The sequence below is a fragment of the Cibotium barometz genome, chromosome 8, assembly GCF_041138505.1.
Source record: "Cibotium barometz isolate CiBa-2024 chromosome 8, ASM4113850v1, whole genome shotgun sequence".
NCBI classification, from domain to species: Eukaryota; Viridiplantae; Streptophyta; class Polypodiopsida; order Cyatheales; family Cibotiaceae; genus Cibotium; species Cibotium barometz.
The window spans coordinates 35,441,845-35,513,933 of NC_141053.1; the positions used below are offsets into that span (position 1 = coordinate 35,441,845).

At 43.3% G+C, this 72,089-nt stretch overlaps 1 protein-coding gene across 1 annotated transcript; it reads left to right on the forward strand.

Annotated features, from left to right (window-relative positions):
• The first annotated feature begins 25,509 nt into the window (after nucleotides 1-25,509).
• On the forward strand, nucleotides 25,510-54,629 carry LOC147636198 (coronatine-insensitive protein homolog 1b-like). Its single transcript, XM_086801627.1, has 3 exons — nucleotides 25,510-26,371; nucleotides 50,680-51,181; nucleotides 53,398-54,629. The coding sequence occupies exons 1-3, from the start codon at nucleotides 25,893-25,895 to the stop codon at nucleotides 54,157-54,159; spliced, it is 1,743 nt and encodes a 580-aa protein (XP_086657753.1). The 5' UTR covers nucleotides 25,510-25,892; the 3' UTR covers nucleotides 54,160-54,629.
• Nucleotides 54,630-72,089: the final 17,460 nt, after the last annotated feature.

Consider the following 72,089-nt stretch of genomic DNA (forward strand, 5'->3'; position numbering starts at 1 on the left):
AACCAAGGCCTTCCAATGAGCAAGATTTAGGCCCCTCTAGCTGGTCGGAGGTCTAATACACAAAATTCATTTCAAATACTAATCCCTCAAAAGTGATCGGAACTTGCCTAACTAGTTCCAAGGGCATCACTTTTGAGTGGTTTGCCACTCAGATGGCAAAGGGAGCTGGCTCGGTAATTTGGAGACCCAAGACTTGCCTAGTAGCTTCAGGCATGATGTTAACACTAGAACCACAATCCACAATGGCCCCTACAAATTGAGTACCTCCCACGAAGACTATCACCCTCGAGCTTCGGTGATCGGCCACTCCTGGGGCAATGAGGCATACCCTTGCTTGCTGCCTGGGCCATCGCCCACTACTACTAGATGTGGCTTCACCCCTAGTTGCCTTCGAATCCATCCAATGCTGGACCAAGCCTAGTAGTTGCTCTCCTATTTCCTCGCTCAAACCACATAATTGAGGAAGGGTGATTTCCACCTTTTCTCCCTCCAACACTTCCAATGTAAATTACTAACCTTGGGTTAAGTAGACTCCTCATCCACTGCGTTGAAGCTGCGTTGAAGGTGTGGTGGTTGGGAGAATGACCAAGGTAGGCTCTGCTTCATTCTTCATGATGAGTAGTGTTTGAATGAATTCCTCCACGACCTCCTTATAAGTTTGTTCCACAATGGATGGGTAAATTGCACCATCAAGAGGAGGAGTTGGTGTCTTTGGGGCTACTTGGGACCAGGTGACAGCCACCCACTATTGGAGCGCCAGCAGTGGGAGGTGGCACCATTGCCACTATTGGAGTGTCAGCCTTAGGAGATGACACCACTGCTTCCACCATGTTAACCAGTGGGGTTCTAGGACAATCCCGGGTGTAGTGGTCTTGGCCCTCCGCGCAGTGGAGGCATGGGAGTGAGCCCTCTGGTACAGTGCATTGAGCTTACATGTGGTCGCTCCCCCTACAACAGTAGCATATAAGAGGCCGGGAGGGGTTGTTGGGAGGACGGCGATTGGTGAACCTTTGGTTAGGCCGAGCCCCATACGTGTTGTTAGCGGCTGAAGGTACTGGAGGAGCTGCCGTATAGACCACCGAGGGGTGGGTTTTGATAGACTTGGGGTTTTTGTGGGACCGGCACGGGTGGGAGGTACGGCTCATAGGTTGGGAGAGTGCCTGCTTGATATGGGATTTGCATAGGTAGCGTTGTATGTTAGGGTTGCTCCAAGATGAGGGGTATTGGTGTATGCTACCATGGCTACTTGAGCTCCCTGCAGTTGAGATGATATGGCCTGGGGCGGTGGAGGGGTTTGTACAAAAGAAGCCATGGGGGAGGGAAGGGTATATGGGGCAGCTAAGTAGGAGGGGCTAGTGGTGAGACAGGGTTAATATAAGCTTGGGATTGGGGGGTAGCTACTCCAGCTGATTGGGGGTTCAAGAAGGGTGTTGGGTTTGGTTGGTGGTTAGGGGCCTGGGCAGAAGTTGAGGCACTATTGGTTGGGGTCACCATGTAGTCTTCGGGCGAAGGGATTAAGTGGGGTGGCACCTTGCTTAAGTTGTTGTTGCATAAGGTGAAGTCCCTTGAGGTAGTAACACTCCTTGTCCTCATGGCCTGCCTTTGAGCAAAATGAGGAATATTTCTTGGTGGGACAATCACTTGGAGGATGGCCTTGCGAGCTACATACCGGGCACCATGGACTCATCTTGGGATCTTTGACCTTGAGTTACTCGATTTCCTTCCTGAGCGTTGCCACCGGCCGCGTCCTCTTGTTGTGTAACGTTTTGAAATCTTCAGGCTCCTTCTTGAGCTTGGCTAGCTCGTCCATGGAAGCAGATGTAGAAGGTACCGTCAGGGCTAGAGGAACAGTTGGAGGAGCTGAAGACATGCCGAGGATAAGTGGATACCAAGAGGTACTGCTCTTTGCCCATGAGGCGAGCATTCTCCAGTTGTGTAGCTCTATCTTGGAAGTCTTGCACGGTGCCTTGGGGTGGAAAGGTCTCTCTCATCTTTATCACCATTTGAGTAGAGAGTGCTCGAAGCACCCAGTGTTGCAGCATGTAGTTTCCAGAATCTTGGGGTAGCCGAGTGACCAAAACTTTAGCTCTTCTGACAAGTTGGGCCATTGACTCCCCCGCCTTCATATAGAGAGTTGGTTGAGCTCTTAAGTAATGAGGTTGAAGTAGTTCCTAAGCCGAAAGGTAGCCAAGAATTGTAGCCTGAGGGTGACCCAATCCGGGAAGTGGTTGACGGGAAAATGACTGTACCACTGGTCGGCACTTTCTTCTAACGTTGTCGGGAACAAGACCAAGCGTGCCTCATCTCGGTTGAGACCTCTTGAGTCACACATAGTGACGAACCGTTGCACATGGTCTTTCACATCTTCAATGATGGTACCTTTAAAGGTTGGTATTTTAACTTGCACACGCAGTTAAGGATAGTAGCCAATGGCTCTGGCCCTGGAGCTGCCATAGAGTTAAAAGAGAAAGATGTTGCGGGAAGAGTAAGCGAACGAGGAAGAACCCTACGAGAGCAATGACACTAGTTCGAAGAGGAGAATGATGGGGTCAATTGACTCCAGAAGCTCTAGTCTTCAGGGGCATACATAACACTCCTCTCACCACAAAGAGAAATTATAAATTTTACTTTTAAAAAAAAATAAACTCACCTCTCTCTCTCTCTCTCATTTTAAAAAATAAAATATAAAAAAAAACCCACACCTCCGATGAGCACACCACACCACTTGGGATGGGGGAGGTGTGGGGTTTTTGTTTTATTTATTTTTTAAATCCCACACCTCCCCCATCCCAAGTGGTGAGCTCACCACATGGGATGGTGGTGTGGGTTTTTTTATTTTAAAATTTATTTTTTAAATTATACTCACCTCTCTCTCTCTCTCTCTCTCTCTCTCTCTCTCTCTCTCTCTCTCTCTCTCTCTCTCTCTAACACACACACACACACACACACAATTCCATCCCCTTCTCTCCCTCTCACCCTCCCATATCTCCCTCTCTTCCTCTCGATTTTTGCCCTCTTGGCCCTCCATTGAGAGAGAGAAATTAAGTTTATATTGCAATCTATTTTAAAGATATAGTGCATGTGGAGCCTGATCGCTTCTACTTAGGGGGGGGGGGTGTGTGTGTGTGTGTGTGTGTGTGTGTGTGTGTGTGTGTGTGAGAGAGAGAGAGAGAGAGAGAGAGAGAGAGAGAAAACATGAAAAGCCTCCCCACCTATAGGTATGGACTCTTTCATGGCTACTCGTGTTACATCCAAATTAAAATAATAATGTGGTAAACGAGGACAACATTAGTTAAAGAGGGGAGCATTAATTAAAGAGGGAGAGCATATGTAGCCATGACATATGTATCACAACTAGATGAATAAGCAAAAGTATCCATGTGATGTCATAGGTGACCCCCCACACACAGAGGGCATTCCTTCTCTCGGAACAACCTTGCATGACAAATAGTATTGCTACCAAATGAAATGATTTTTTTTAATAAACAAGAGCTCCATTGGTTAAAGAGGGAGCACACAAGCACATAGCAAAACAAGAGCAGCTTGCATCACAATGTCCTCTGAGAGCCAATGGAAACTCAAGATCCATGTTGAGTGATGACCATGGAAAAGAATAAACTGTACAAAACTAGCTCCATAAGCTAAAGTATCAATGTGACACTACGTGGTGATAATGTGTGGTCATGTAGTGATATTATCCTCCGATAAAGAATAGAATGCAACAAAATCACCTTTTATTAAGGAAGGTAAGGGCAACCCAAACTTACTACTAACGTGGGATCATGGTGATAATGTGTGGTCATGTAGTGATATTATCCTCCTATAAAGAATAGAATGCAGCAAAATCACCTTTTATTAAGGAAGGTAAGGGCGACCCAAACTACTAATGTGGGATCATTAAGTCGCCTCTATGTAGGAATTGTCTAATTTGGGGGGAAACTTGTTAATTTATTTAAAATTTTGTAATGCACTATAGGAGTTGTTAATCATATCAACCTCTTCTAATCACCAAGGATGGATATGAGACGATAAGCTGCAAGAGGTAAAGGTAGAGAGCATGTGAAGCGTTGCTTCTCCTTGGTGCATGTGTTTTAGATGTGTGTGTGTGTGTGTGTGTGTGTGTGTGTGTGTGTGTGTGTGAGAGAGAGAGAGAGAGAGAGAGAGAGAGAGAACAAACATTAATTTATTTTAAAGGTAGAGTGCATACGGAGCCTAGTCACTTCTCTATACTATGAATGTTTGTGTGTGTGTGTGTGTGTGTGTGTGTGTGTGTGTGTGTGTGTGTGAGAGAGAGAGAGAATAAACATGAAAGAGAATAAACATTAAAGAGAATAAACATGAAAGAGAACAAACGTGAAAGCCTACAAGCATGGACTCTTTCATGGCTACTACCAAACTATTTTTAAAAATGTGGCAAACAAGGACCGCATAAGCCGAAGAGGGAGAGCATATATGTAGCTAGCATGACACATGCATCACAACTAGATGAATAAGCAAAAGTATTCATATGATATTATAGATGACCCCCCCTACACATACACACACATACACATAGTTGATTACCTACCATAGAGGGCCATTTTCTCAAAACAACCCTGCATGGCTATTTGCAATTTTGCAATGCCCTAGAGGAGTTGTTAATTATGTCAACCTCTTCTACTCACTAAGGATGGATGTGAGATGATGAGTCGAGGTAAAGGTAGAGTACATGTGGAACCTCATCCTCACTCCCCCTTAGTGTATGTGTTTTTGTGTGTGTGTGTGTGTGTGTGTGTGTGAGAGAGAGAGAGAGAGAGAAAGAGAGGAGGGAGTGAGAGAGAGAGAGAGAGTGAGAGAGAGAGAAAAAACATTAATTTGTTTTAAAGGTAGAGTACATTTGGAGCCTAGTCACTTCTCCTTGGTGTGTGTGTGTGTGTGTGTGTGTGTGTGTGAGAGAGAGAGAGAGAGAGAGAGAGAGAGAGAGAGAGAGAAAACATGAAAGCCTCCCCACCTATAGGGCATGGACTCTTTCATGGTTACTAGTGTTATAGCCAAACTTTTTAAAACATGTGGCAAATAAGGACCTCATTAGATGAAGAGGGAGAGCATATGTAGCTAGCATGACACATGTATCATAACTAGTTGAATAAGCAAAAGTATCCATGTGATGCTATAGGTGATCCTCGCCCCCCCCCCCCCCCCCCCCACACACACACACATAGTTGATTGCTTGCCACCACAGAGGGCATTCCTTCTCTCAGAACAACCTTGCATAACAACTAGTGTTGCTATTAAACCAAATGAAATTTTGTTATAAACAAGGACCACATTAGTTGAAGAGGAAGAGCACATGCACATAGAAAAAGAAGACCAGCTTGCAAGACGTGCATATCACAACGTCCTCTGAGAGCCAATGGAAACTCAAGATCCATGTTGAGTGATAACCATGGGAGAGAATAAAAACTAGCTGCATAAGCTAAAGTATCAATGTGATGCTACATGGTGATAATGTGTGGTCATATAGTGATACTATCCTCCTATAGAGAATAGAACACAACAAAATCACCTTCTATTAAGGAAGGTAAGGGCCACCCGAACTTGCCAGTAAGGTGGGATAATTAAGTCACCCCTCTATATAGGTACTTGTTAATCAAGTCACCCCTCTATATAGTACTTTTTAATTTGGGAAAAACTTGTTGATTTATTTTAAAATATTACAATGCGTTACATGAGTTGTAATCATGTCAATCTCTTCTAGTCACTAAGGAGAGATGCGAGATGAAACTTATTGATTTATTTAAAATTTTGTGATGTCCTATAGGAGTTATTAATCATGTCAGCCTCTTCATCACCAAGGATGGATGAAGATATGAGATAAAGATAATGCTCTTTAACTACGGTAGTTGTGCCTAGAGGGGATTGTGTTAATGAGGACTTTTACATGTAGGAGTTTGTGCACAGGGATGTTTTATCTTTCACAAGGGTCACAAAGTTGGTGAGCGAAAAGTCGTGCAAACTTCCAACAAACAAACCATGCCCTTGCCAAAAGGACATATTAGGGTTATGGTTGAGAAATGCTTGGAAAAAAATATTTTCCTCTACCCATCCATTTCCACATGCTTGAAGATGTTCTAAAATCATTCGGAATTTTTGCCAAGTCGTTTGGGAAGATATTCCACAATTTCATAAATGTAGTTTAGTACATTTAAAACTTGGTTGTGAAATGTTTTGAGTAGAAAATGTTGAAGTCAAAGGGAGATGCAATTTTCCCTCTTCTATATCAAAGAAGATGTCCTCAAACCCCTTAGCTCCTGAGGAAGAGAAGAAATATTATCATTTAAAGAGAAAGTGATAAAGATTACAAAAAAAATATTGAGAATGAGGGAAGGGACAAGAGATCCAACAAAAAAAGAAAGAATTCAAAGATGACTCTACTCATCATGAGGTTGCTAATGAAGAGGAGGACGAGGCTGACAAACAAGACATGTTCGTGATAAACTATAGCAGTGAGCTTCACATGGACATGGTACAAGAGGTCTTAGGTTGACTCATGGTGGTAAACATGCCCTTCACAATGTATATTTATAAAGAAACTCCCAAGAGATGTGTAGAATCAAATTGAGTTATATTTAATTCCACCATGTTGCCTTATGTCCAATCCTTCTATTCGAAGGGTCAATGAATGTTGTAAGAAGTTGTGTGTTAAGTTCTTCAACCAAGGTTACATATGGGACAAGGGCTGCTTCATTTGATCCTTGAGCACACCTTCGTTGGCATCACGAGATCTTAATGGCACAGATAAGCTCTTGTGGAATGACATATGAATGCAAAAGAATAAGCAATTCGAGCAAGCAATATATGCAACACAAAATGGGAATTCCTTAGCAACAAGGTTTTTTAACGTGTGGGATGGCTGTAACCACCATATATGGGCCTAGATGGAGATCAAATGAGGTATGCCTTCAATGATTATGGAAATATGTAATAATATTATTAGTTAGATTGCAATCTTTAAAGTAGTTTTACTACTTGTAACGTTTTCTCATGATGTGGGGTGTCACCTATGCATTGAGGCCTCTCTTCTTGATGTGTCTGCGAGGAGAACGAAGGGGAGGTGGTAGTAAGACTAAACATGTACAATTATATACCACTAATGTCACCTTGATTATTCGAAAAGTATACTTATACTGTTAACATCCCTAAACCTTTTCCTTGTTTATAAGCAACATCAATAAACGTGGATACGTTACATCTCATGTCACAAACAAGATTTGCATAATCTGTCTGTTAGGTTGCAATAAAAAAGAGACCCTATTATGCCATGCATCAAAGGAAGATATAAAGTGGATGGCTAAGACTGTTGGATTATATCATCTCCAGATGGTCTACATCACCATTTTCATGCTTGTATTGGCCATTTATGAGGCCCTACATTGGCATATCTTAGCAAATATTATTCATCATTTGTCTACCATTTTTAGGTATTTTACAGCATTTTATGCTACTGTGCTACTGTCGGCCTACTACAACTGGCCGACCAGCATTCTGGGGGAGTATATAAGGGGGCCGAACCCCTTTCCCCCATTTCATCTCATTCTGTTGCATCCAGTTGAGGTCATTAGCACCTGCTTCTACTTCTTACCATTGTTCAGCACCTATGGGCTTCCCTCGTGCTTAGTTTTCAGCAATATATAAACATCAGTTTTCAGCATTTATAGGTCTTGTACCTAGGCCCACATCTGTGTTTTCTATTTGCTTTACTTTCTTTCATGGTATCAGAGAAAAACGCTGACCTGTGAGTAGAAGAGAGTTGCGTTTTCTATTTTGGAGCAGAGGCTTCGACAGTTTGCTGCGTTTTCTGCAGATTTCAACGTAGAAGGTGCTTCATTTTCTTCTAGGAGTAGAGGCTTCCTCAAGATTGCTGTGTTTCTTCATCTGACAGTTGGGACTGTTGTATTTCTGAATTTTCAGCAAAGATTGGTGATTTTTATGCTGATTGGATTGCTGAAGCCCTCTTCTAGGTGCTAAGGATAGGGATCTACATCTTGGAGAGATTCTCCTTCTTTCTCTTCTTTCACTTTCCCACCCTCCCTCCCTTTCTTCTTGCTATGCACAGCCTGAGAGGAGGACTTGATGATTTTTTAGCCCCTTTCTTCAGAGAAGGTTTCTCGTCAAAGGACATGGCTTCACGAGGTTTCTCCACTGCAGCTCCTTCTCATGTTGATTCTCCAGCTCCATCACAGCTTGGATCCCCTGCTCCTGCTGCTCCACAGGTGGTTCTTATTCCCAATCTTTCCTCTCTGAGTTTCTCTCATCCAGGTCTTGCTCCCACCCCTACACACATACCATCCTACAATCCTCCCCAAGTCAGTGACTCCACGAAGCTTATAGCAACCAACTATCATACTTGGTCTTTCTACACTCAGTTATTGCTAGAAGGAGCTGGTGTGTGAATGGCTCTCCACACCTCACTTGGTGGACCCTGCCTTGAGAAGCATATTATATGCTCGGGCTCGTCTTATCATCATCCATTGCATGATCCATCTATACAGGCACAGTTTGTCTCTACCCGGAGTAATGCTCATTAGATGTGGACAGAAATCCAGAGGAGGTATGGGAGAGTTTCGACAGTGAAGATTGCCAAATTGGAGTCAGATCTAGAGAAGCTTACAATCAATGAGTTAGATAACTTGATTGAGAAAATTGGAGAGTTCACCCATATCAAGCTGCAGCTTGAGGAGTACGGGAACACCATCAACAATCCCATCCATAAACTTCTTGGTAAGTTGCCTGCTTTCTTTGACTCTTTCAGGGATAATATTTATTTCCATGATCCTCTCCCCCCTTTTGAGGAAGTCGTGAGTTATCTCTACGACAAGTGCATGCTTCGTGGAAAAGGGAAGTCAGAGTCTACCTTTGTCGCCTCTGACAAGGGCAAAGGCAAAGGCGAAAAGGAGAACTCCAACAACAACAACGACAACGACAACAACAACAAAAACAAAGGCAAAGCCAAGGGTAAACATGATTATACGTAATCCAAGGACAAAATCAATGAATGTGATTATTGTGGCAAGTCAGGTCATACTGAGGCTCGTTGCTTTGCTCGTCGTGTGATGATTATCGGGCAGCAAAAGCCAAGTATAAAGCCTAGGATGCTTCTAAAGCGTGTCTGACAAGGACAACACCAAAGATAAAGGCAAAGTTTCAGAGGAGGGATCTGCCAAAGTTGCATACATGGTAGTCACAGATTCATCCACTTCTTCACAGGATTCATTCCTCGTGATCACAGATATGACTTCTCCTGAAGAGGTTAGTGACACACCTGAAGCAGTGGAATGGGTTGGTGATAGTGGTGCTTCTACCCACATGACCAATCAGGCCCATATCTTGGAGGACTACCAGACTCTCTCTTCTTCAGTTCATATCGGCGAACTCTTCGCTTCCTATCACCGGTGTTGGTAATGTTTCTTTGGGTTCTTCTGCCACCTTACATGATGTTCTAAATGTACCACGGATTTCCAAAAATATGTTTTCAGTATACAAAGCTTCTCAGAAGGGACTTGGTATATACTTTAATGATGAGGTCATCGAAGTAATTGATTGGAAGACTCTCTCGGTTGTTGCCGATGGAATCCATGACAAGGGTCCTTACAAGATCACCAATTTTTCTTCCCAGATCCCTCACACCGATTCCCATATTCATCATCTTTTCTCCCCCTCGATGGCTTTGGTTTCAGAGAGGCAGATACTTCTCTGTGGCATTCTCACTTCGGTCATGTACCCATGCTGCCTTACAAAAGTTCCATTCTAAGCAGGTTGTCAACGGACTACCTCATCTTATGTCTTTCTCACACATCTGCTCATCTTGCATGATGGGCAAGCATCATCGAGATGCATTTCCAGAGGAGGCCACTCATCGAGCAACCTGAGGACTGGAGCTTGTACATGCAGATCTTGTAGGTTGAGTCTCTTAGCGGGGCTCGATATTTTCTTCTTCTTGTGGATGATTTCACTCGCAAAGTCTGGGTATGTTTTTTGGCTCGCAAGCCACATGTTTTTGCCAATTTTTCAGAACTTGGATCGCGATGGTGGAAAATCAGTCTCGAGGTAGAGTTTCATTCCTCTGGACTAATAATGGTGGCGAGTTTGTACCATTTGATGACTTCCTTGCTTCGAAGGGCATTCACCGACAAACTACAGTTCCTTACACTCCTCAGCAGAATGGAGTTGTGGAACGGAAGAACCGGACTGTCAAAGAGATGGCTCGTGCTTTGTTGCATCATGCAGGTCTCCCTCCTTCTTCCTGGGGTGAAGCTATCGCTACCTCAGTTTATCTCATTAACCACTCTCTCACAGGGGATGACTCCAGAGGAGGCTTTTACAAGCCACAAGCCTTCTGTTTCTCTTCTTCATGTTTTCGGTTGTGTTGTTTATGTGCATGTCCCAGATAAGAAAAGGACCACACTTGCACTGAAGTCAAAGAGGATGATCTTCACAGGCTATAGTCTGAGATCCAAAGGGTTTTTGGGATCCGGAGGTTAATGACATCATCATTCCACCTGATGCTAGGTTTGATGAGAGCTTGTTTAGCATTGATTCCTCTCCACCTGATGCATCTTCCAACTTTCTAAATGATCCATCAGATGCTAGTGATCTTTTACCTCTTCCACGTCCAGCTCCTCCTCCTCCCCTTGTTGCAACCCCAGTGCCAGCTGCTCCTTCACAATCACCCATTCCCGTTGCATCAGCTTCTACAGCTCCCAATCCCTCTACGAGTCTTACTTTGACTTTGGGATTACCCTCACTAGTGCTTACCTCATCACCACTTCCAATAGCATTGGATGAGTCCCCTACTGCACCTGGATCTTCTTCTTCATGCTTTGAGAGGAAGGTTGGCCTACCTCGATGGGTTCAGCAACTCTTTCGAGATTCTGGTCTCACTGATGCACAGCTCCATAACCAGATCTCTACCATCACCCCTGGACCTCGCCGTTCATCTCGGGCTTCCACATTTCATCACACAATGAATTATGCTCTCATGAGTTCTCTCCAGGAGATAGATGAGCATGAGAGTCCAGAGGAGGCTCTTTCACAGCCATAGTGGCGGCGGCAAGCCATGGAAGCAGAGATGGCCTCTATTGAGAGGAATAACACTTGGTCTTTGGTGCCACGACCTTTACATCGTCATGTTATTAGTGTGAAATGGATTTTCAAAGTCAAGTTTCATGCAGATGGTACTTTGTACAAGTACAAAGCCCATCTTGTTGCTCGAGGATATGCTCAGAAGGCAAGTGAAGACTTTGATGAGACATTTTCTCCTACAGCCAAGTACCATCAGGATTGTTTTGGCTCTGGCTGCACACTTCAGATGGCCCGTGTTCCAGATGGATGTCAAATCTGCTTTTCTGAATGGAGATTTAGAGGAGGAAGTTTATGTTGAGCAGCCTCCTGGTTTTGTGATTTAGGGACAGGACACCCATGTGTATCTTCTGCAGGCAGAAGGCTCTTTATGGTCTCAAATAGGCACCTCGCACCTAGTATCAAAAGATTGATGCCTTCTTGTTATCTCTTTGCTTTGAGAGGGCATATGTGTTGAAATTAGAGCAATGTGATGAGCTATGGTGGATCAAATACTAGAATCAATATCATTAACAAAGTGATTAGCAAATAATCAAGATATAATTAGTGAGTAATTAACAAATAGCTTAATGTAGGCATGGATAATCAAAAACCAGCAAATTCTCATTAGGCCAATGCCTCAATTTATAGAGTTTACATCCAAGCATCAAATCCCACTGATTTCTCCTTGATTCACTCCACACCTCTACCAGAATATCTCCACCTCTTTTGCTTGATTCTCTCCACGTCTTCACTTTTCCCAGAATATCTCCACACTTCCTAAATCTTCTCATGCTACCCTTTATTCTCTCCCAGTAGATTCTTCTCACCTTTTCACAGGTTCTCTCACATTTACAGATTCTCTTTTACAGCCTCTAACCAAGGGCTTATTCCCGCACACACCCTATTCACTTGTATATTTCAACACCTCCCCTCAAGTGAATACTCCTAGAACACCTAGACCCTATACCAAGTTTCCCTCTTACTTGATAGTCCGCGACCAGTGTCTAGCACACCTCCCCTCAAGTTAACTTAGCACACCTGGACCCTGTACCAAGTTTCTCTCTTACTTGATAGCCCGCCGCGACCAGTGCCTCAAGTCCCTAAACTCATAGTCCTTGACACACTCTCTCTCTCTGTATGTGTCCAAGGCTTACTATAAGTGCCCACGACCTTGACTAAAGTGCTCACACATACATCTACCATGTGGCCTACATCATCGGTGGCTCAGAGGTGGTTTTACTTTGTTGGGGTAGGTTACATTGGGTTGTGGGGTCTCTCTCTCTCTCTCTCTCTCTCTCTCTCTCTCTCTCTCTCTCTCTCTCTCTCTCTCTCTCTCTCTCACAGAGATTTTCACATGGCTTCTCACTCTTTGGAGCCTCACATCTTCTCTTTTCTTCAGTCTTCTTGTCGTGGCAGCTTCTCTTCACGCGTCCATGTCTTCCTCTTCTTTCAGTCTTCCTTCAATGCTTCCTTTAGATCTTCTTGGTGTGGATCTTCCTCTTGGAAAGAGATGTTCTTCTTCTTTCATGGCTGGGGCCATGAGCTTGTCTGTCAGGTCTTCTTTTTGCTCCATGTGAGCAACATGTTTAAATGTTTTGCTGACAGTTCTTTTGGGCTTTTGATGTTTATCTTGTATCATTATGCAATGCAAACCCAAATCTATGCAAGAGGTCTTACCTCTTGCCTTATTCTGGACAAGGGCAGTGTCTGATCCCATTTTTACACTGATGCAATGTGCCCAACACATAATGCGTATAGCATTCATTCTTATGCACATTCCCAAATGCAACTCTAGCTGTGAATATTTTGTATGTGACTGGATCGAGTTGGGACTTCTTCAATTGGCCTACTGTTCTACCAAGGACAATGTGGCTGATCTCTTCACCAAACCACTTCTGAGAGGAGGTGTTTATGCTACTGTGCTGCCTATCGACCTACTACAGCTGACCGACCAGCATTCTGGGTGAGTATATAAGGGCTAACCTCCTTTCCCCTAGTTCATCTCATTCTTTTACATCCAATTGAGGTCATTAGCAGTTGCTTATGCTTCTTACCATTGTACCGCACCTATGGCCTTCCCTCATGCTCAGTTTTCAACAATAAACATCAGCTTCTAGCATTTGCAGGTCTTGTACCTGGGCCTACATATCTGTTTTCTATCTGCTTGACTTTCTTTCAAAGACATAGAGAAAGAAGCCAGGGTAGGACAACGTCCGTGGTATCAATGTCTACTTGTACTCTCATAGATCGTTTTCTAGGTATTAATTTTGTTGATTGCAATGCATGTATGAATTGGGCTTTTAAAAATTGAATGTGATGACAATAAGATGTTTTCAAGGTGAATACCAAGCCGAGAAGCGTGACATCCTAGAATAGAAGGATAAGATAGACCCAAAATACTTTTGAGGAAAAATGGCAAACAACCTTTTACGAGGTTGGTCATCTTACATGTGTTAAAAAAGCAACATGGCGGCTAGCAAAACAATGGCTAATCCAGAGAGTGGTGGTGAGGAGTTTTTTAGGTGAGCACAATATATAGCTGTATAGTTTGTAAGAAATAGATGTACAATGCATACCATGGCCTAACACATCCTGACATATTCTTACAGCCAACTAGTGAAATAGTTAGGAGGAGAAACCAAAGGGCCTGAAAGATGATAGAGTTTATTCTATCACATGGTCGTCCCTTCCACCTAATGGACAAGAGTAACTTGCTTTGTTTGCTGAAAGAACAAGACATCGAGATAAGAAAAGTACACAATATTCCTAATGGTAAGGTAGCCTAGATGTGCCTAGATGCAAGTGAGACTCACAAGAGGTTAAGCTTGGTGCTACTTTCATGTTTTTCTAAAACCTTTACTCTTGGCCAAAACACAGATATGCAAGACTTTAAAAATTTCTTGAAGGAGGAGGTACTATGACGTCATGCTATAGAACATGGTACCACACTGAGCAAGTGCCGAAAGTGAACTTACAAATTGAAGTTGACTACAACGTTTTCAATCACAACGAGGTCAAATGGAAGCACTTTTGCAACTGTCTTGGAGGAGCTACTTGGCATACCTATCCTTTGGACAACAACCTGGGTGTAAAGCAAGCAGCAAAGCATTGCATTTATAGGTGGGTAACAATCACTAATAGTTTATTTTACACAACTTTTAGTACACTGAAGGTGGTATCTGTTTCTCAATCAATAGATGGTTGCTCTTGTGCATGGAGAAAAACTAACTCTAGGAGTAATGCCATCCACTAGTCAAGCAGTGGATGGATTGGAACTTCAAGGAGATAATGTACAGCATGCTAAAGATTTTTGGGACCATAAAATGTTCCAAATGTGCACTTGATGTTTGGATTTCCCACGCGATAAATATCCAGGAGGAGAATAAGGAATTCGCAAAGCATGCAAAGAAAAGGGAGGTAAATAAAGCGAGAGAGTTATTTTAAATACTTTGGTGCATCTCCACTTCATACCTTAACATTAACATATAAACTTATAAGAAGGTCTAAAGTCAAAAGCCATTTTGTTTAGCTTCCATGACAATAGAAGATAACATGGAAGGCCTTGAAGGACAAAAGATTGAGAATATTGGTGAGATGAAGAATTTGATGATATATTGCATGGTGATGGAATATCCATGTCAAGCATCAATGAGCCCCCCCATTAATTAGCCAAGTTGGCCATGTATAGTGGTAGTGATATTTAGTCGTAATAATTTTCAAGCAAACTCTAAATTAATATATAACTAAGGGAATAAGCATCACCTTAAAGAAAGTCAAGTTCCTCCTAAAGCAACAAGGAAAAACTTAGACTACGATCAAATAACAAGAAGAATTTTAAGGTCAATCTAAGGAATAAAGAAAAACTTAGGCTCCACCCTAAAAGCAAGCAAAAACTTTCCCTCCACCCAATCAACGAGGAATATCTCATGCTCCACCTAAGCAATAAGAACAAACTTAGGCTACCTCACCAAGACTTCATCGAGCAAGGCAAGTAACAGCTCCAATCTAAGCCTATAAAACAAAAGATAAGAGCAAGAATTTAACCACCGAAGCAAGGCATGTAACAACTCCAAGCCAATCCTATAACAAAAGATAAGAGCAAGAATTTAACCATAGAAAAAGAAGTTGTTCCATGGCTTATTTAGCTTTCTAGGTATGTAGTAAATAGTTACAGTTTGGGCAAGATTGAGGTTGTGATCGGTGATTCCTCGGTTTGTTGATATAAGTGTTGTGACAAGGCTAACTTTGCTTAATTATCATGGATCTGGTCAAATTGAGAACTTTCCTATGGTATTTAATCATGATCATGATACTTGGTGAGTGAGGAGGCGCTCCTAATGTACATAAGATATATGTATAAAAGGTTGTGTGGTAGCTGTCAACAAAAGTGCAAATAATATAATATACTATTGTATGGCTAGTACATGGTGCAGTGATCACTTAAGTAGACATTAGTCTCAATCATCACAGTAAATTTTGAGCCTTTTTTGATTATATGTGCCAATGAATTATATCATTCACCGTGAATTAATTCTTTCATGAGATGACATGTGATCGAAACATGAAGCATCGTGTTGATATATTATAAGTTCGATTAGACAAGTTTGAAAGTGTAAACAATAATAACCTTTATGATGCTCCTTGGATACATCAGTCAATCAATCCAATTAATTGGCTATTAAAGTGCTTTCTTAGTGAGCTATCCACCTCGTGAAAATCTATATATTCGTGTACAAATCAATTGGTTACAAGTTTTTCACAAACATTATGGTGTACTATTCTTATCTTTTAAGTTTTTGTGTACTAAAAAGGCTTTTACTGGAGCACTATAAAAATATAAGATGTACTAATTGTCGAAGTTTGTGTGGCATGGCCTTACATGTTTAGCTTCGGGAGATAAAATAATGCATTTCTAGTATGTTTTAAAAGGGTGTGGCATGGCATTACATGTTGAGCTCGGGGAGACAAAATAATGCATTTCTACTATGTTTTAAGAGGGAACCCTGCATTGTGCTAACCTTCCTACCAATCATGTGATCCAACGGACGCTTTGTTTGATGTAGTTGACACTATACTCTGAATTGGAAGCATAGAGTTGATAAATGGTTGGTGAATGCATCTAAAGCTTTAGGCTTTGGTACACTCGATTGAGGTTTCCAATTGGAATCCCCCATGTTCTTATTGCACTTTTTGTGTGACGCTCCTTTTAAGATCAGTACAAATTGATATATAATTGGTGGCATCATGCTACAAGGCTCATTGCTAAAGTCTATAAGGAAACACATGAGAGGCACCAAAGCCCAAGTGTATTTCACTCCTCTTTGAGAGAGCCAACCTAGGTACCAAGTCATATAATAATTTTCCAAATTATTGTCCTTTGAGAGAGCCAACCTAGGTACCGAGTCATATAATTAATTTTCCAAATTATTGTCCTTTGAAGTGAAGACAGGCCAGTCACGTACTACTGACGTGGACTTTGAGGCGGCACGGGGTCCACTAGAGGCGTGCAGAGACAGCGACACGTGGTCCCGGCGCGAGTTGCGGCTACGTGCCGGGAAGCAGGATTTAATGGCCATTTGGCAGTGGCTTCACATTGCTGGCAGTTGGCTTCACATTGCTCCAATGAGTGCTCACTCTGCCAGGGCGGGCGCCGTTGAAATAGGTTCGGACTCCAGGAGTGACGACTCACGCAATGAGAAACCAATCGAGGTCCGCGGCTCATGAAGGCACACCGGAGTCGGGACGCCAGCTTGGGCCAGCTCGGGCTCGCCGCCCGACAGTCCCCGTGCCGGCCCTTGGTGCCATCGGGCGATTATTGATGATGTACCTAATATGATATTTTTATGTATTGTGATGGAATGGCCCGCGGCCCTAGGTGTAGGTCCGTAGAATCACAGCTCACACATAGGCCTATCTATTCGTAACAACCTCCTCCTGCACTTGGGAAATCGGGAAGCGTGTGCTTGGCATGCATCTCTGCGTGTGAAGAACGGGCATTACCCTACGTGGACCCTGCCAGCGTGGCGCCCCCTTTTTTAAAAAAATTTAAAGACTTTAGAAAAACAGATAATTGCAAGTTCTCATATTATTCAGCCAAGGAAGATCCCCACACTAAAGTTAGTTGGTCCACTCTAGAATCGAAGAAAATATATTTTGATGTAAAGGTTTTCTGTTGGTTTATATATATATATAATTATTGATCCCAAAAAAAAAAGTATAGACATGATGACATAAGCTTAAAAACGGTTCCCTTCCCCACACCAAAAACAAACAAAATGGTGACCAACTACCCGTGTCAGAAAAAAAACTGTCCTTTAGTGTAATTTTCACAGCTCAAATTGAGAAAAATCAATTATAATTTCGCCCAACCTTGAATTTAAAGATTCAAATTTTAAAGTTTTAGTTATAAAACCGATACATTTTTTTCAATAAAAATAGGTTGGGCTTGAAGGTCATCCTTTTTTCACTAGTTAGGGAAAAAAAATCTGACACTAGCAACTACGTTTTTATGTGACTAATGAAAGTGACACCTTGTTCCTTTTAGTGTTGAGTGATGCCATGTCGTGTGATGCTTTGATATTGATAGTGACAAAAAGTGTTGCAATCCTTGTATGTTTTCTCACAAGAACTTGCATTCACTATTTCACCTTGTCGCTACTTAAAGGATTCATTTTTTTATACAATAGAAATTTAAACCTCCACATCTAGTTCTTTTCCAATGGTGATAACAGGTTAGCTTAAGGATTGTCTTTGTATGTTTTGTTGAAAGAAAACTTCAAGCGTGTCCCACTGGAGACAAACATAGCAATTACCTATCATGCCCCTTTTTGTACGAGGGACCAGTGCAAATTAGTAACAACACTGAGGGCAAAATTTTAACCAAATTATAAGAAGGACTACTACCATCATCATGCAAGACAATAACATCACGATCATGAATGTTACCTTTCATCTTAAGCAAAGAGTAATGGGAAATAGGGTTAGCTGGCACATCGCTTTGGTTGGCATTATCCTCATCTTGTAGCGTTTCCTTGGACCAATATGGGGCATAGTCACCGTCTTCATGAGGTACCTCTTCAGTGTTATGAAGTTGAGCAACTGGTTGCTTCACCCAACAACGCTTAGCAAAATGCCTTGGCTTGTTACACTTGTAGCATGTAGGTCGAGGCTTCTTGGAGGTATTAGTGTTGTGACTAATGGGCTTAGGATGAATTACATTGCTTTGTTCACTATTAGTCTTTACATTTTGAGGAGGATTAGTGCGTGCATTGCTAGGTGCTACCCAAGGCTTCCTATTAGCATTAGAGCTATTAAAAGAACGAAAACCATTAGAAGCATTGTAAGCACACGGAAAAGGTTATTAATTTTGTTGCAGCTTGAGGTTTGTCGATTATTTTGTAAGGGAGAATTAAGTTGACATTGAGGCTTACACAAACCCCATTTGCGTTCGCCATCATGTGCTAAGGAAATAGCTTCATCAAGAAGTGGGTTTAAACATATTGACTTCCGCTTCATCAAGAAGTGGGTTTAAACATATTGACTTCCGCTTCTTGAATAGACTCCTCAACACTGGATTTATATCTTTGTTTAATAGAAGATTCGGGAACCTCTTCAAGCATGCGAAGTTGTAGAAGAGTTTGCCAAAACTTCTCAGTGTATTATGGTATAGTCTCTCGATCTCTCATAGTCAAAGTATCCCATGCACGACAAGCCTTAAGATGGAACTACGGTGGCAAGAAACTAGCCTTCACCTTGTGTTGAAATTCCTCCCAATCAGAAGGTTTATTGGGACTATCGTGGAGTACATTCCACCAAAGTGAGACACGATCAACCATGTGATTTGCCGCACACTTAAGCTTGTATTTCTCGAAGAAAGACTGTTCGGAAAAGTAATAATCTAGCTGACTCAACCAAGAAAGAACAAGACAAGCATCCTTTTTGCCATCAAATTTAATAAAAGAAAAGGTATGATGACTAATCTTACTATCCTTCTTTGTAGCATGTGCGTCGAAAGTGGCCTTGATAATCTTGGCGATATGGTGATCTTCAGAATCGAAAGTAGAAATCTCATCACTATTAAAACGCGCTTTGTAGGGTGATACCATTTCTTACTAGGTTCTCTTAGTATATTTATGGGATACTTCCTATGTGCATGACCACTCTAGACATACGCTTAAATACACAACAATTTATAGTTTTTATACCCTTTCATTTGCCAAAAGCCTCACATATGTGAGTGTTTTTACACGCACAACCTCTTATTTCCATTGTATATGCAATTTGGTTAAGCTTAAAAAAAGACATATTCTGCACCTTAGATATTTCCATATATATATGGAAGTTGTTAAGCTAAAAAAAGATATATTTTTCACCCTCGGATTATACATTTATATATATTTCCATTATATATGCAATTTGTTAAGCTAAAAAAAGACATATTTTGCACCCTCGGGTTATACATTTATAATCCCCATTCTTATACAATTTGGTTTATGCGATGCTACTTTAATATACCTAAGGATAGTCACATACACGTTCAAATATTATTTTATAAGGGGTTTTCTAGATGGTTGTATCGTTTTTGGACTAATTCCCTTATATGAAGCGGTTGCCCTACTTCTGCCATGCTTTAATAAATTCCTCATTGTTGAAGTGTGGTGGCTCAATTGCTTTACCATTCACCAAATTCACTAATTCCCTTATATGAAGCGGTTGCTTTGATTAGTTGCCCTACTTCTGCCATGCTTTAATAAATTCCTCATTGTTGAAGTGTGGTGGCTCAATTGCTTTACCATTCACCAAATTCTTTAGCACTATTAATGTAGGTGGTATGATTGTTGTTGGCCTTTTTCTTGCCATTTTCTATAAGAAATCTATTTGTTCTTTCAACTTTAGTTGCAACTTGGTGTGCTCATCTTGAAGTACACTTATAGTAGCGAAAGAATCTATCCTTTCTTCTTTTATGTCCATGATAATACATTTGTGTGTGTGTCATGCATTTTTTAAGTCCTGGAAGGGTGCAATACATATTTTTTTCAATTATGCAAGGGCTAGGTATAATTTTGAACATTTTAACTAATGACTTGGCTTTTTATTTATTGGAAAGCTTGATATTGGGGTTATATAAAATTGTTATATGAAGTTTATTGAGAGATGAAGGATGATGTAATGGAGGGACTATATAGATCAATAATTTTTCTTTCAAGATTTTCAACCAAGAATGATAATGAAAGGCAATTCTTATAAGCATATTTGTTGCAGTACCAAGGTATCTATCTCAATTATAGAATTTCCATAATAATCTTTCATAGGATTAACAAAAGGGAAGGCCCTAGAATGGAGAATATTCAAATTAGATGCCTTTAGTTGTAATCAATTAATTGGAGTTAGTGTGTGGTGAATTTTACAAGAATGAAGCAAGGAAGTTAATAGGGCCAAAATTTTCATGTGTAGTACATTTCTTTAAAAGATTCAAAGTCCACACACATGTTATACTCAAAACTTGCAAAGGCATAGGTGTTTTTAAACTAAGACTGGCTAGTTTAATTAGCATACCTCCATATTGGCAAGTATCAAAAGCCTATAAAGGTATATACGTTTTTCAAACTAAGACTGGCTAGTTAATTAGCATACCTCCATATTGGCAAGTATCAAAAGCCTATAAAGGTATATACGTTTTTCAAACTAAGACTGGCTAGTTCAATTGACATACTTATGTATTAGCAAGTATCTTTGCCTTGTCTGATGTAGTACATGTTGTCTTAAAATTACAACCATAATCATGATATAAGTATTACAACATCATAGGAAAGCATGCCAACTTATGGCGTGTGGATACTTAATAGTTCCAACACTTTCATAACACATTTAAGATCATTTGGATAATTTTTGGGGACAACCATGGAATCATCGGCATAAGCTCGTGCCACCAAATGTCGTCCATTAGGCAAATCTAAACCATGCAGCTGACCTTGATTCGTCAATACATCCAAGTACATAAGTAGTGGATGTGTAGCTATAGCATAAAGGAGTGCGCTAAGAGGACACCCTTGACATACTGATTTTGCAAATACCATTTGCAAGAAAGATCATGACCAAGAATGCATTGAGCAGTGCTATCCTAATATAGTCAGTAGATGATTCGTTGCATTTTGGGTCTAAATCCCAAAGCAGCCATGACATCTGCAATGTAATCCCATCTAATTTTGTTAAAGGCCTTAGCCACATTGACTTGCAGTAGTAGAACATCCTGTTGGATATATTGAGCATATTCCATTGTTGCCAGATAGACATTAGCTATATTATCCATAATCTGTCTTTGCTGCACAAAACCATATTGATGAGGATGTAAGCCATCAAACAACAAATGTCCAATACGTACACACACACACACACACACACACACTGATAAGAATCTTCTAAAATTGAAACACATTCCAAAGTGATCGCTACTTAAAGATACCATTCTCCTATTTACCATGCAATCTTTAATGTTCCCTAAGTGTAATGGCGATTCTTCACCAACATGCTAATTCTTTAACCACATAAGTAATATTGTACAATTGTGGATCACCAAATGCATGGTGAGCAACTTTACTAGATTGCAATTACAAATTCTCAAAAGGTAATAGGATATGGTTTTCCTCTATTGGCATGTTTTTAGAAGATATAGATAAAAGCAAGAGTATACGCCCTACTTGTATGTGTAAGGCAAATGAACGGTAGGTTACCAATGTGTTTTAGACTTAGTCTTAAACTAATATGGTTTTCCTCTATTGGCATGTTTTTTTAAAGATATGGATAAAAGCAAAAGTATACACCCTACTTGTACGTGTAAGGCAAACAAATGGTAGGTTACCAATGTGTTTTAGACTTAGTCTTAAACTAATTGAGAGAAAACTACACCTCTAACAACACTTCAGCCTATCACAATGCTTAGTTATTGAGTTATCAAGGGTTGAAACATTGTCCATGAAAATTACAGTTTTCCCACATCAAGAGGTGACCCTACATGGTCTTTTGAGGAATCTCTATGAGGCATGGGAGTGCATTCCGATGACATACTTGAACTACACTAACCTAATGACATATAATTGAGGTAAAATCCTAGATATTTAATCACACGTGTTTTTTGTTCACATTGAAACCCGACTGACTGACTGGATTCCCTTCATTTTCAACAAGTGACACATAAATAGCTCCACCACTTGGAGGGCCATCTATCCTTGTTTTAGCATACTTAGGAAGGGTAGGCATAATTGCGTACGTTTTCAATCACTAAAAGAGTGGATATGTTTTCAATCACTAGAAGAGTGCAAGCAGTTGAGTAATGGATGTGAGTAACTTTTTGTGGAAGATCATGCTTGAGCATTTTAGTACATGCATACATTCTTCATAGTAGCATCTAGGCATCTTAGTAAGATAATATCATCAACATTGTTAATTGGTAAGATATACCAACACCTAATGGAAGTGTTTGATGGACAATTATTCGATATGATATGGTGGGATGTGATTGTTCTTAAGGAGAGGTACGCGTTATACTTTTTCACACATGGGTCGCTTCTGAAGCCACACCAAAATTTTCACATTATTGACATGTTTCTCAAAAATCTTAGTGGCATGGCCAAGCCTAACATTGAATGGACATGGGAAAAATGGGTGGCTTATGTCTTCTAAGATTATTTGAAGTATAATATTGTTTAACCTTTTATCTCAAACCAATTGATTTGCCTTTGAGCTTCATCTTTAAATTGTTTTGCTTTTGAGATGCATCCTTTTTATGTTTACTAAATGGGTTCAATGGTGCCTCCCAAAATTCTATTAAGAGACAAAGACAAGTTTATTTAACAAAGACAAAGATAAATGGCTTTAATGGCCCCTCCCAAAAATTATATTAAGGGGCAAAGAAAAGTTTCTTGAACAAATTTCATTAAGACATTACACTCTCAAATGAAAAGAAGAGTCTTTAAGAACTTGAATATTTTTTTCATAAATTCAGCATCAAAGGTCATATAGCAATACTGGTCTTCACTATGTTTGGGATGGACAAGCTTTCGTGTATCACACTTTTTAAGTTGCAGTATCCAATGGTTGCTTGACATTAGTTGGCATTTCAAATGTCAATTGTACAAGTAAAAAACTTGTTTTCTTGTTAAAAAGTACAATGAAAATGATAAAATGGACACTTGCTTATATATATATCCTTCAAACACATGATTCACTTTCAGTAGGATCCGATTTTAAAGGCTTGCCTAGCTTTAAGCCTACAAATTGGGGACATTTTTATAAGTTAGGAGTGGCCTTCTTTTGCCACCTTTTCTTCTATAATTTTCTTACACAAGCATGCATTCACTTTTATGAGGCTTCAAATGTGAAGGCTTGCCCAACTTAAAACCTATTAAGTGGGGATATTTATATGATTTAGGAGTAGTGGCAATTTCTTGTAACCACCTTTTCTATGTCTTTTTACTTGTTTTTTTGTTGTTGTTGTTGTTGCAAATACATGCAAGTGTGGGCCTTAAATTTGAAGGCTTGCCCTCTACATTGTTTTATACACAGTAAGGCTTCCCTAGAGGCTAACTAAAAGGCTACTAAGAGGGCTTTACACATTGCCCTCCCCCCCAAAAAAATAAAAATAAAAAATCAAGCAAAAAGGGGTGGAATCCCACCTTTTGGTACAGAACATGGGGGGAGTCATGTTGGAAGGTTGGCAATTTCGAGCGTGTGATCTATGGCTAGAAGGTGCCTTGAATTATCCCATAAGTGGAAGCATGGGAAGTTGAAGAGCCATATGTTGGAAGGTTGGCGATTTCGAGCATGTGATCTATGGTTAGAAGGTGCCTTAGATTATCCCATAAGTGGAAGCATGGGAAGCTGAAGAGCCATATATAGGCTAGAGTGGGACCTTGTCCTTTATAATCATCTCCTCCGGCTGGTGTTTTGGGAGGCAGTTCACCGAGAGATGGAAGCCCGGTGGAGGGATGCTGTAATGCCCGTTGGGGGTGTTCGTGGAGCTCGATGGTGATGCGTCTCCTACGTGCGTTAGTCTTCCGCTGTGCATTCTGACATGGTATCAGAGCCCGGGCGTGTGTGGTCTTGGGCAGCTCAGGCGTGTGTGGTCCTCGACCCCCTCGCGCCTCGGTGGCTTGCGGAGCTCGAATTGAGGGAGGGTGTTGGAAGGTTGGCGATTTCGAGCATGTGATCTATGGCTAGAAGGTGCCTTGGATTATCCCATAAGTGGAAGCATGGGAAGTTGAAGAGCCATATGTTGGAAGGTTGGCGATTTCGAGCGTGTGATCTATGGTTAGAAGGTGCCTTGGATTATCCCATAAGTGGAAGCATGGGAAGTTAAAGAGCCATATATAGGCTAGAGTGGGACCTTGTCCTTATAATCATCTCCTCCGGCCGGTGTTTTGGGAGGCAGCTCACCGGGAGATGGGAGCTCGGTGGAGGGATGCTGTGATGCCCGTTGGGGGTGTTCGTGGAGCTCGATGGTGATGCGTCTCCTACGTGCGTTAGTCTTCCGCTGTGCATTCTGACATGGTATCAGAGCCCGGGCGTGTGTGGTCTTGGGCAGCTCAGGCGTGTGTGGTCCTCGACCCCCTCGCGCCTCGGTGGCTTGCGGAGCTCGAATTGAGGGAGGGTGTTGGAAGGTTGGCGATTTCGAGCGTGTGATCTATGGCTAGAAGGTGCCTTGGATTATCCCATAAGTGGAAGCATGGGAAGTTGAAGAGCTATATACAGGGTAGAGTGGCACCTTGTCATAATCATCTCCTCGGCCGGTGTTTTGGGAGGCAGCTCACTGGGAGATGGGAGCCCGGTGGAGGGATGGTGCAGTGCCTGTTGGGGGTGTTCGTGGAGCTCGATGGTGATGCGTCTCCTATGTGCGTTAGTCTTCCGCTGCGCATTCTGACAAGTCCATCTCCTTGCCCTCAAATTTTTAGGATAAAATTTGGGTTTTCTTAGATGTAGTGTGTAAAGGGTCTAAATGGGGGCATTTCAATGATTTAGGTGTGTAAAGGGTCTAAATGGGGGCATTTCAATATTTAGGAGTGGCCTTCTTTTCCAAATATTTTGTTTGTGTGGTTGTAAATGCTTTCAAAGGGACTTTTTCAATCTAACTTTTTGCCAACTTAAAGCATACAAGGTGGGGCCCTTCTATGATTTAGGAGAAGTGGCCTTGTTTGCAAAGGTGTTTGATGCCTTGAAATTCATATAGGATGATGCATCTCTCTCTCTCTCTATATATATTATATAAAAGAAGAGTTTCACAAAGCTTCCACGTGGCAACAATTTGGAGGTTTGGGAAGAGAGGAGGAGGTTTGAGGAGGTTACGGTAGAATGAGGCGTGCGAAGAACGGGTCAGCCCACTAGTTCACTGAAAGAGCAGAGCCTCTGTCAAGTTCCATAAAACCGTGAGCTAATTAAGGTGCAGTGGAGAGACCAGCAAAGCTCCATAAAACCACCCACTAGCTTACGGAATGAAACAAAGCAAGATTCCCCATATGAGAGTTGCTGATGTGGCTGCATGAGCTCATGGGTGGCAAAGTGCCACGCTCCACCCCACCCAACGCCCCTGAATGCAGGAGCAACGACGGTACTACCTCCTTCTGAGATGATGATATTATTCGGCTTAATGGCGCAGACATCATACTACCCCTATCCTGTTGTGGCCACCATACAACACTGGTCACCACAATAGCAGAATCAGCTTGGGCATGAGCGGTTCTCTCCCTCCTCCTCTCACTCTCAAGCTCACCCCTGCGTTGACCTTGAGAATCTAAGCCGCGATGGGGCGGACAACGCCCATTTCCGGCGACAGCATACCGGAAACCGCCCTTGAGTTCGTGTTTGCCTACATAGAAGACGCCGCAGACCGCAGCTCCATCTCCCTCGTCTGCAAGAAATGGTACAGTGTTGAAGGGCGCACCCGCTCGGATGTTACCATCGCCTGCTGCTACGCCATCGACCCTCCCAGCCTCACCCGTCGCTTCAAGGCCCTCGAAGCCGTCAAGCTCAAAGGTAAACCCCGGGCCGCCATGTTCAATCTTATCCCTGATGATTGGGGCGGCTACGCGAAGCCCTGGATTTCTGAGATTGCCGTCAACTGCCAATACCTTAAATCTATCCACCTCCGCCGCATGATTGTCACGGATGAGGATTTGTTCACCCTCGCGAAACAGCGCGGGCACATGCTCCAGGTCCTCAAGCTTGATAAATGCTCCGACTTCTCCACCATTGGTCTTGAAGCCATCACTAGATCTTGCAGGTATGGTCATTTAGCCACTGCTTCTAGGCCAGTGGAGTGGTTCGTGCGAAGCACAAGCTGTGTTTGCTTGCTTGCTTGACAGCTTGTGCTTGCTTGCTTGTTTGTTTGTTTGTTTGTTTGTGTGTGTGTGTGTGTGTGTGAGAGAGAGAGAGAGAGAGAGAGAGAGAGAGAGAGAGAGAGTATGCAAAACAAAGAAAGGAATGATGTTCGGTAGCTTAAGGTTGGTCACAGAATAACGTGTCGTACATGTGGAGGATGAACAAGTTCTGGGTGGTATGGGCGGGGTGTATGTGATGTAAACAGGCTAAGGGACATATGAGAGAGAGAGAGAGAGAATTATGGTGATGAGATTTCACCTGTGACATTTTGTCTCTCTTTTTGTTCCCATAGGCCATCTTTGGCTTCCATGGTCGTTAATATCCTCATCATAGCCAGAGTGTGTGTGATGTGGGGTGTGCAGTGTTGCCAATTGGGTGCTGAAAGATTATGGTGTGGGGTGCAGTGCCTGTCTTAGTACCAGCGCAAGGGGCATATGGGGAGAGAGAGAGAGAGAGAGAGAGAGAGAGAGAGAGAGAGAGAGAGATGATGATGATGATATTACCTCTCATATGGCCTATGGGACCAAATATAGAGATACAAAATGTCACGTGCGAAATCTAGCTAGAGTGTGTGTGTGTGGTGTCTGGTGGTGGGGTGTGCAGTGTTGCTGAAGTGGGTACATGTGAGGTCACCCATGCAAGGGTATGGTGTGGGATGCAGTGCCTGTTCTAGTACCAGTGAGCTGGTGTTGTTTGTCCAGAAGCTTGGCGATAAAGGTAGCCGCCGGGAGAGGAAGGCTGCAATTGAGGAGCAGTCAGAGAAGAGCTGTGGGAAGCTGGCTCTGATGTCTTCGTGAGCAGTACAGGTGAGTAGAGTTGGGCTCTCATCCTAAACCTATTTGGAGTCAGTGTTGACAGATCTGGTTGACAGTGGAGGAAGGTTGTCCCGTGGTCAGCGAGTGTCCTATCATGCTGTGCAATCTATGGCATTCAGTGTGAAGGGTGGCAATTGTGTGCCCAGCTGTGGATGCCTTTGGCTAGGTACAATGACGTTCTCTTTATGCCTAGAATCTTTAAAGGTGTGGTGCTTGTCTGTAAGAGCAGAATGGAGTAGGGAATGGATTCCTTGACCGCTTGAAGGCTTGTGATACTTTGCAGATGACCATTCACGAGGCTGCCTATGCATGTTTCCTGATTACGCAGGGGGGCTAATAGGGTACATCGTGCCTTCCAGCAATTAGTGGTATGACGAGGAATGCAAGGAAGTGCAAGGGAAAGTAGAAACTGCAAAATCAACAGAAGGGAAATTGCAGATATAGAGAGTATCAGAATCATCCTGAAGAAACAAAGCAGATGTGAAGTATCAAATGACTAGGAGGACGGTTGCTAGTGAGCACATCAACCAAAGTGACATTGGAATGGTGTGGATCCCAAGGATCCTGAAGAAACAAAGCAGATGTGAAGTATCAAATGACTAGGAGGACGGTTGCTAGTGAGCACATCAACCAAAGTGACATTGGAATGGTGTGGATCCCAAGGATCCTGAACAAGGTGTGATCAGTCCTGAAGTGATGATAACCCAGAGGGGTTATTTGAGAAACCAGATGGACCAGACCTCCTGTAGAGAGTGCATTGCTGGCACCCAGAATATTTCTCCTCATATGCCTCTGTATACTCAAAATCTAGTTGGGATCATGGAGAGTGGGCTGCCACTGCAGGAGTCTCTCTTTGCAAGGGCTACCAATGTAGATGGAGATGAAGACCACGGTGGTATTGTGGATGAAGTGCTCTTGAGGCAAAGTGATTCACTTGTTGGAGACATGAATCATGCACCGGGGCACAGTCAATAATACTGTTGCTAGCGAGGGTGTGGCATGTGAAGATCCGTGTGTCCCTCCAGGTAGGTATGCCATTCAGAATCACTTATCTGTTGTTTCCGCAGTCTTCTGAGACATTTTTCATGATATGTGCCATGGCATCTGATGTGCAGACCCATCCTGTGTTGAATGCATCATCTTGTCTTATCCAAGGACATAAGGTATCTAAGTCAATGTTAAGCTGATGTGTTCAGTACAAGAATTTGTGTCCCCCGGTAACATGATGTCTCCGGCTGGGATAGCTGGGTAGTATCCCATCTTTAACTCCTTGAAGGAATCTTTTGGGTTTGTCCCGGTAAGTGAATTATAATAGGTAGAATCAGGTTGAGAATTATAACAGCCAGCCATGTGAAGGGTTTGGGAATTGGGCTGCCTTAGCTGTAGCCAAATGTATTACTTATGTGCATCCAAGCTATGTACTGAGGCAGAGGGACTCAAGAGTGTGGTGGACCGAGCATGTAATCCCTGCATGACCATATCTTCTTAGGCCACAAGAAGGAGTAGGCATTTTGGAGAGAGAGAGAGAGAGAGAGAGAGAGAGAGAGAGAGAGAGATTGATGGCTGTGAAAGTCAAAATGAGCTCTTGACACCGAATACATAACATGAAGACCGTGGAGGCTTTAGCCACGTATGTTGTCTAGTAAAAGAAAACACCCAAAGAAGAAAAAGTTATACTAATCAGCTAGTAGAGGTATGATTCCAAGCATCATGTACATTCATCTCAATTAGAAGGCATTTGGTTTTGTTTTGGTTTTTGGTTAGGGTTGCGTGGATCCTTAATGAGGGCCCTAGAAACTACCATCACAATAGACTGCCTACTTGCCTTCTCTATGGAGCCGCGTGAGCCATGTATGCTGTCTAGTAAAAGAAAATACCCAAAGAAGAAAAAGTGATACTAATCAGCTAGTAGAGCTATGATTCCAAGCATCATGTATATTTAGCTTAATTAGAATGGATTTGGTTTTGTTTTGGCTTTTGGTTAGGCTAGCGTGGATCCTTAATGAGGGTCCTAGAAACTACCATCACGATAGTTTGCCTACTTGTCTTCTCTACGGAGTTGCTTGAACCTTAGTTGATTCTGTCTTCTTTTGCCATGAGCTGCATTGGACATTTCTCTACGATCAATATCTTTGTGCCTTTAAGTTTATTTGATTTTTTTGGAAACTTTTCTTACTGCGTTTGGCGTGGTAAGTTTTCTAGTGTACGACTCCATGTGGTGAAACTTTGGCCATTACTAAGTCTTATACAGTCATTGGCACCTCTTCACGTAATTGGTCAACCTAAGTATTACTCCTATCATCTTTGGACCATCCTTTAGTAGGTAAACCATCCACATGGATCTTAAGAGTCTTTGACTATGCGTTTTTCATCAAACATGTTTCAGGATGGTGTTTAGGGTTGAAAGAAGACTCCCAAAGCTTCCACGTGTGACACTATTGTACATTTTGTACTCGCTAGTGCACAGTACTTGGAGTACCTATTGTACCTTTTGTACTTTCTAACAACTGCTGTGCAGGTCATGAAATACCTATTGTACCTTATGTACTACTGAAAACTGTTTTATAGTATGTGTTGGGCAAGCAGATACCTTCTGTGTGTAGTGTTGATATTTGATTGGGCCATGGCGGGAGAAGATAGAGATGTACTGCTGAAAACTGTTGTACAGTATGTGTTGGGCATGTTAGCACATTCCGTCAGAATATGTAGCGGAGATGAAGACAAGATCTGAAATCACCTAGAGCAAGTGCACAGCAGAAAAACGCAGAAATGAGAGAGAGAGAGAGAGAGAGAGAGAGAGAGAGAGAGAGAGAGAGAGAGAAGCGTATAACTCTGCTATATGCACAAGAGAAATCCCGGCATACAAGATGAAAAGTGTGGGAGGGCAAGGGGCCATTTTATATGGCCCCAGGTAGCCAGTCGGCCTGCTGAAAAACAGCCGACAGCCAGAAAAAGTGCCCATGACCAGCTCTGTCCTTGAGTCGGCCAGCATCTCCTAGTTGGCGAGCAGCAAACCGTCGGCCACGGGAAAGTCGGGGGCAGCGGTGCAGTCGTACACCCCTCCACACCAGGGAAAAAATAGGGAAAAATATGGAGAGGGAAAAAATGAGAAAACACCTAAATTGGGCGGGCACACCCACAACAGAGGCCCTGGTGTAAATATACAGACACGAGATGACTGCTAACACCCCCTCTCAACTCTTGGATGTGGAACCAACCCCAGTGAGCTGAGTGTTGCCGGAGCATAGCTTGAGGTAGAGACTTCGTGAAGAGGTCCGCCGCACTGTCCTCCGTCAAACAATAAAGAAGCAAGATGTCACTAGCCAAGATCTTCTCACGAACAAAGTGATATTGTATCTCTATGTGCTTGGTCTGGGCATGGAAGCTCCGTGACACTCGACTCCCGAAGGGTGTCCACCAACCACCTGGGTACTTGAACAAAACGCGGAGCCTCCTGTTGTTGTGGGGGCTCATCTCTAGCTGCGGGCTCAACCTCCTGAAGTGACCAAGGTTGTCCAGCTGGAACAATAGACTGGGAATCATCATCAGAATCCTCTGGGGTCTCCAAGAAGTGGCGGCTCATCAATAGTGGAAACCGGAACATGCTCATCAAAGACCACATCCCTGCTGACAACAACCTCGTCCCTCTCTAGATCATATAGCCTGTATCCCTTGGAAAGAGAGGTATATCCCACAAAGATAAGCTTTTGGGACTTTGAGTCGAGCTTCCCTCTCTGCATCTTCGGAATGTGAACACACGCCTCGCTCCCAAACACACGGACATGGGAGACATCAGGTTTCTTGCCAAAATATGCCTCAAAGGGAGTCATGTTTGGTACTGAAGTCGTCGAAGACCAGTTGAGGATATGGACAGCCGTAGCCACAGCCTCTCCCCAAAGTGAACGAGGAAGATGACGATGCTCCAGCATCGTCCTCGCCATCTCCACCACAGTCTTGTTCTTACGTTCAACTACTCCATTCTTTGACCGTGAACCTGTATTGGCCAGCTCCCTCTTGATGCCATTTCTGCACAAAATCTCACGAAAGCATTGGAAGAAAATTCACCTCCTTTGTCAGCCCGAAGAATCTTCAACTGCAAGTTGTTTTCTTTCTCCACCATTACATGCCACTCCTTGAACCAAGCAAAGGCTTGGTCCTTCTAAGAAAGGAAATAAACCCATGTGAATCTGGAACAATCATCAACAAGCAGCATGAAGTACAATGAACCTCCCAAGGATGCTGTCTGCATAGGTCCACACAAGTCAGTGTGTACCAACTCCAATGGTTTCGAAGCCCGCTTGGAAGCCTGCTTCGGAAAGGATTCCCTGTGTGCTACTTACCACGAATGCAAGAACTGCAGCGTCCTTGCCTGCATATGGCAAGCCAACCACCATCCGGTCCCGGAAAGCTCGCCGCATCGCATCCACATTCAAGTGACCAAACCGAAAGTGCCACAATTCACAACCTGAGAACCTGTCAAAGAGGAGAGTGCGGAGAGTTTGTATATACCATTCTCCACGCCGCCTTCCCAAACGACCTGGCTAGTCTCGCGGTCCCGTAGAGCAACAGAATGCTCCTCAAACTCCACTCGGAAGCTAGTCTTGCATACCTCATGCACTGACAATAGATGAAAACCAAGTGCTGGGACGTAAAGAACCTGAGAGGACTGCTTCCCCTTTCTGCCATCGGGAATGATCTCCATCCGGCCCTCACTGTGTATCGGAATTGTGGAATTGTCGCCAATAAAAATGCAACCTAATTGCCCATTTCAGATCCAGAAAGAAGTCACGGGAAGGAGTCATGTGCCTGGTGTTAGCACATTCATCCCGAGTTTCTACCCATTTCTGGTGTCCTTTTGGTCCCTTTTGCATGGCCCTTGATTGTGGGCTGGCCACCTCTCTTTTCCATATTTTTTTGGGATTTGTCCCAGCTCATTTGGTATTTTACCTGTCAGCCAGCTCATCTGCTCTAGTCGGCCAGCTTATTTAGCTCCAGTTGGCCAGCCCTTCTCACCTATAAATAGGTGGGGCTGGCCTCTCACTTTTCATTCAGTCTTGTACATATTTTGCTCCCTCACTCTCTCTCTCTCTCTCTCTCTCTCTCTCTCTCTCGCACTCTCTATTCAGCACACTCTAGTGGCCCTTTGCTTCCGCTCTGTGCACTCTTTCATGGTATCATCGCTCCCGGTTCAGCGACTCCTCTGCTGCCGCAGATTCAGCCCTATTTTCAGCACCCTCTCCTCTGCGTTTTTCTCAGATTTGCAGCCTCTTTGTTGCTGCGTTTTTTGGACAGCATCTACTTCCCCTTCAGATTGGCTTCATCGCTTGCAGCCACATCAGGTAATTTTCTGATCAGCGTTTCATTCCACGTGGAGTTTGGACATAGGCGGCCTGTTTTTTCAAGTCAGCAGTCCTTTTCTGGCTGCGTTTTCCGTCATTCCCTTTTGCAGAGGGGGCCAAATTCGCGTCTGTTTCATCACTACAGGGTATTTCGGCAGTTTTCGGAAAGTTTAGGTAGAGAACTGTTTCTACTGGCATGTGGTTAGGTGTCCGTGACCGTGCCTGGGGGACAGTGGTACTTCCAAGGCTTGAAGGATTGGGATTTGGATTTGGTTGGGCTTGTGGAGTCCCGACATCAGTTTTCAGAGGAGGCAGTTGAGTTCTTACATCTGGCGATGCCGACCTTCGAGGAGGGTGCTATTGTACAGCATTTGGCTACTCTTGGTACAGAGTTGGAGCAGATGGACTCTATTTCTTTTGAGGGTATTATCTTCTTGGAGCTACAGGCTTCTAGGGATTCTTGTGACAGTGTTTTCATTTGGGGTTGGCACCGATATTTGGAGCAGCACGACGCAACCTTCATGGTTGCTGTCTTCTAGAAGAGCAGTGTACTTGGCAGCTTGTTCTGTTGCTTTTGTAGTTGAGTTGTTGTGGAGATTGCTTGTGGAGCTTTCTTGGTATCTATTGTTGCTGCATTCTTTTGTCTTTGACAGAGGACGACTTCTTCGGCTTCTCGGAGTATGTTCAGCATCTGGTGCTGAGAGGGGGTGTTAGCACATTCATCCCCAGTTTCTATCCATTTTGGTGTCCTTTTGGTTCCTTTTGCATGGCCCTTGATTGTGGGCTGGCCATCCCTTTTTTTCATATTTTTTTGGGATTTTTTCCAGCTCATTTGGTATTTTATCTGTCGGCCAGCTCATCTATCCAGTCGGCCAGCCCTCCTCACCTATAAATAGGTGGGGTTGACCTCTCACTTTCCATTCAGTCTTGTACATATTTTGCTCTCTCACTTATGAGATTATCTGTCTCTCTTGCTTGGGACTGTTTTGCTTCAGTATATTCAGCAGAGTTGCTCCATATCTCTCTCTCTCTCTTGCACTCTTTATTCAGCACACTCTTGTGCCCCTTTGCTTCCGCTCTGTGCACTCTTTCACTTGGAAGCACCACTATCGAGAATCCATTCCCGAGTATCCTTTGCGGTGAAGCTAACTGCCTCCTCGCTCGAAGAAGATGAAGTGTGACCGCTCCCTACAAGAGGCCTACAGATCGGAAGACAATAAACACATATTTAGAACACTTAATTTAACTGTTATTAAACAATGGAAACAACATCAGCAACACAAATACTGGAAATACTGAAAATACAAATGACACCAGCACTGGGGCCAGAAAGGGCCGGCCCCTCCTCAATACTTTTTTTGTATTTCTTGGAGTATTTATATTTGTACAAGTGTCACGGGCCTAACAGGCCACATTTCTCCACAAGGGAGTGAAAACAACCAAATAAAAGTGGTTCAAGTCGATGTAAAGGTGTTGGTTGGAGTAGCCCCAAATCACAGGCTCATTCCCACCTTCACTGGGTGGACACCTGCCTTTCACTGGTCTTCCGGGACCGTGCACCAAGAGGCACGCCCCGTACTAACGCAGGCAAAGGAGTACACCGCGAAGGGAATGTGGCCTGGTTCTCCCTAATGAGCTTTGCTCCCAAATTCCCGGGTGAGTCTAACCTTCATTGGCTCTCAGAAGCTCTGAGAGCGCGGTTAACAACACCACACAGGGAAATATACTAGCCACACTAGGATGAATTTCCTGAACATGGTCAGCATATACATGCCATGCTCGTGCACTACACAACTTAAAGCATTCTTTGAATTTAAATTTGCAAATTTTAGATTTATACAAATGAGAAAAATATGAGAGCACCTGGTACAATGAGTATAATTCCGATACAATAGGTACAATTTGCAATAGGTACAATCAGGATATCAAGTGCTTCACACACGTGGAGGTACAAACCAGTCAAGTACTATGCAGGTATTGTACTTGCAGCAGGTACAGCAGGTACATCAAGTGCTTCACACGTGTGCAGGTACAGTCAGCCAGGTGGTATTCAGGTTCTGTACTTGCAGCAGGGTACAATCAGCCAAGTACAGGGCAGGTACAATACTTGCAACAGGGTACAATCAGCCAGGTACAGCAGGCGTGGGCAGCTTCAGGCGGGTACAGCACTCCATTCCACCTTCTGGGGAGAGAGGCGATGAAGAGAGAGCAGCCAGCAGGCGATGGAGAGAGAGAAAACAACCACCACCCACCACCCATGTGGGGAATCATACTAAGTTCCATGCAAAGCCTTTTTTTAAAGGTTATAAAGCCTTAATGCATAATTAATACTTAAGGGCACCATCAAAAGAAAATGTCCAGCCCTCCTTTTAAATGTGTGAGAACACATTAGTGCCCATGACCAGCTCTGCCCTCCAGTTGGCCAGCATCTCCTAGTCGGCTAGCAGCAGACCATGTTGGCCAGCACACAGGGGAAAGTCAGGGGCAGCAGAGCAGTCGTACAGCCCTCCACACCAAGGAAAAAATAGGGAAAAATATGGAGAGTGGGGAGAAATGAGAAAACACCTAAATTGGGCGGGCACACCCACAACAGAGGCCTTGGTGTAAATATACAGATAGGAGATGACTACTAACACATTCATCCCCAGTTTCTGCCCATGTTTGGTGTCCTTTTGGTCCCTTTTGCATGGCCCTTGGTTGTGGGCTGGCCCCCCTTATTTACATATTTTTCTAGGATTTTTCCCAGTCTGGATGTATTTTCCCAGTCGGCCAGCTTTAGCATGTCTAGTCGGCCAGTAGTAGCATGTCCAGTTGGCCAGCCCTTCCTACCTATAAATAGGTGGGCTGGCCTCTCACTTTTCCATCTTGCCTAGTCTGTCTTTTACTCCATCACTTATGAGACTATTTCTGTCTCTTGCTTGGGACTGTATCACTTAAGTATATTCAGCATAGTTGCTCCATATCTCTCTCTCTTGCACACTCTACTCAGCACACTCTAGTGCTTATTTGTCTCCGCTCTATGCACTCTTTCATGGTATCATCACTCCCGGTTCAACGATACCCTCTGCTGCCCTAGATTCAGCCCTATCTACAGCCCCTTCACCTTTGCATTTTTCTCAGATTTGCAGCCCTCTGGTTGCTGTGTTTTCTGGACAGCTGCTGCTGATTGCTTTCCCTTCACTTGGCTTCATCGCTTACGGCCAGAAGGTAATTTCTCATCAGCGTTTTTCTTCTACTTGGAGTTTGGAACTGGGCGGCCTGTTTTTTTTAGGACAACAGCCCCTCTTTGGCTGCGTTTTCCTCTCCGGTGGACATTCCCTTTTGCAGAGGGGGTATTGTGGTGGTTCTGGCTTTGGTGGCAACCTTGGTACCTATGGTGGACAGTCCTTCCGAGATTGTGCATATTTTTGAGATTGAGTCCAAGCTTTTATGATGGCTGCCCTGACTACACTTCATATGTTCTTTGAGTCTACAAAGTTGCATGGTTCCAACTACACTTTGTGGAAGGTGAAGGTGAAATCAGCCTTGCGTGGCATGGATCTTTGGGATTGGCTTGTTACACTTGCCAATGCCACCCCTCCCACCCTTGCTTCCGGTGGTGTGATTGAGGCACAGATTCATATTTGGCAGGCGAATGATCGTCGTGTTTTCTCCTTTCTGATGTTGAACTGTCAGGATTCTGTTCTCTTTCATGTGCGTACAGCAGATGCTTCACATGAAGTTTGGAAGGCATTTGCAGATCTCTACGAGATTAAGTCTCTGGGTCGGATTTTGGCGTTTGAAAAGTAGCTTATGAACCGATCAACTTCTGCCTTTCCATCTTTATCTGCTTCCATCTCGAAGATGAAAGCATATCCTCTGTAGAGATATCCTTTCCATCTTTATCTTTATCTTTCATCTCGAAGATGAAAGATCTCCGAGACGAGCTTGCTGTTTGTGGCAAGGATATCTCTACAGAGGATATGGCTATTCGGCTTCTCTTTAAGCTTCCAGAGAGGTTTGATGCTTATTTTCAGTCTCTTGTTTCTTCTCCTCATCCTGTTCCAGTTACTTGGGAGGAAGTTCTCCCCTCCATTATGCAGATTGAGTCTCGCTTTGAGGAGCGGACTGGCACCTCTGGTGGTTCTGATGGAGCTTTGGCTGCGCGAGATAAAGGGAAGAATCAACAGAAGAAAGGGAAAGGGGGTTCCGATAAGAACTCCAAGGATAACGACAAGGGTAAAGACAAGCAAATCTTCTAAAAACAAGGACATTGAGTGTCATTATTGTGGCAAGAAGGGTCATAAATCGCCCCAATGTCACAAGAAGAAGCGGGACGAAGAAGCAAAGAACTCTTCCTCTACAGTGGTGTCTCAGACCAAGAAGGATGATGGTATTCTTCTATTAGCAGGTACTCGTCGTATACTTGCTCTTGTGACTTCTCAGTCGCGGTCGTGGATTGTGGATAGCGGTGCTACTGCTTACATGACACCCCATCGAGATTGGTTCGAGGACTTCACTGCCAAGTCAGGCGAGATCACTTTGGGTGATTCTTCTTCCGTGCCAGTGCATGGACATGGCATCATCCCCATCTTCCGCTCTTTCGAGGACAAGAGGTACTTCTCTGACGTTTTGTACATTCCAGATTTGGCATTTAACCTTTTGTCAGTGAGTGCTCTTACAGCTCAGGGTGCGGAGATGATCTTCTCTCGTTATAAGATTACCATTTGTGATGAGGAGACTGGTAGCATCTTGGCTCAGGGAGTCCAAGATAGTGGTCTATACAAGTTGACCGCTCTGCTTTCTTCTGGTTCTTCTTTTGCTCTTTGGCATGCTCGGTTTGGCCATTTGAGCTATCAGCTTCTACAGCGAGCTTCGAAGGATGGGTTGGTTAAGGATTTACCAACCATCAAGGCTCCATCTTCTGCTTGTTCCTCTTGTTTACAAGGGAAGCAACACCGAGCCACCTTTCTGAGGGAGGCGACCCATATCTTCGACATCACTTGCTCTTGTTCATGCAGACTTATGTGGTCCAATGAGTACCACGTCTTTGAGTAAGGCATTGTACATGCTCGTGATGGTAGATGACTTCTCTAGATATACTTGGGTCTTCTTTCTGAAGTCCAAGGATGAGGCTTTTCAACACTTTTGTGATGGGAGAGTTGAGGTGGAAAAAGAGACTGGTTACTCTGTCAAGGCTCTTAGGACTGACAAAGGGGGTGAGTTTACATCCCAGGAGTTTCAGCAATATTGGAGGACCCATGGCATTTGGAGACAGCGTGCTACGACTATCACCAGCCTGGACATTTTTCAGTATGAAAGGGGTTTGGTGGACTCTAGGATGTCTAAATATTTGGAAAGTACAAGCTTTGGGAATGGGGGATTATCCTAGAATACAAAGGACCACACTCCTAAAATTTAGGAGAGTTGCTATTTTTGGCCCGACTCCAATGGAAATTCTGTTCGTGTCATTACATCTGGAAGAGCAGATACCAAGAGTTGGCAAAGTGCCTGTCACATGCACTCTGCACTCAGTGCATGGTGACAAGATGGCTCATCATCAGAAGTGCAGCAGTTGTACAGTTTTAGAACCCAATAGGATGATAATTGTTGTACGCCGTGACCCCATTGTACATCCTCAGTCCAGGATAAGTTAGGCACGAGCTACGTAGGTCATTCCTCAGCCTTAGTGGGTCAGTCAGTCAGTCAAGTCCCTTAACCCACTTGGAGAGAATCATTCATGCATGTAGAGTCAGTAGAAGCCTTAGGATTTGCATCAGAAAGCACTTTGCATCTTGCATAATATGCATACATATGCCTGTGCATCATTTAGAACATCCCCAAAGCCTTAGGGAATTTACTGGGATTTATCTGGTATTTTTCCCATATTTATTAGTATTTATTTAGCATTATTTGCATTATTGGGCATTTATAAATATTAACTTTATTAAATGACCAACCTCCAGTTAGTATAAATAGGCTTGCCTAGAGCCTCTTTTCCTCATTCAGTCTTCATTGTGCTAAGAGCTCTCCTCCTCCTTGCTTTCAGCCCAAGACTAATCCAGTCCTAGAGCCCATAAGCTTTCTTCTCCAGCCCTTGAGAACCATAGCTTCAGCCCAGCCCTAGGCGCCTGCATTCAGCCCTGAATTCAGCACTCAGTTCAGGCCCAGATTCAGTCCACAGTTCATCCTCAATTCAACGCCAGATTCAGCAGTTTGCAGCCTGCGTTTTGCACAGCCGTACAGCAGTCCATCTGCGTTTCTGTTCCGGCCGTACAGCAGCAGCCCAGCAGCCCCTGTTTCTCATGCGTTTCAGTCCTCAGCCCTCTCTACACCTCAGCGTTTCTGTCCACAGCAGATTCCAGCCCTGAAGGTTCAGTCTACAGCAGTTTCCAGCCCTGAAACTGTTGTTTGCATCAGTGTCCAGCCTTCTGTGCATCATCCACACATGCAGCAGTCATCTGGTGAAGGTAACACAGCATTCATAAGTGTTTTCAGCATTCTAACATAGTGTAGAACAGTCCACCTTCTTCTTCTCTCAGCCTCAGGTGTGCAGCCCTTCCTCATGCCCTTGGGAAGAGTGCATAGGCTCGAGATCAAGTCATTGAGGTGTTTCTACAGCAGTGTACAGATCAGCCGCTCTCCGATCCTCCGAGATCTTGCGTTTGGCTTATCTACAGTCCAAAGTCATTCTCTCTAAAGTAATAAAGCAAATACTATCTCGTTATCGGGGTAGGGGGCCCTTCAGTGGGTAATTCGGGACCCAATTTGGTGTACAGTTCTCATCTATCTCTCTCTCATCTCTTTAAAGTTTGAAGTAATGAAATGGATTGCTAAACTCACGAAACTCAGGACACAGAAGACGGTGTGAGCATTTGTGTGACAGGATCAACCAATACAAAGACTTCCGCTGCATAACACAGTGCCTATGACAGAATGTCTACCAGTTGGGATATTTTGGGATATTTTTAGAGATAAAGTTTATGGAAGGACCCATCTCTTAGATTGGGACATGTGGCAAGAAAGTGGACCAAAGTGAGACAAGTGGCCTGACACTTGTTAGAAAGTGGATCAAAGTGAGACAAGTGGCCTCACACTTGTCACTTCAGCTATTGTGTGGCTCTCCACTTGTCATTGTAGCCTTCTCTTGCCATTTTAGCTCATGGGAGGCCCAAATCTATAAATTGGAGCCCTCTCTCTTCATTAATGGAGGCTCTCTTGCTGCACACTAGCCTCTACCACTGTTACAGGCTGTCCTAATGATGGCTACTCTCTTTCTCTCTCTCTTGAAGGTTGTCCATTGTTGGGGTAAAGGCACTATGCCCACCCTTATAGTGTGTACAAGCCCATAAGTTATAGTACATAGTACACTTAGTACTTTTAATGTACTAAGTGCACTATGTGTACTAGTGCAATATACATGTGTGATAGGGGAGTCACACACACTCATTCCCATGAGTTGACTTATCCCCACAACTCTCTCTCTCTCTCCCTTGTTCTCTCTGTGTATGTCTCCCACATGAATAACTCTAACCCTAATCTTCTATCTCCCATTCAACTGGTATCAGAGCATAGGTTGCTGTCTTGATCCTCTGTAGCTGAGTTTCTTCAGAAACGCCCTGCCATCAAAGAGGAAAGCGTGGCTCAACTTCTGCTATGCAGGCTGTGTGTGTGTGTGTGTGTGTAGCTCCATGGAACCTGGAGGGCTGAAGTAGCTTGTCGGTTGTGACCCAGTCAGTGTGAGCGAGAGTGGTGATACAGGAAGAGAGAAGCGGACGCTAGACAGGCCTTCTGTGCAGATTTTGAAGGCTTAAATGCAGGATGAATGAGTGAATGCAAATGCCGCAGATAGACGGGTAGATCGGCCTTTACTCTCAGCCAGAGAAAACTGCTTTCTCCTTCGCACTATTGCGAACGAGGGAGCAGCTAGGGTTTCTACACATATGCATTCATCTCGCAAGCCTTCATTTCTCCTTTTGAGGACCTGGCCAACCTGAGCGCGGGTTGTGGAATGATCTGCTTTCTCTCTCCGGCCGTTGTCTCCACAAAGCATCGTGCTGTTTGCGTGCGGCTGCACAGAGCCCCAATGTTAAATCGTTGCGGGCCACGGCTGTTCAAGGCTCAGGATGCGGTGAGTCGACTGCGGCTGCTGGAGCCTCAAGAAGCGAACAGAACATTGCAGAACGAGTCTTGGCATCGGCTGGCAGCAGAGCAGAAACCCTAAATTTTTCCCATTCAACTGGTATCAGAGCACAGGCAAAGGCAAGAGCAATTGAGGACTAAATTTCAGTCGCATCTGTTGGGTAGAGTCGCTGCAAAACCATACAGGCGTTGATTTCTCTCCTGGCTTAGGTAGCAAAGCAAAGGTAATCCCCCATTCCCAAAGCTTGTACTTTCCAAATATTTAGACATCCTGGAGTCCACCAGACCCCTTTCATACTGGAAAATGTCCAGGCTAGTGACAGCTGTAGCATGCTGTCTCCAAATGCCATGGGTCTTCCAATATTGCTGAAACTCCTGGGATGTAAACTCACCCCCTCTGTCAGTCCTGAGAGCCTTGACAGAGTAATCAGTCTCTTTTTCCACCTCAACTCTCCAATCACAAAAGTGTTGAAAAGCCTCATCCTTGGACTTCAGAAAGAAGACCCAAGTATATCTAGAGAAGTCATCCACCATCACGAGCATGTACAATGTCTTACTCAAAGACGCGGTACTCATTGGACCACATAAGTCTGCATGAACAAGAGCAAGTGATGTCGCAGATATGTGTCGGCTCCCTCAGAAAGGTGGCTCGGTGTTGCTTCCCTTGTAAACAAGAGGAACAAGCAGAAGATGGAGCCTTGATGGTTGGTAAACCCTCAACCAACCTATCCTTCAAAGCTCGCTGTAGAAGCTGATAGCTCAAATGAGCCGGTACAACAAGTACAATTGTGACATGAGAGTGGTTAAGACCGTAGTAATCACAACCTTAGTCTAACTAAACTGCACTTAATGATGTTTAAGAGACAGACAAATAGGTGTCAACGCAATGCAGCTATATTATATGAAGAATGCGGTTACAATGAGATCCAAATGGATCTGTACTGCTGAATATGCTGCCTATATGCTGAATATGCGGATGAACTGCTGTCCACTCTTTCCCTTGTCTCCTGGGAAGGAAACACTGAAGGGAGGCTTTGGAACAGATGCTGAATGCTGATGGGATGATGAAACGCAGACCTGATGGCTGAACTGAGCTGAATGTTGCTGCGTTTGCTGAAGATGAAGGCTGATGCTGATGCGTTACTGATTATGATGCTGAGGATGATGCGTTTGCTGGTTATGCTGCTGATGATGATGCGTTAACTGCAACTGCTGCTGATGATGAGCGTGAAACGCTGATGATCCAGATGAGGATGCGCTTCACTGATGGGCTTGCATCACTGAATGAAGAGGCGCCTGAATATATAGGGGTGAGAGGGCTGGTCGGCCAGATGGGCTGCAGTCGGCCAGTACATATCCCCCATAAAATACCAATAAAGCCAGTCGGCTGCCTCATAAATGCCTATAAAATTGCATAAATGCCTGAATAATACCTGATAAAATCCTGATGATGCTAATGATGCTAGAATGATGCCATGTCACTGTACACCTGGCTGGTGTGCACGTGACAACAATGGTTGGTACAGCCGGTACAGTGGCTGCTACAGCAAGTACAACAAGTACAAATGCTGGTATAGCAAGTGGCTTACGTGTCCGCCTGGCTCGCCTTCGCGCTACCAGCCATCCTATGCTGTCGATTGAGGTGCGCCTGTTGTTGGTGCGCTGAAGTGCGCCTGCTGCTCAGCGCTGACACGTCCTAGAATACAAAGGACCACACTCCTAAAATTTAGGAGAGTTGCTATTTTTGGCCCGACTCTGATGGAAATTCTGCTCGCGTCATTACATCTGGAATTGAGCAGATACCAAGAGTTGGCAAAGTGCCTATGACAGAATGTCTACCAGTTGGGATATTTTTAGAGATAAAGTTTATGGAAGAACCCATCTCTTAGATTGGGACATGTGGCAAGAAAGTGGACCAAAGTGAGACAAGTGGCCTGACACTTGTTAGAAAGTGGATCAAAGTGAGACAAGTGGCCTCACACTTGTCACTTCAGCTATTGTGTGGCTCTCCACTTGTCATTGTAGCCTTCTCTTGCCATTTTAGCTCATGGGAGGCCCAAATCTATAAATTGGAGCCCTCTCTCTTCATTAATGGAGGCTCTCTTGCTGCACACTAGCCTCTACCACCGTTACAGGCTGCCCTAATGATGGCTACTCTCTTTCTCTCTCTCTTGAAGGCTGCCCATGAAGAATACCGGCTGTTGGGGACTGTTTTGGAGGCTTCCATCGCGAAGAAATACTGAAGGCAAGGGTATTTAATCATTTATTATGATTTCTAGCCATTGTACTTGTACCAGCCTATGTACTTGCTGTACCAACCACCGTACCGATTGTACCAGCCATTGTACATGCTGTACCAGCATTTGTACTTGTTGTACTTGCCATCGTACCGGCTGTACCAACCAATGTACCTTATGTATCAGCCACTATATCAACTGTACCAGCCATTGTACCTATTGTACCGGTTGAATGGAGAGTTGTACTTGTTGTACCAGCTCTATTGCATGAAGACCCGTGGTTTTTGGGAAAGAATCAGTACCCACACGGAGGTATATGGATTATGTTGTTAGCTCAGCATTTCTACAGCCTATGACTTTTCTCGGATAAAGCACAGTGTCCAAGGCATATCGTCTTTATGATCCTCAGGCTGGCAAAGTAGTTGTGAGCCGTGATGTGGTGTTCGTCGAGACTCCTACTTCTTCTGAGGGGGGTGGTGAACTTCTTCTTCCTCTGCCTCCGCCTCCTCCTCCTGCTCCCTCTACTTTTGTTACACCTCCAATTGTGGATTCTTAGTCAAATGATGATGACTCAGCTCCTCCTTCAACGAGTTGTTCGAGCAGATCTCAATGGTGTTGAAGTGTTTTATGTGCGAGTGTTTGTTTCACCGCCCTTTCTATCAGAGGCCGGTTTACAGGTACCTTTTTGTACCATATGAAATATACTAAATTTCCAGCCATATCTCTCTCTCTCTCTACTCTCTCTACTCTGTCTGCGTTTTTGCATCAGCATGTTCTCAGTGGTGTTTAGGGCTGAAAGAAGACCCCTAGAGCTTCCGCATGTAACTTTGGTATCAGAGCATCAGGCTCAGCAAAGCTAAACACTGATTCAGTCCCATATGATGGTGTACAGGTCCAAGGTACAAGAAAGTGCACGGATACGAAGCCCAAGGCAAGGAACACAAGGTCGGGAAGAGCTCCCTGGAGGTTTGTTGGTGGTGTTCCACAAAGCCAGAGGGGATGGCAGTCCTGTGAGCCAGATAGGTTTTCGGGCAACGGTCCCAAGGGAGGATGATCCTCCAAGGGGTGATGTGAGAGTGCCAGACTCATTTTTCAGGAATGAAGACCAAGACAGTGTTCAGAGTGAGGGTAAGAATGGATTGGGGACTGGATGGAACAGATGCATAGATCTTATTCAGAGTGAGAGTGGTTTTGGAGACCGAGCTGGGTTTTCAGAGAAAAGGGTTGCCAGAGACGGATGGATGGCAGAGGGACTTCGGAAAAAGAATGGGATGATGACAGTCATCCAAGAATAGGTTGGAATCCCGTCATCAAGTTTAGTAGAGGGGGATGTCATGTGCAAGAATTGCCATGGACATTCTCTGGATCTAGTCCAGAAGGGGCAGCCAAGAAAAAGATCATTAGAACCAGGACTAGGAGCATAGAGTGCAGAAGTGGCTAGTGTGGACTTGGAGCAAGGCATGGACTGTCGGCTGCAGGAAGGATGACGTCGGCTGTACCAGTGGTGGTGAGGTGGCTGCAATCGCTGCGTTTTATGGAGAAGATGCCAAGTCGGCTGGCCGACAAGTAGTCGGCCATTTCTCCTTGTGTCCAAAGGGCCTATAAATAGGCAAGGATGCTCATTGTTATAATCATTCATTCCCTTAAGGAATGGTCCAAGTTTAGGACTGTTTTGGTGATTTACACCTTTTATGCAAGGCAGCCTAGGGCTGTAGAATTAGGTACCTTTTTGTACCATATGAAATATACTGAATTTCCAGCCATCTCTCTCTCTCTCTCTCTCTCTCTCTCTCTACTCTCCCTTCTGTCTGCGTTTTTGCATCAGCATGTTCTCAGTGGGCTGTAAGAAGACCCCTAGAGCTTCCGCGTGTAACATGCTGGAGATTTGTGTTTGGAGTATTGTCCTTCAGCAGAGAATGCTGCAGATTTGTTCACCAAGCCGGTTTCTCTGGCCTCCTTGGCTCCTCATCTTCGGCTTCTCAGAGTTTGTTTAGCATCTGGTGTTGAGAGGGGGTGTTAGCACATTCATCCCCAATTTTTGCCCATGTTTGGTGTCCTTTGGTGTCCTTTTGCATGGCCCTTGGTTGTGAGCTGGGCACCCCTTATTTACATATTTTTCTGGGATTTTTCCTAGCCTGGATGTATTTTCCTAGTCGGCTAGCTTTATCATGTCCAGTCAGCCAGTAGTAGCATGTCCAATCGGCGAACCCTTCCTACCTATAAATAGGTGGGCTGGCCTCTCACTTTTCCATCTGGCCTAGTCTTTCTTTTGCTCCCTCACTTATGAGACTATTTTTGTCTCTTGCTTGGGACTGTATCACTTCAGTATATTCAGCATAGTTGCTCCATATCTCTTTCTTTGTTGCACTCTCTAGTCAGCACACTCTAGTGCTTATTTGCTTTCGCTCTGTGCACTCTTTCAGGGCAAGCATATACCTTCTGTGCGTAGTGTTGACATTTGATTGGGCCATGGTGGGAGAAGATAGAGAAGGTAAAAGGCATGTAAGGCTACACATATAATTAGCCGTAAACTAAAGAGCAGGATGCTGTCACCATTTGGTCGTCCAACGTGCCAAGGTACGGTATACCAGGGAGCTTCGTGTTGCCTGTACCGAGGTCAGGACTTTTGTCACCTATGGGAGGCCCAGCCTCGTGTCACCCATAATGTGGCCAGGACATGGAACCCATTGTCAAGGATCCCAGTTTAGGCTTCCCATTGAGCCAGTTCCGTGCTCGGAAAGACTTGCTATTTACAGGTTACAGGAACAGGAGATATTTCCATTGTATAATGCATATGCATGCATCTCTGTCAGTTTGAAATTGTTTTTGCGTGACTTGTTTTCGTGTGAATGTATGTTATGACGTGTCTAGTTCATGGGCAGGGGACGTCCGCGGCCCACCCGTGAGCCGTGTGAATGTCTTATATTCTGACACGGTTTGTGACATGTGAACAAATGGTAAGTATTTATTTAATCCTTGTTTATTATTGCAAAGGTTTTATAACCTTAGCAGTTCACATGTATTAAAGCTGGGCATTGGCCCCACCGGCCATCGGCTCAGTGTCCGGGGCCGAAGGTCAAAAGTGTGGCCAACCTTCTCGACCTCTTTGCACTTTCCCTTCTCCTAGAAGTTGGCGTCCAACTCTCCTGGCTCACTTTCCTTTTTCTTTTGTGTACCTTTTGTTCTTTTTAAAACCCTAACAGTACCTGCTGCTGTGGGTATCAGCTGTACCTGTTGAGATCCTAACAGTACTTGCTATATGTTGCATGTGCGGAAGCCTTGTTGTATTGATCCACAGCCCTAAGCATACTTAAGAACATTGATGCTAATTAACTTATGATTAAGACAGAGAGGGGAGAGAAGAAGCGAGAGATTAGTGTTCAGGTTTTCTTGTATTACTGCGGTACAAAAGGTTGCTTATTGCTTGTACATGATGTAGGCCTGTGGTCAGCCCCATAGGGGTTGACCTGGGCTACTTCTACATATATTCTACTAGAGGCTAGATGATGGAATGATGAACTAATGAACTATCCCCTGCTGAATTATGAGTTGTGTTTATATATGTTGGGATAGCAGTCGGCCAGCTGAGTGGTCCCAAAATGTTAAAACTAACATAAAATGGTGGCAATAGATGTTGGATTCTCCTCAGTGCTGGCCGACTGGTACTGATGGCCATCTGATGCTGGCCGACTGGTTATAATGACTTTCTGAAGTTGGCCAACTGATAGTCCATATGCTGCCGACTATGATTTGATGCTCCTGATGATGATGATCATGTTGATGACCATGCTGATGATAATGGTTCTTCTAATAATGCTGATGAAGATGATGGTTCTGCTACTGATGTTAATGAGGATGCTTATCCTACTGCTGCACTAATTAGGGATTAAGCCAGTTTATGCTGAAGATTAGCCATGGTACGGGCGTGCATGTGACATTGTACCTGCTGTACTTGTTGAGACTCTAATAGTACCGGGGGAAACGTTCCGTGCATCGTTGTCACCAAGGGACGGCGTCTTGGGAACAACGGAATGGGATTTGCTTGTCGGGGACAGGTTTGGAACGGGGCGTCGGAACGCTAGGTCGTTTTTTTTTTGTGCTGGTTTTTTTTGCCGTTTTTAGCCGTTGCCTTTGTCCGTTTTCTCCGGTTGCTGGTTGCGTCCGTTTTTTGCCGTTGGCACTACCCGTGGGCGTGGACTGTGGCCTGTCGTGGGGACTGTGCAGTGTGGCCAGCAGCCTTTAAGGCTTAAGCTCTCTCTCTCTCTCTCTCTCTCTCTCCTGTGGAGTATGTTACCTTGTATGTATACCTTGGGTTCACTTTTGCTGGACCTCAGTTCTCGATGCGGAAGGTGGCTGACGCTAGATTGATGAGGGGATATGCAGCCCTCGGCTCGCTAGAGAGGCAATGCTCACAGATACAGTTTCAGGAGAGCTGAGGACGAAGCTTTGGCTATTTGATACCCTAGTTACACCTGCACTACTGTATGGTGCCCCCATCTGGGGTCCTAGCTTATACCATAGGAGGAGATAGAGGAGAGAGCCGGCTGAGACAGATACAGAGGAGGTATATGATGGGTGGAAGCCGATGGAGAGGCCCCTAGTGGCGATGATCTCACGCATGATTAGGAGTAAACCATCAGTGCCACATGAGAGTGTGCGGGCAGAGATGGGGGCTGCACTGATAGTGACAGAGGCTTTGTTCCAAACAGTGACATACTGGCATAGGCCATGGGAGCTTCCACTTGATAGATACCCCCGGCTAGCCCTGGAGTCCTCGAGACAGTTGACACTTGAGGGAGATACAGAGTGCTGGTATGCATAGGTAGGAACTTGGTTTGGCATGCATGATATATGCAGATGGAGGCACTCACCCCCTTCCAGTACAGCATAGAGGCCCTGTCATTTGCTCTCAGCCACACAGAGCGGAACAGGGTTATCAGGAAGGACATTGTTAGACTGGATACTCAAAGGACATGGAGTTCATCTAGTCGTCCACTGGGGACAAAGATGGCCTTCTACAGAGATCACCTCCTATGCCTGACAGAGGATGGGTTCATCATCCATCCACGCTACATGGACATACACCTATCCTTTGGGGTGAGATGTGCGATCGGCCAGATCTGCACCTCGTCCCACCAGCTGAGAGTGGAGACTGCCAGATATGGGCCTAGGGCGGCTGCACCAAAGGACATGATATGACAGCTCTATCACATAGAGCCCGAGACAGAGGACCATTACATATGCTGATGCCCCTTGTACTATGAGATTCGGGGGAGGTTCCACTGCCTCTTCCGAGCTGGGTTCAGACCACTTTCCAGGATCATGGACTTCCCAGATCAGAGATGCCTGGGACTTTTTCTTCTAGAGCTCCGTAGACACAGGGAGTCCTTAGTGAGATCCAGATCAGCTGTACTTGCTCGAGGACCAGCATAGAGAGCTCTCATTGACTTCTTCCATACCAGCACTCCGAGGGCTGATCCACCAATCATACCCAGACCACAGGCTAGTGTAGGAGCTCGGCCGAAAGGTGTGACACTCGACAGAGCCAGTGAGTTATGCAGAGCTGGACGCCTTAGACCCCATGGCCCTGGCCCACGGCCACGCCACCACAGGAAGATCCGGGCCATCATCTCCATCATCGCAGGACCTTCTCGCGCCAACTCAGTTTTACCACCTTGAGCACCATGTCACAGTGGCCCATGAGGGATGTATTAGGGTGATATGAGAGCTCTCTGCTCATGTACCTAGATTAGATTTTAAAGTTCTAGATTTTTGTTATCTTTCTTTATTACTATTTTGTACCCAGGATTATGTACCTCATGGTTATGATGTAACTCAATGGCTCTGTCGAGTGTCACACCTCTCGGCCGAGCTCCTACACTAGTGTAGGAGCTCGGCCGAGAGGTGTGACACTCGACAGAGCCACTGAGTTATGCAGAGCTCGACGCCCCAGACCCCATGGCCCTGGCCCACGGCCACGCCACCACAGGAAGATCCGGGCCATCATCTCCCATCATCGCAGGACCTTCTCGCGCCAGCTCAGTTTTACCACCTTGAGCACCATGTCACAGCGGCCCATGAGGGATGTATTAGGGTGATATGAGAGCTCTCTGCTCATGTACCTAGATCAAATTTTAAAGTTCTAAATTTTTGTTATCTTTCTTTATTACTATTTTGTATCCAAGATTATGTACCTCATGGATATGATGTAACCTTTTGGTCTCATAGGTCATTTTGGCCTTTTGAAGACGTTAATACAACTTTCTTCTCTCTCTCTCTCTCTCTCTCTCTCTCGGGCAGCCGCCTACAAGGCTTAAGCAGCAAGCTCTCTCTCTCTCTCTCTCTCTCTCTCTCAACCCGCAAGCTTGCTCTTAAACCTTAAGCCTTAAGAGCTCTCTCTCTCTCTCTCTCTCACAAGCGGCTTGCATGAGTTCAGGTAATTCACCAGGGTTACCATCCTTCCATGAGATCACATACTCACCAGGTTTACACGGTAACCCTTCCATGAGTTCACATAACTCACCAGGGTTTCCACCCTTCCACGAGTTTACATACTCACTCACCAGGGTTACCAACCTTCCATGAATGAGTCCATCATGGATACTTCCAAGACAACATCCTGGAGATCCTTCCGCATGTCACAGCTCTTTGGAGGATTGTGACAATAGTGATTGGCCCCTGTTATGATCTCAGTAATCAAGGAGGGGGGGACCAAGTAAGGTAATCCACAATGTTGTTTCTATATTTTCCATCGGGATAGCAGGTGGAGCCTAAAGATGTGGACTAGCATGTCATTCCACTAAATGAGTTGAACCCATCTCAGTTCTCAATTAACTATTTCCTATGTGGCTCTGCATGTGTCTGTCTCATATGACATCATCCTAGGAAGAATCAATTGAAAGTTGAGTCTCTCTGCCTGTTTCTCTGAGAGCATGCTTCGAAGTCTCCTACCAATACACAAGGATGCCATCCCAGCTTGGAGATGCCCCTTGAGTAAGGAATATTTTCTTGGTCCTTACACAAGGCATGATATGGGGTTCATGGTTCCAGCTTGGAGATGCCCCTTGAGTACAGGGCTACTTTTGGAGCTCAGTCTATAGAGAAGATATGTGTTTGTCAGGAGAATGTGGATATTGTACAGGGTTACTCTTGGAACTCGGTCTATAGAGAAGAGACATGTATGCTAGGTGCATGCGCGTCCAGTAACATACACATCAGTGAGATATATTTATAGTGGAGTGGGCAGACTCCCTGTGTAGAAGGCAATGAAATTCTTTTGTGCAGACCACAGTTAGACATTGCAGTTCCATAATGACATGGACAGTGTCTATGTGGTCTCACCGGTGGTGCATCCCTATTCAGCCAGCTGTGTTTTCTTCTGTCTCAACTCTACTTCAATAACCATCCCCATCATGGTGTACTGCTTGTGTTTAATCAACTCGTTTGCATCAAGGAACCTTTTGTAACTGTCTTAAGGTCTTATGTGTTTGAGAATTTGCTTAGATTTCCAAATGCTGTGTTTGCCTTACAGTTTTCCTTCACTTGTGAAATGGTTTTGTTATGACATTTCAAAGAACTCTAGTATGGTCAAATTCGCTGGTTGTTTCTCTGATATGAACTAGGACTGCTTGTAAAGTCATACAGCAGTAAATTTATCCAAGGTTGTCATCTTACATATTCTTTGATCTGCATTTCCAGATCCTTAAGAGTTCTTTTTCTGGACGAGAGCTCTATTGAAGACGAAGGGGGAAAGTGGTTACATGAACTTGCTCTTCACAACTCCTCCTTGGAAGTGCTCAATTTCTATGGAACAGAGCTGCACAACATCAGCATGGTGGACCTCATAACATTAGCAGTGAACTGCAAATCTCTAAGTTCTCTGAAACTAAATGAGTTGGAACTAGAAAACTTAACGGGACTTCTAAGCAGAACAACAGCCTTGCAAGAATTAGGTGGGTTCTCTGTAGGCTCTAATAATGGGGTGAATCAGCATCAAAACACAGTAGTTAGTTTGCCTACTGGTTTAACATCCTTGGTCGGCCTATATTATGCGGGTGCTGATGAGGGAGATTTAATGGTGAACACACTAATACAACCAATAGCATCAGGATTGAAGAAGATTGACCTACAGTGTGCATTTCTGAGCGTGGCTGGCCACTGCCAGCTTCTTGGCCGCTGCTCCAACCTTGAGGCTTTGGAGGTAGTGTACTTGCTGTCCAAGTTAAATGATATGGTGTGCTTAGCATTTCGTTTGTAGCTAGAATTATTTTTTCACTTGTTCTATATGGTTCTTTTGACTGTACTTGTTAGCCTTGCTTGATCATGCCAGGTCTTAGAAGTAATTTTGTACCTCTTTGTTCTGGCGGCACATTGGGTAGGGTGGGGGGACTTAATATAGAAATATGCACTTGTGATATAACCTGAAACAATCGGCACATCTTTCATTTGAGAGTGGCGTGTATTTTGTCTGTTAATGTTTGGTCTTCTGCTGATGTTAATAAATCATTCTTGTGTGTGCGTGTGCATGTGTGTATTGTGTGTGAGTGCTTGTGTGTTCTCGCAGTGCGGGCTTGTATTTGTGTGGCTTGGCACATGTTTCTGCTAGAGTGACCGAATTGTTTTATTTGAGATTGGCATGGCATGTGTTTTGTCTGTTTAGGTTTTGGCCTTCACACATGCTAATAAGTATTCTTTTATGCAGTAGTAAACAGCACTCTGCACTACATTGGTTGTGTCCCTTGAATCACATTGATGTCATCAGCATGACCTGGAAAACATCATGGTGGTTCTCTGTCTACTTCTGTCTTCCTGGGTCTGTGGTTCTGTGGTTCTGTTTACTTTTATGCTCATCTTCTTGTTTGTAGTTGGAACATACTGTTCTTAATGGAGGTGATTGGTCAAATACAGTGTCTGGGGAGCTTTGGGATGGCATGTAATTTACCTGTTTAGGGTTTCGTCTTCACACATGTTAATAAGTATTCTTTTATGCATTAAACAGCACTCTGCACTACATTGATTGTGTCCCTTGAATCACATTGATGCCATCAGCATGACCTGTAAAACATCATCGTGGTTCCGCGGTCTGTGGTTCTGTTTGCTTGTCTGCTGATCTTCTTGTTTGTAGTTGGAACATACTGTTACATTTTTCTTGATTGTATTGTGATTGGTCAAATACAGTGTCTGGGGAACTTTGGGATGGCATGTGTTTCGCCTGTTTAGGGTTTCGCCTTCACACATGCTAATAAGTATTCTTTTATGCAGTAAACAGCACTCTGCACTACATTGATTGTCTCCCTTGAATCACATTGATGTCATCAGCATGACCTGGTCACATTGATGACCTGGAAAACATCATCATGGTTCTCTGTCTACTTCCTCTGTCTGTCGTTCTGTTTGCTTGTCTGCTCATCTTCTTGTTTGTAGTTGGAACTTAATGTCGCATTTTTCTTGATTGTTGGTCTTAATGGAGGTGGTTGGTCCATAGTCACATGAAACGGCCGTTTCAGTCCCTAGAAATGCTTTTCTCCGTTTCAGGACCCCATCCGTTTCCATGGCCATTTCTCGTGTACTTCTGTCTTCCTCAGTCTGTCGTTCTGTTTGCTTGTCTGCTCATTTTCTTGTTTGTAGTTGGAACATAATGTTACATTTTTCTTGATTGTTGGTCTTAATGGAGGTGGTTGGTCCATAGTCACATGAAACGGCCGTTTCAGTCCCTAGAAACGTGTTTCTCCCTTCCAGGACCCCATCCGTTTACATGGCCGTTTCTCGTTTGCCAAGTGATATTGCCATAGGAAAGGGCCGTTTCCACCCCTAAAAACTCGTTTCGCCGTTTCCATTCCTCGAACGTTTCCGTTCCCGCTTATCGTTTCTGGTGACTATGGATTGGTCAAATCCAGTGTCTGAGGAACTTTGGGCATTTTTTGTCATGGCCTTTTTCTTTTGGGGGCTGGGATCGTGTGTGTGGTTGGGTGATTATTTTAATGGTTGTAAGATTGGGTGGCCAATTTATGTTGGAAGTCCTGGAAGCTGAAGGGTCGCCACCCTGTTCGTATCTGTTTTTGGAAGGTGATGGGCACATTAGTGAAGGGGATTTTTCCTGCTGTTTAGATTGTGGGTGAATAAGGGTTTGGGGGATTTTCTCCTACTGTACAGGTGAATACAGTAATTGTGTATGAGGGTTTTGAACTGCTGAATGAATTCAGGGTTCCATGGCATGCAGAGATATATGTGTACAGTAATCGTGTAATTAGGGGTTTTCTAGTGTAATGAAATTCAGGGCTTAGGAACCTGGTTCAGCTTGTGGGCTCTCTATTCTCTCCTTGACCCTAGCTAAACCCTATTAATCAAGTGTTGCTAATTTTTAAAACTTTTGATATTATATTACATGAAAGTGTGTAATGTACTTGTTTTTAGCAGGTGTTTAATGCAATTGGTGATGAAGGCCTTGAGGTCATTGCCAACAATTGTAAGAATCTTCGTAGGCTTCGTGTGGAGCGTGGAGACAGAGATGTACAGCAGGGATTCGTCACCCAAAAGGGACTAATATCAGTAGCACTAAGCTGCCATGACCTTGAATACATAGCAGCTTATGTCTCAGACATAAACAATGCTGCACTGGTGACAATTGCATCAAACTGCCCGAATTTGAAGGATTTTCGGCTAGTGCTGTTAGATGAAGAAAACTATATCTCAGACTTCCCTCTTGACGAAGGGGTGAAGACCTTGATGCAAAAATGCCACTATATACACCGCTTTGCACTGTATTTAAGGGCAGGTTTCCTGAGTGACAGGGGAATGAAGGATATAGGAATCTATGGACAAAACTTAAGGTGGGCACTATTCGGATTGTTAGGTGAGACTGATATGGGAATCAGCCTCTTTGCAGATGGATGCCATAACCTTGAGAGGCTTGAAATCAGAGACTGTGTTTTTACTGAGGCAGGTATTGCAGCATCGGTTTTGAAGATGGAGTCCTTGAAGTATGTTTGGGTGCAGGGTTATAAGTCGACGGATACTGGGCATGATCTATTATCCATGAAAAATGCATGTTGGAATGTGGAATACATACCAGCAGTAGAAGAGCCTGAACGTATGGAGCAACCAGCACAGTTTTTAGCATACCGATCTTTAGCTGGAAGGCGGACAGATAATCCAGAAACAGTCATTTGCCTTGGGTGAATGGGCTGAGTATGCAATCAGAGGAGGTTGGAGAAGCCTTCTTGAGTTCAGTGGAGGTCGTCCTGTGATTCTGATTCTGTTGTACTAGTAAATATGCATGAAAAGGTGAAGTGTAAGGTTCAAGGTGCTTGTTGACATGCTTTTGTGGCAAACTAGGAGCCGAAAAGCTGATCAGTAGAGCTAGCATGGGCTTGCTAAAGCAGGATTCTATCAATTCTTTCAGGTAGTGGGATTTGGGTGAATGGCTGTTCAAGTGGGTGGCTGTCCTGATGCTCCAACATTCCTTTCTGTACATTAGATGAGCTTATTATCCCCCACCTTGTCAGCGTTATCAGAACATGTGGCGCATTAGATGTTCTTTGGCCTGTCTTGTGTCTACTAGCAGGTCTGCTTGTAACTATCCTCTCAAGATGTACTATGTTGCCATGTCTGTTCTTTTTAACTAGGTTCAGTTCCATGCTGCTTTTAAATGTTTGTGTGCACACTGTGGGAATTAACTGCTGACTTTTTAGAGAGCTGGGTTTTGCTGCGTGTAGGGCCTCAGAACTTTTTCTTGTTCGCCTTTGTTTGCATGCACTGCATCAATGACATGAAAATATGAGCAGAGAACATCATTTGGAGGATGGAGGATGGAATGTGGGTTCACCAGGGTGGACTGGGTCATCAATTATGCCCTCACCATGATTTGCCACTCATGCGGATTAAAGAGGATGTGTTATCCCCTAGAGGGTCATTAGCGAGGATGAGGTGGTCTGGGCCAAGGATAGGGACATTTAGGGCTACAAGAGACTTCAAGGATTTAAAGACTTGCTATCTACAAATGCTCCATGGAGTATACAAGTATAAACAGATTAAAGAGGATCCCTCGGAGGGCCGTTAGTGCGGTTGAGGAGGTCTGGGCCAAGGATAGGGACATTTAAGGCTTCACAAGACCTCAGGATTCACCATTGCTCTAACAATGTAATGTAAGGCCATAGCTTGGGCCCTTCAAGTTCAGGCAGTTGGTAAAATTGGCTGGCCCGTGTCCTGTAAGTGGTGGAATGAGCACCAGGAACACCATGGAATGATTTTCACGGGGTAGAGGGCAGTCCAGACCTTCTTGGTGTGACATGATATTATGCTCCAATCTCATAGTGTGATGCTTAGAGAGTGGGTTGCTTCGTGGCTAATATGTTGGCTCCTGCCAGGTTAGATGTGTGGAAATAAAGTCGAAGTAGAGGCTGCATGCATTGAAGCGCTTTAGAGGGACCTACAAGGTCAATGGGTCGTACCATGGGCCTTTGTGCCTACCATGGTTCCCCCATTCAGAAATGTATACGTAGGGTTGTCGGCAATGAGGTGGTTGTTGCAAGTGCATGTGTTCGTGTGTGTCGTGAAATGCGAGATGCGAAAAAAAATGTGATGCGTATAGTGAAATATGCATGTGATTGTGTGCCTTGCATTTCTTCGTCTTTCTTTGCTACCATCGTTGACATTCACTGGACATCCCTTTTCTTAGACAGTCAAGATCGCTAAATTGTTGATGTATGACAACATACTTTGCCCTTAAATGCAATGGAGCTAGGCGGCCTCTGTGGCTCAAGAGATTTGGCATTGTGAGGACTGAGGATAGCGAGAGTGTGGGTCAAGAGTTGGTGTGGGTGAAGGGGGATGGGTGTTACCATAGGCTAGGCTTGCACCTGCCATGTTCCCCCCCATCCAGAAATGCACTTGGACGGTCGGTGAGGCTTAATTCAGGTGTTCGAGATAGTGGTGTCTATGCTTGCTAGATGTGTCTATTGAATGCAGAGTCAATGTGTATATTGCAGGTGTTTTGCATGGGCAGGGGACTAAAGGTGTGTCCATGTAGAAGCTCCTTCTAGTGAAAACTCCAATCCACTGCTCTGTTTGACTCTTATTTTTAATTCCTTTGACTCTCCTTTGATGCATCTTGGGTGTGTGGCACCCCAAGACGAGGGTTTTATATTGACATTGGGCTCATGAAGAATATGAAAAGTAGTAGACAGGGCCAGCATAGGGTGAGACTTACCACCCGCATTGGCTCCAAAGTTACCTCCAGTCTCGTAGGACATGATGAAGGGCTTGTGAGAAAGCCAACGACCGAATCGGCACGATATGAAAGGGTTTCCACAACCCAGTATCTGGCATGTCTTCGAGTGTGACCACCTCGTAGTCTCACGAAGTATTTGGTCATGCCGTAAAGATCTATTTGTTGGCGGAAGTTGGGACCTTCAATGAGGTCGAATATCGGCCGCTATTTGCTTGTCCATTGGTTCTCGGGCACCTCCTTTAGGATGAGGATGATGAGCTAAAAGAACCGGCATGTGGCTACTATATCATGGGGACTTTGGCATAGTAGAGGTGATTAAAGTTCTTTATTTGGAGCTGCATCTCTGTGGTGGTGAGTGGTGTGGGGCCATCAATGTTTGGGAAGTTGTAGATGGGTTCTTTCTCTTCCATGCACAACAACTTGTGCTAGGACCATCTTCTTTTGATTGGCATGTACCTGGGGTTGATGTGGACTTCTTTGCGTGTGGCATGTATACTTGCCACATTTGGTGGTAGCTGAGGAGATAGGGCGTGTGCCAAATCGGGTTGGACTCCTATGTGACTTGTAGCTAGGTAATCCTTGGGATCAACAAAATTCCAGCCTCCTTTGGTGTGTCGTGCGGGTGGTCAATCTTTAACTGGGAAAGTAGGTGATCCATGTGTTGATTCCACCAGACGGGATTTTGGCCATGTTGGAGGGTGTATCAAGATGGTTATGGAAGGATCCTTGGAATGTGAGATCCCATACATTGGGCGGATATGTGAGTTGCTGTTCATGGATAGGCAAGGACACCTTGGGGTCCTTCCCATTGTCTTCACTGGCTTCTTCCTGAGTAGTTGGTGGTGGTGGTGGTGGTTTAGCCCCTCATGGAATGATTTGATGATAGGGGACTTGTGGATATGGAATTGGCTCGAGAGATGAATTATGGAGGAAGTAGGTACTCTCGTGCCATAGAGGATGATGCACATGGATTGACGGGAGGGTTATGAGTGGTTGGGCATGTTGGAACGGTGGGTGGGGTGGCTTCGGGATCACTCACGAAACGACTGGGGTTTGGTTTGGCTCTTTGGTATTTGCTTTGGCACCCAAGCTATCAAAAGAGTGCCTCAATAGCTTGACACTTTTTGTGTAAAAGGTTGGTGTGTCCGCCTTGTTTTCCTTTTGAGGAATGTTCAAGGTCATCCTCATCATCTGCAAGCTTGTGGCTTTGGAAAAAGAAATAGGCCTCATATGCCTCGTCACCGATCGAGATATCTTAGGAGTAAGCCACATGGATAGTATGAATGGTGGCATCTCCGGTGCCCGAGGTAAGTATATACTATGTGATATACGTAGTCAGAGGATGCCCAATGGGTTGTATTGGTTATTGGGCATGTGAAAGTTGGTGGTGGGTGGAATTTATTGCTCAGCGAATGAGGGTCTTCATGGCTAGCATGGTTGAGTGAAGTAAATTTTCATGGATGGGGAAGTTGAGGCTAGGTGGTGTCGTGAGGTCAAGGAATCTTGGTAAAGAGTATAGAACTTACTGTTGAGATATTGAGCTCAACTAGTGTTGTGGACATTGATGACTTGCCTGGGTGATAGCAACTGCACATGCCATTGCATGATTGGTGAGATTATCATTGATATACTGCCAATGGATGATAGGCTGTGTGATAGCCACATTTAGATAATTAGAGTATGGCATAGTTATAGTGCTAGCTTATATAATCAAGTTCACACTATGAAGAGACCATTGTAAGTTATAGTACGAGAGTACTTTATCTTATAGTATCTACTCTTATCTCTTTATGTTTATGGTTGTAGAGAAGAGAAGAAGATAGAAGAAAATTTAACTATCTATCTTTTTTTTGTGTATGTGTGTTTGCTTGCAAGGAACTCAAGCTCTCCCTCTCCCCCGCACTCTCTTTATGGTACCAGAGCTCCGATTCGTGTAAGAGCTAAGGAGGCAAATAAGAGACGAGAACAAGGTAAGCAAGGAAGCGGTACATGGGTAAGGGTATTTTCATCTCTTTCTCTGTTTGATTTTGGAGCAATACCTTTGATAGCTATGAGAGTTACAGGTAGATAGAGAAGTCATTGTCTCAAATTGAGGCATTCTCGTGTGGGTTAAAGAAGAAGACCATATTGTGTGTAGTTAATTACGTTAACTATGTTTTTGCGCGTTTTGGTGCGATTTGAGGGCATTTTGGATCCCATTTTGGCTTTGCAAGATTTTTGCCAAGCACTATGAAAGTGTCAATTTTGACCGTATATGTCTAATTTTTGGTACGGTGCAGAGTTGTTGAGCAAAGACTTGGTTGTAAGAAAGTTTGCAGAGAATCTAAGTGTTACAAGTGTTGGTAAATGTATGTGTATATAGCTGGTTTACATATAGTTGCTGTATAGCAAGGTTACAATACTACAATGTTGGAGATTGTAGGTTTACTTTAAGTGTATAAGTTGGAAACTATCATTTGGTAACTTGCTGCTGGCAGGTAATGATGTTTGTGATGACAGTCTATCTTAGATTGTGAGTGAAAAGCTAGACAAGAATAACTTCCATGTATGGAAGTTCAAGATGAATCAATTTTCTTATGGGAAAAGGAGATTGGGAGTTCATCACGCAGAGGTGATGAAAAGGACCTAGAGACTGGTGAAGAAAATCCCATCCCGTAGCAAGTGCAGGCATATAAAACATGGCATGAACGAGCTAGAAAGATGATGTACTGGTTGTCTATCAGTGTGACAGATTCTATGATTGTTCATATATAAGATAAATGTGTAAGGAGGCTTGGGACAGTTTGGTAATAAAGATGTACATCACAAACACCCAAGCTTGAAAGATAGCTAAAGTAGGAGCTACATAATGTGACTAGAGAAAACTGAGTATAAATGATTACTCGGTGAAGGTTAAAGGACTTACAAATATTCTCGCTTCTATTAGATCACTAGTAGATGACGATGATATGGTTTCAGTGACCTTGAATGGTCTTGGCAAGAAATATAGCTAGTTTCAAACCTCCATTGGAGTTCCAGAGAACTTTCATGATTTTTAAGAACTGATTGCTCTTCTCATCCATGGAGGAGATGAATATTGGGGGGGTTTATTCTCTAGAAATTTTAATGAGCACGTCTTCTACTCAGATACAGGTAGAGGCAAAGGGAGATTATCATCTAGAGGCCATTTTGGAAATAGAAATCATGGGCAACAACAACAATAGAAATCAAATGTACAAATAAGTGGAAGAGGCCACTCTAGAGACAAGGGTACAAATAGGTAGAAGAGGCCACTGTAGAGGCAGGGGGAGCTAGAGAGACTGATGTGGTTGGCAAAGAAATCAAAATACAAATAGTATACAATGCTATTACTGTGGTAAAAAAAAGCACATGGTAAAGGACTGCTATAAAATGCAGAATGATATCAAAAGTGAAAAGTTATAGATCAAGTAAGTAGAGTGGTGATGACAAAAGTGAGCAACTATTTGTGATGCAGCATATGATCAATTCCATAACATAAGAGATGTGTTAGGATTAAGAGATATTTGGTATGTGAAATTTTGGCGTCTCTAACCACATAACTAGTCAGGTGAGTGGTTTAGAGACAAGTAGAAAATGGAAAAACTTAGTTATGTAGAAAACACGTGATGATACTGCGCATTCCATTGTGCATGTTGGTAAAGTGTCATTGTCTATGCGAGATTAAAAAATGAAGTACTTGAGATAAACTTCATGTTTCAAATATTATAAAGAACTTGGTTTCTATTGGACAGATGGTTGAGCAAGGTGTGCAAGTGAGGTTTAATTCTCAAGGATGTTTTGCAGAAGACTTAAAAAATTAGTGCTGCTTAGTTAAAAAGGGTAACAAAAAAGGCACGATGTTTACTTTGGATGTGAACATGCCTAAGGTGAATGTCACCATTTTTACGCATGGGATGTGTCATTGCAGATATTGTATATGGTACAAGCGCATTAGTCATATGAATATACAACAACGATGGCGGTGAAGTTTATGCATGCCCAAAATATTATTATAGGTTTGCCAAATTTTAAGGTTGATGGTATGCATAAAGTATGGGAAGCATGCCAGCTTGGTGACGAGTTCATGATTTCTTGAGAAAGTAGGGAATCAAGAGGCAGTTCACATGTAGGTACACTCCGCAATAGAATGTTGTAGAAAGGAAAAATAGGCACATTGCAGAAGTGGCACATGCTTTGATGTTTGAAAAGAATGTCATAATATTTTTGGGCAGAAGCAACATCAAACAACTGCTATTTACTTTATGAATAGGACCCCCACCACTACAATTGTTTATGGTATGACGTGTTTGAACATAAATTTACATGGATAAAACCAAATGTGTCTCACTTGAAAGTGTTTTGGTATAAAACCGGATGTGTCTCACTTGAAAGTGTTTGGGTATATTACATATATACATGTTTCCAAATGAAGTGAGAAAAAAGTTGGATCCAAAGGCAGAGAAATGCATCTTCATTGGTTATGCTTTAGAGTAGAAAGGTTATAGATGTTATAACCCTACCACTCGTGAGATGCAAGAAGATGCAAATATAAGAAGTAATAGTGATACTCCACATGTAGAGAAGAAATCACAAGTGCTTAATGGATAGTGGATCTAATGTTAATGTGAGGTTAGGCAGGTTGAGGACAGATGTAGGTACATATGTATCATGCAAAGAGAAGGAAAAGGTAGATCAACCTTTTATTCTTGATCTGTCAACAAGTCACTCATATGTGGATGGTGACTCTGGTGGCTATAGTGCTACGGATATTGATGACCTGTCTAGGTGATAGAATCCAGACTTATGCCACTGGCATGGTTGATGAGATTATGGGGTTGATATGCCACCACCAGTGGTGATGATAGGTGTGGGGATTCTATCACCCGCCTAGATGATAGAATCCAGACTTACGCCACTACGCAGGCTGCTTCGCGAACGATCCCTTTTTGGTGATGGCTTGGTTGAACTCTCATGGAAATCAGTGAGGGATTTGGTTGCCTGTTTGGTTTTTGTAGTGTCACACTCCTTTGCAAATTGATTAGTTACATGGATGGAATGGGATTCTTTTTCTTTAGCTTGCTTGAGCTCATCTAGGACTTGCTCTTTTTGGGCTTCATGTCCTGGGCTATTGCAATCTTGGTAGTTTCTAGTTCTTGGTATTGTAGTTGGAGGCATCCATGTACTGCTTGTGTGGGCTAGCTCCTCCTAGATGGCTTCGTTGGAAACAACATGAGTTGATGCTCAAGCCTATGCATTTCTTATTTGTCTTTCTTGAGCTTGCCATCTAGTTGGGCATTATTCTCATGTGTAGCTTGAACTAGTTGTTGGGAGTGGTTAAGCTTCTTGTGCTCTTTGCGGATAGGTTCATACTAGCACTTGAGCTCATGTTATTGACGGACTCGGATGTGGTGGTTGGATGTTTCAACGTGACCAAGAAGCATGACCCATCGGTGAGTGTAAATTTTTGAAGTTCTTGGGGGAGCTAAAAAGTCATTATGGGTGAGGTCTTGTGGGATGAAGATAATCTGTGTGAGAGACCAATCTATGGCATCCTTGAGAGTTTCACAGAGGTGGGTATGGGATGGTCCCAATTGAAGTGGATATGGTATAGGTTGGGATAACGTGGGAGTAGGTGACGGATGTTACGGAAACCTACACATGGTGGGTCACTCGGTGACTCTCTTTATGGGAAACTTTGGCTTGGGATCCAAGAACCTCTCCTTCTTGATGCGGATCCGATGTAAAGAAGTTCCATGGCTCAAACATATTTCTTGGGGAGTCGATATAATCTTCCTCCTGAGTGGATTGAGGAATGGGGATTGTGGCTTCTGGAGGTAGTAGTTGTGGTTGGGCTGCTGGTGCTAGTGTCGTGTGGGTTGTGGGTTTCTCCATGGTTGGTTTGGGTGAGGAAATTGAGGATGTCTCTCGCTTTTTCCTCTTCAAGGGAGGTTGGGGCTTAGGGTTTTAGAGAGACGTTGCATTATAATTTGGGAAAGGGATGGGCAAGGCACATGATGTTAAAAGTATTTGATGAAGCCCAAATCTTGACTTGTTTGTTATACTTGGATCAATTACCTTATATACATGTTTACGAAAAAGCAATTTGCTTCAGAAAATCTAAAGCTTTCCTATTTTACAATTGCTATCAAAATATAATTAGCTCAGGGCTTGTTTCTATACTCTACATTACTTGAGCTTGTTTCTTTGCTCTACATTACTTGAGCTTGTTTTCTTTAACACTGGTGTTGTTCATGTCTTTAACTCTAAGTAGTCTTTGAAACTTTTCAAACTTCTCTCTTGCCAATGCTTTGGTGAAGATATTTGCAATCTGGTCTTTAGTATTTACAAATCTTAGATCAACAATACAAACATGAGATGAAGGTTGTTGGATGCAAATGGAGTTATAAGATCAAATACAACTTGTATGGAAGAGTAAATAGGTTTAAGGCAAAACTTGTTGCCAAAGGATATGCACAAACTTATGGACTAGACAATAAAAAAACTTATGGACTAGACAATGAAGAAACCTTCTCACCCGTTTCAAAGATGGCAATGATGAGAACCATCATTACTTTAGGAGAAAATCAAGGATGGATATTTCATCAAATGGATGTGAAGAATGCCTTTCTCAATGATTACATGAAGGAAGAGTTTACAATAAATAATGCCTTTCTCAATGATTACTTGAAGGAAGAAGTTTACATAAACAACCTCAAAAATATGAAAATCAACATCATCCAACAAATGTGTACAAGTTGAAGAAACTTTTATATGGATTAAAGCAAGCACCTTGAGCATGGTTTGATAGATTCTCAAAATATTTGAGAAATGTTGGCTTCAACAATAGTTATGCAAATTCTTCGCTCGTTTTGTGAAAATAAAAGGAAACAAGCACCTCGAGCATGAAACCTTGTACAGTCAACTTATGGAAAAACTCATTTATCTCACAATTACAAGACCAGATATTGTTCATGCAGTGTGAGTGGTAATGGTAAGACAATTTATGCAAAGCCCAAGTAAACCTCACATGGATGCAATGAGAATCTTAAGATATGTCAAAAGCATGGTGAATCATGGATTTCACTATTAGTATAAAGATGAGTTTAAACTTCATATATTTTATGATATAGACAAGAATAATCACCACAGGCATGTGTTACTCAATTGGGAATAGTTTTTTTCTTGGAAATCAAAGAAACAACCTACTATAACCTTAAGTAAGACAAAAGCATAGCTTCAATACAAGCAGCATGTGAAGTTGCATGGATGCAACAACTCCTCTTAATAGACTTAGAAATAACCTTAAAAAAGCCAGTATCTATATACAATGACAGCATGAGTTCCATTTAATTGGCCAAGAATCCAATGTTTCATGCTTGTATAAAACACATTGAGGTATATTATCACTTTTTCAGAGAAAAGATGCTATAAGATCAAAATGCTTTCCCAGCATTCTTGACATAAAACAGTCATTTAAAAACATATTTCATATACAAATACAGTTCCAACAATATTTGCATTTTTTCTCATCACTCCACATCCTTTCACATTAGTCCCCACTCCCAAGTTTGATTCTCTTGAAGAACATCAATCACTTCATCCATAGCCACTTACCACTCATGGCTTTGTATAGCATTCTTAAACCTTTTTGGTTCTTCCAATTGTGTCATCTTTGTCATATAAGCATAATTTTTAACCATAAAAGGGTCATCAGTCAATATTTGAATCGGATGCCTTACCCTTATAGGCCTTTGAGGTTGAATTTCTTCAACATCTTCACTTCCTTGATTGATTTGTGTGATCACCTCTAGAGTACCACTAGTGTTTGGCTCCTAGTGATGGTGTGAAGACCTCTTTTCCTTAAGACATCTTCTCCTTTTTTTCTTCTTTGTGTAAAGGTTGAGCCTCACATGGCTCATATCTCATGATGATATCTTAATGCTTGCCATATCATCCGTGCATCTCATCAAAGTCAACATCTTTGTTGATATACATCTTCTTGTTCTGTAGGATTACAGCATTTGTAGACACCCTTTTGAAAATCAATTCCAATGAACACACATTTCAAAGCTTTTGGCTTAAGATTTGTTTGTATCTCATCTGGCACATGTGGATGACATAAGCATCCAAAGATTTTTAAGTTTGCCATATTAGGGTTTTGTACTATGAACTTCTCTTCCGGAGTTATGTTAGGAGATTGATTAATCAAGAAAATCGTATACCTCTACCCAATAGTAGTTTAGTAGGTATGTCTCATATAACATGGCTCTTGCCATCTTTGCAATGTGTTGATACTTTCTTTTTGCAACTCCATTTCTTTGTGGCATGTATCTTTTAGAGTCAATTACCTTTTGACACCTTGTCGCTCTAAGTATTTGTGAAATTTCCATGACATATACTCTTCTCCACTATTCAAGATGTTGATCTTGAGACCACTTTGCTTTTCCACTTCTGTTTGAATTGTTGAAACTTATCAAAAGTTTCACTTTTATCTTTCAAAAAATATAACCAAGCCTTCCATGAATAGTCTTGAATAAAGGTTATCTAGCTCCTCCAATGCTTTGTGTTTGTGTTGGACCCCATAGATCCATATGTATAAGCTCCAAAGGATTTTGATGAATATATCCTTCTTTATTGAAAGTATTTCTTATGACTTTGCTTTTTCACATGGTTCATAGACAATGATTTTCCTTTGAGAGTTGGCAATCCCTTGACCAAATTTTTTTAAGCTATCTCCTTCATTCAAGAGATAATTATGTGACCAAGTCTTTTGTGCCAAAGCTCAACCTCTAACATAGATGAAATTCTCATATATGCACATGATTTTGATGTAGGCATTGCAAAATAAACATCCTTCAACCTTTTCCCCCTCTTGCTAGAACCTTGGGTGTGTTATAGTCTTGCGTAACACACCCATCTGAATTCATTGTTACTTGCAGATTTTGCTTCATAACTTGTCCAATTGTCACCAAATTCTTTGTAATTCTTGGAACACAAAGAACATTGCTTAGATACTAAGCTTCTCCTTCACGAATCTCCAAGGGTATACTCTCAATGTAAGTAGTAGGATGTGGTGTACGTCTTCTTAGTGACTTCTTCTTTTAGGGCAAGAAAGTCTTCTTTTCCAATCATGTGATTTGTACATGAAGAACCTATGTACCATTTATATTTTCCAAAAGATTCCACCATGACTAATGAGATGCATAGCAAACAAGTTATGTTTGTCTTCTCCTTTTTTGTCTCTTTTTGTCAAGGCATAATTCCCTTGCTTGAAAGTGCCATTCCTAATGTCTCGTTGCTTTGAATAGCAACGAGCCTAATGTCCTATCTTGCCACAATACTTGCAAGCATCTTTTTTTGTTTTGTTTTCTTCTACCATTATAGCCTCCTCAATTTGAGGATTATCTTCCACCTCATCCTCTTTGAGTGTTCCTTTGACTCCCCCTGTCTATGGAGTCATCATGGCTATTGTTATGTTGGACTCTTTTGAAATTGCCACCTCTTTGGCCTTAATGTCCTCATCCTCAGCCTCTTCTTCTGGCTTTTCCCTCACTATTATATAGAGTGCTTCATCACTCCAATATGCTTTAACGAGCTTCCCCCAAGTGTTTTTCAAGAATCATCACAAGTTCTACAAAGTTCGGTAAACTGATCTCTAGATAAAATAGATGTTCTAAAGAGATGGCATCTAACATTATGAGTGTTGATACACCTAAGCCTACCTACCTTTCTAAGGATCATAGTTTTGCATTAGATGATCTCGTGGGTCAACATTAAATTATAGTGATGTATGCATTAGCACACACGAGGTTTGTGTTACTTCACATGTGGAGTCACGGGATACACATGAGCATAGGCTTGAGTTTCTTGTGCTAGATATATTAGGCTACTCTTCTAGGGCTTTTGCATGTGGAGACATTCACAATACCACTACTAATAGTTCTTATAGTTTACATGGCAGCGTTTATGTGAGTATAGTGCATATATTTGAGCAATCACACAAGAATTGAGCGTGAGGGTAGTGATGACTTTGTTGCCATATATATAGGTAGTGATGTGTGTGAACACACTTAGGACCGTCGGGGCACTTTTTTCCTCTTTAGGAGGTTTTTTCCCCCGGCTTGTATATACGCCCATCATTCTAGGGCTAACTTATCTTTTGTACATTGACACAATCTAATACACTTTGTATTGTGTGCATTCTTGCTTCTTCTTCTCCAAGCTTTGTATGCTTTGCTGCAACCCTAATTCCAACAATTGGTATCAGAGCAGGCATCGGCTCCCAGGGCTACGCCGCCGGCACCCTCCGACTCACGTTCTCCGATTGAGGTGAGCTTTCACGAGCGCTTCCAGTTCCCTATACTTTGCAAATCAGCCCATAGGGCTATGCGTTCTCAGAATTTGCATCTGAGGTCGTTTCGGGCTCCGTTTTTGCATTTCAAGTTCTACACAGGTGTTTTCGTCATTTTCTGCAGAAATTTCGACAATGCAGTTTTCTGCAAAACAGGCATACGTGTTCTATTGTGGACCGTGCTACATAGCACAAGTATTCTTCTGTTCAGTATTTGCTTCATTACAGGTAGCTTTTGCATCAGTTTCAGTCAGTGGCCATGGCTGATAACAGCAATGATGTATTTCACATGTTGTCTGCTGAAGACAAACTGGATGGAGATGGCAACTACCCACTTTGGGCATACATAATGTAGCATGTTTTGGTTGCAAAAGGAGTGTGGAACATTGTGCAGGGTATGGATGTACGTCCAGGCTTGTGGATGTAGGATCTGTTGAGGATGTTGCAGGTTCTAGCAGCTCTACTGTTGCTGCTGTTGTACCCACTGCTGAACAAGGTCGTTGGGATGGTAAAGATGCCCAGGCTCATGCCTTGATTGCACTTTCTGTCAAACGTAACATCACCCCACATATTCGTTCAGCTAAAACAGCAAAACAGGCTTGGGATATTCTAGCTGGTTTGTATGCAGATCGTAACGAGGCAAAAATCGCTTACCTGCGTAAAGAGCTAGAATTGAAGATTATGCAAGAAGATGATGACATGAATGTTTTTCTTGCTGAGATTAAAGATCTCAAAGAACAGTTGATTTCTACAGGTGAGATTATTCCTGATCATTCTCTTGTGCAGACTGTTCTTGATGCTTTACCCGCGACATATCAGACTTTTGCTTCCACGTGGAGACTTCTTAATGAGGACAGACCTGATGCTGTCAAGTATGATACTTTAGTCAACAAGCTCTTGCAAGAAGCGCAGTCCAGGCAAAACAGGGCCAGGCAGCGTGCAGTTGATCAAGCATTTATTGCTGCCCAGCAGCAGAGAAGAAGTGGTAAGGCAGCCCCTTCCACTGTTTCTTCTCCTATTAGTAGGTCTGCAACTTCTTCTCCTTCCACAGGTAACAACAATAAGTCTGAGAAGGCTCTTGATAAAGGCAAGAAAAAGACCAGGTGCAACTATTGTAAGGCAAATGATCATGTCATTAAGAATTGCTCTAAGCTAAAGGCTAAAGAGGCAAAGAAGAAAGAGTCAAATGCAGCCACAATAGCGGATGCTTCTACAAATGCAGATTCTGCAAATGTTGTGCAGGATACAGAATGGGCGTTTAGCGTGTATTGCCAGTATGACCCATCTGTACATGATGCATGTTTGGCAGTTTCTGTTGACTCTCATGTATGGTATTTTGACAGTGGTGCTACAAAGCACATTACCTCGCATCGTGATATGTTCACTTCTCTTGAGGCTGTCCCTAATGGGAATACTGTCACATGTGCCAATAATGCTTCTTACCCAGTGAAGGGCGTTGGTAAAATTATGCTTACTGCTGCAAATGGCAGCGCTTTCATACTTTCAGATGCTTTGTATGTGCCAGGGATAAAGAAGAATCTATTGTCTGTCTCTGCACTTGCTAGACTTGGATTTGTAGTCAAATTTGTGGATGACAGATGTACTGTTCATGATTTGACTTCTGGTGATACGATTATTGCATCTGGCACCTTGTTTCGTGGGCTGTATAGGCTCAATTCTTATGACAAGTGTGTGAAAGATTCAGCAAATGTAGTTTCTGATGAAAAGGCAGTTTCAGATGCAAAACTATGGCATGCTCGTTTTGGTCATCTGAACTTTGCTAGTTTGCTGCATTTGCAGAAATTTGATATGGTTGCTTCATTGCCCCCTCTTGAGGCACCATTGAAACATGTTTGTGAAGGCTGTATTTTGGGCAAAATGCAGCGTTCTGCGTTTCCAAAGGATGGTTCTGTGCGGGCCACTCGCAAATTGCAACTTGTACATAGTGATGTATGTGGGCCTATGCAAACTCCATCATTTGGTAAACACTTGTACTTCGTGACTTTCATTGATGATTACTCAAGGCATGCATGGGTATATCCACTAAAGGCAAAGTCCGAAGTGTTTTTGTGCTTCAAACAGTTTTTTCTTATGGTTGAAAATGTATCCAATTGTACTGTGGGCACCCTCCGTTCTGATCGAGGGGGGGAGTACATGTCTAAAGAGTTTGATGCATTTCTGGCTAGTCGTGGGATAAAACACCAATGTACAGTGCCGTATACCCCCCCAGCAAAATGGTGTTGCTGATGAGAGGAAAAACATGTCACTTATGGAGATGGCACGATGTATGGTCAAGAGCCAAGCTTTGCCACATGCGTTTTGGCTTGAGGCTGTCATGTGTGCCGCATATGTACTCAACAGGTGTCCCACCAAGGCCTTGCAGTCTATTACTCCATACGAAGCTTGGCATGGCAGGAAGCCTTCTATTGGTCACTTGCATGTCTTTGGTTGCTTGGCCTATGCTTTAGTGCCTGTCTTTGGTTGCTTGGTCTATGCTTTAGTGCCTGTGCAACAACGCAGAAAATTGGATGATAAGGCTGTCAAATGCATTTTTGTTGGTTACAGTGTTGAAAGCAAGGGTTACAGATTGTATCATCCGCAGTCAAAGCGTATCTTGATTAGTCGAGATGTTGTTTTTGTGGAAGATGCTGTGCAGCCCTTGTTATCATGTACCAAAGAGACAGGTGTGAGCTCACGGGATGTATTTGATACGTTGTTGCCTCTCTTTACAGGTGGGAATTCAAATGTAAGTCCTAATAATGAGGCAAATATTCAGCCTATGCAGATTTCAAACGACATCATAGATCAGCCTATTTCTGATGCAGATTTACAGGATGTAATTCATGAGGATAGGACTGAAAATGAGCAGGCTAGAGGTATGCCTAAATGGCTGGTGCAAACCTTGCGTGATAGTAAGATTGATGCACCTATGACTAGTCGTACCTGTTCAGGTTTTCAGCATGCCTCTTATGCATCAGATTGTTATGCTTTGGCTGTGTCTAGTATGTGTGAAGAGGAAGAACCTCTTTCATTTGATGAGGCACAAAATTCAGAAAATTGGTTGGCTGCAATGCAAAGTGAATATGATGCTATAATGAAGAATGATACATGGTCTTTGTGTGATTTGCCGATTGGTAAAAAGGCCATTGGATGTAAGTGGGTTTTTAAATTGAAACGAAAGCCAGATGGCAGTGTTGATCGCTATAAGGATAGACTTGTTGCAAAGGGTTATGCTCAAGAAAAGGGCATTGATTTTAATGAGACCTTTGCTCCCACTTGTCGTATGACTACCATTCGTAGCATTTGTGCATTGGCAGCTCATAATGGTTGGAATGTACATCAGTTGGACATAAAGACTACGTTCTTGAATGGAGATTTGCATGAGGAGGTGTATGTATTGCAACCTCGTGGTTTTGTTCAAAGAGGGCAGGAAAACAAAGTGTGCAGGTTGAAAAAGGCTTTATATGGTTTAAAGCAAGCTCCACGAGCTTGGCATGAAAAGATACATGCATATTTGACTGCACATGGTTTTCAGAATAGTCCAACAGAAAGCACTTTGTATGTTAAACATGTGGATGATGTACATCTAATCATTGCTCTCTATGTCGATGACATGCTGCTCACAGGACCAAATGAGAGTCATATTGTTGATTTTAAGGCTGATTTGAATGCCTCTTTTGAGATGTCAGATTTGGGGCATTTGCATCATTATTTGGGGATACAATTTAAGCAGTGTGATGGAGGTATTGCTTTGTGTCAGACAAAGTATATTGAGACATTGTTGCGGAGATTTGGCCTTGAAGACTGCAAGCCTATTGCTACTCCAATGGAGACAGGTTTGAAGTTGAGTCTTCATGATGCTGGAGATCACTTTGATGTCACACTCTATCAGACAGCTGTTGGTTGCCTCATTTATGTATGCATTACGAGGCCAGACATTCAGTTTGCAGTCTCACAGGTGAGCAAGTTTATGCATAGCCCAGGGTCTCAGCATTGGAAGGCAGTTAAATGCATCTTTCGCTACTTGAGTGGCACCATACATCTTGGGTTGTTTTATCCCAAGGGGGGATCGTTGCCACCAGATTTGCATGCTTTTTCGGACTCAGATTGGGCTGGTTGCTATGACACAAGAGTGTCCACAAGTGGTTTTTGTTTCATGCTTGGTAGCTCATGCATATCTTGGTTGAGCAAGAAGCAACCTACTGTGGCCACTACTAGTTGTGAAGCTGAGTACAGGGCAACTTTCACAGCTACGGTTGAGTGTGTGTGGCTCAGAGACGGCTTATGGCTGACTTGGGTGTTGGACAGGCGTCTGCCACCTCTATCTTCACTGACAGTCAGAGTGCATTGGCAGTTGCGAGAAACCCAATTTTTCATGCTCGCACAAAGCACATTGAGGTGTATTATCACTATGTCAGGGAGAGACTCTCAGCAGGAGAGATCAGCTTGGCCTATGTGCCAACACAGGACAACCTCACTGATCTTTTCACAAAGGCACTTCCTCGTGAGAAGTTCGAAGCTTTCCGCAAAGCTTTGGGCTTGCTCCCCTTTGTGGATTGATCTACTTCGGGCATGGCACTCCCCTATACATGAGTGCCAGCTCTCGTTCACACCATCACTCCCAGGGGGATTTGTTGCCATATATATAGGTAGTGATGTGTGTGAACACACTTAGGACCGCCGGGGCACTTTTTCCCTCTTTAGGAGGTTTTTTCCCCCGGCTTGTATATACGCCCATCATTCTAGGGCTAACTTATCTTTTGTACATTGACACAATCTAATACACTTTGTGTTGTGTGCATTCTTGCTTCTTCTTCTCCAAGCTTTGTGTGCTTTCCTGCAACCCTAATTCCAACAGACTTTAATCTCATAGGAGACACATGATTATATGTATGGATCTAGAGAGTTTTACAATTGACTTGACATTTTCTTAGATCTAGTATTGATGGAAATAGAACCTACCTACTATGAGGATTACTTCAGTAACGTTGTAGATTTCAGGGTTAATATGACTCTATGGATGATTCCACTTATCTCTCATATGTGGATATGTTGTCAGTCTCGGTGATAATGTTGCTTATGATGATCTTGTTTATCATATTCTTACCTTGGAGGATCATGCACACATAAAGGGATTTGCACATGAACATTTGGTGCATAGTTTAGATCATGTCCATACACACATGGATATAGTGGATTTTTACCTTGGATGTTTTGGAGTTGTGCTACATTAGGCTATGATTGTCGACACGATCCTATGTCTCCCTATTCTAGAGTATAATTGTGCACCTTCATGCACCTATCCCCTCCAGGAGATCGGTGTGAAACAATCCATTATTTGATGACATTGAACCCTTCTATGTGCAATATCTTACTAGATCCAACCCATCAGTCAATACCGTGTGGAGCCAGAGAGTATTGGTCTTTGATAGCACCAGTGAAAGTGAAGAGCACCCTAGCACACATGACAAACAACTCCTAACATAGAGGAAGGTGGATTGAGCACCCAATTTATGGACAGACTGTTAT

Bases quoted from the DNA above. Each gene is read 5' to 3' on its own strand.
- LOC147636198 (XM_086801627.1), top strand. From the start codon at position 25,893: ATGGGGCGGACAACGCCCATTTCCGGCGACAGCATACCGGAAACCGCC. The intron at 26,372-50,679 runs GTATGGTCATTT...CTGCATTTCCAG, and splicing joins GCCATCACTAGATCTTGCAG to ATCCTTAAGAGTTCTTTTTC. The intron at 51,182-53,397 runs GTAGTGTACTTG...TGTTTTTAGCAG, and splicing joins CCAACCTTGAGGCTTTGGAG to GTGTTTAATGCAATTGGTGA.